Source organism: Gossypium raimondii, chromosome 11 (genome assembly GCF_025698545.1).
Source record: "Gossypium raimondii isolate GPD5lz chromosome 11, ASM2569854v1, whole genome shotgun sequence".
NCBI classification, from domain to species: Eukaryota; Viridiplantae; Streptophyta; class Magnoliopsida; order Malvales; family Malvaceae; genus Gossypium; species Gossypium raimondii.
In genome coordinates this window covers 47058383-47130471 of record NC_068575.1, presented here as the reverse complement: position 1 = coordinate 47130471, position 72089 = coordinate 47058383, and the positions used below count along the sequence as shown (strand labels likewise).

The 72089-nt window shown below is 33.5% G+C and overlaps 6 protein-coding genes and 1 long non-coding RNA gene across 15 annotated transcripts in view; 4 read left to right on the top strand and 3 right to left on the bottom strand.

Annotated features, from left to right (window-relative positions):
• The first annotated feature begins 30375 nt into the window (after positions 1-30375).
• Positions 30376-31796, top strand: LOC105803533 (zinc finger protein WIP2). Its single transcript, XM_012635764.2, has 2 exons — positions 30376-30999; positions 31278-31796. The coding sequence occupies exons 1-2, from the start codon at positions 30469-30471 to the stop codon at positions 31707-31709; spliced, it is 963 nt and encodes a 320-aa protein (XP_012491218.1). The 5' UTR covers positions 30376-30468; the 3' UTR covers positions 31710-31796.
• Positions 31797-37189: 5393 nt separating this feature from the next.
• On the top strand, positions 37190-38018 carry LOC105803537 (uncharacterized). Its single transcript, XR_001136476.2, has 2 exons — positions 37190-37363; positions 37594-38018. It is a non-coding gene; the product is annotated as an uncharacterized LOC105803537 (long non-coding RNA).
• A 7263-nt stretch (positions 38019-45281) lies between these two features.
• LOC105803534 (protein gamma response 1) lies at positions 45282-48250 on the top strand. Of its 2 annotated transcripts, XM_012635766.2 has the most exons (3): positions 45282-45577; positions 45989-47242; positions 47523-48250. In XM_012635766.2, the coding sequence occupies exons 2-3, from the start codon at positions 45991-45993 to the stop codon at positions 48200-48202; spliced, it is 1932 nt and encodes a 643-aa protein (XP_012491220.1). In that variant the 5' UTR covers positions 45282-45577; positions 45989-45990; the 3' UTR covers positions 48203-48250. The 2 variants fall into 2 exon arrangements, with proteins under 2 accessions (XP_012491220.1, XP_012491219.1); XM_012635765.2 differs by lacking the exon at positions 45282-45577 and having other exon boundaries at positions 45976-47242.
• A 1033-nt stretch (positions 48251-49283) lies between these two features.
• On the top strand, positions 49284-50762 carry LOC105803535 (GDSL esterase/lipase 7). The gene is made up of 5 exons (XM_012635770.2): positions 49284-49586; positions 49667-49788; positions 49875-50123; positions 50202-50457; positions 50543-50762. Exons 1-5 carry the CDS (start codon positions 49343-49345, stop codon positions 50755-50757), a joined length of 1086 nt encoding a protein of 361 aa, XP_012491224.2. The 5' UTR covers positions 49284-49342; the 3' UTR covers positions 50758-50762.
• A 31-nt stretch (positions 50763-50793) lies between these two features.
• On the bottom strand, positions 50794-52415 carry LOC105803536 (hypothetical protein). The gene is made up of 5 exons (XM_012635771.2): positions 52257-52415; positions 52106-52143; positions 51950-52007; positions 51485-51546; positions 50794-51272 (listed from the first exon to the last, which is right to left on the bottom strand). The coding sequence occupies exons 1-5, from the start codon at positions 52348-52350 to the stop codon at positions 51078-51080; spliced, it is 447 nt and encodes a 148-aa protein (XP_012491225.1). The 5' UTR covers positions 52351-52415; the 3' UTR covers positions 50794-51077.
• A 12482-nt stretch (positions 52416-64897) lies between these two features.
• Positions 64898-69211, bottom strand: LOC105803538 (F-box/kelch-repeat protein At5g15710). Of its 3 annotated transcripts, XR_008191293.1 has the most exons (4): positions 69082-69211; positions 66866-68557; positions 65757-65776; positions 64898-65453 (listed from the first exon to the last, which is right to left on the bottom strand). XR_008191293.1 is itself a non-coding variant. In XM_012635772.2 (2 exons), exon 2 carries the CDS (start codon positions 68543-68545, stop codon positions 67229-67231), a length of 1317 nt encoding a protein of 438 aa, XP_012491226.1. In that variant the 5' UTR covers positions 68546-68557; positions 69082-69211; the 3' UTR covers positions 66631-67228. The 3 variants fall into 3 exon arrangements, 1 of the variants encoding a protein (XP_012491226.1); XR_001136478.2 differs by lacking the exon at positions 65757-65776; XM_012635772.2 differs by lacking the exons at positions 64898-65453; positions 65757-65776 and having other exon boundaries at positions 66631-68557.
• Positions 69212-70801: 1590 nt separating this feature from the next.
• LOC105803543 (disease resistance protein RPV1) overlaps positions 70802-72089 on the bottom strand; it is a 7820-nt gene continuing 6532 nt past the window's right edge. For all 6 annotated transcript variants that reach the window (XM_052624579.1, XM_052624578.1, XM_052624581.1 and 3 more), the window contains one exon: positions 70802-71236. The gene's annotated coding sequence lies outside the window, so the exon portion shown is untranslated. The remainder of the gene's footprint in view (positions 71237-72089) is intronic.

The window sequence follows — 72089 nt, the reverse complement described above, 5'->3', positions numbered from 1 at the left end:
TTTCTTGATATTTTTGTTAGCTGTTTCCACGGCACCATTCATGTTTGGGCGGTACGGTGACGAATTATGGTGTCTGATCTTGAACTGATTACAAACTTCCACTATTAAGTTGTTGTTCAAGTTTAGCGCATTGTCAGATATGATCCTTTCAGGCATTCCGTATCGACATATAATATTCTTTTTCAAAAACTTGCTAACTGCTAATTTCGTGACGTTAGAATATGAAGTAACCTCAACCCATTTAGTGAAATAATCAATAACCACAAAGATAAAACGATGCCCATTAGAAGCCTTTGGAGATATTGGCCCGATGACATCCATTCCCCACATGGAGAATGGCCATGGAGAGGTCATAACGTGAAGGGGTGAAGGTGGTGCGTGCATTTTGTCACCAAAAATTTGACATTTATGACACTTTTTGGAATAATTAACGCAATCCCCTACCATGGTGGACCAATAGTACCTAAATCTCATAATCTGTTTAGCCATTGTGAAGCCATTAGTATGCGTTCCACAGATATCTTCATGGACTTCTTCCAAAATTTTCTTAGCCTCCACAACATCCACGCATCTAAACAATACTTGATCCTTTCCCCTATTGTACAAAATCTCTTCATCTAGGACATAGTCAATAGCCAGCCTCCTTAATGCCTTTTTGTCATTTTCTGTCGCATGGTTGGGGTATTCACGATTCTTTACATATCGTAGTATGTCTTGGTACCATGGATGGTCATAATTTTCCTCTTCTTCAATACTGTAGCAAGTAGCTGGGGTCTCATGAATGCTGATCTGAATAAGCTTCATATCTTCTGGTTTGTTCACTTTGATCATAGAGGCTAGAGTAGCCAAGGCATCAGCCATCTGGTTTTCGTCTCGTGAGAGTTAACAAAAGGTGACACTGTCAAACTCCTCAATCAATTCCAGAACTAATTTTTGATAGCGGACTAACTTAGGGTCTCTCGTTTCCTGTTCCCCTTTGAGCTGGTAAATTACTAATGCAGAGTCTCAGTATATCTCTAGTATCTTAATTTTTCGCTCTATGGCTGCCCGGATGCCCATGATGCAAGCTTCATACTCAGTCATGTTATTGGTGCAATCGAAATCCAATTTACTGGTAAAAGGATAATGATCTCTATTAGGGGACCCTAGGACTGCCCCAATTCCATTGCCTACAGCATTCAAAGCTCCGTTAAAGTTTAACTTCCAATGATGATTTTTATGGGAATCCTCTTCAGCGGTTGCCACATACATCAAGTCTTCATTCGAGAAATTATAATTCAGAGGTTCATAGTCTTCTAAAGCTCTGCTGGCCAAGAATTCTGCAATCGCACTCCCTTTGATAGCCTTCTAATTTACGTAAACTATATCAAATTCGGAGAGTAGGATCTGCCACCTAGCCATCCTCCCGTTCAATGCTGTTGACTCCATCATATACTTTAAAAGGTCTAACTTTAAAATTAACCAAGTCGTATGATAGAACATGTATTGCCTCAATCTTCATGTCGTCCAGATCAGGGCACAATATAATTTTATAATAGGCGAATACCTCATTTCACAGTTAGTAAATTTCTGACTAAGATAATAGATCGCCTTTTCCTTCTTTCCCGTCGCATCATGTTGACCTAGCACACATCCCATAGAGTTGTCGAACACTGTTAAATATAGCACCAATGGTTTATCCGGCCTAGGTGACGACAACACTGGAGTATTGGACAAGTACTATTTTATCTTGTCAAAAGCCTCCTGGCATTCTTCATTCCACACATCTGGATTATTTTTCTTCAGAAGACGAAATATGGGGTCATATTTCTCGGTCAATTGCAAAATGAACCAAGCAATATAATTCAGCCTTCTTAAGAAACCTCGAACTTCTTTCCGAGTACGTGGTGAAGGCAAATCTCGAATTGCCCTGACTTCGCCTGGGTCTATTTCAATCCCTTTTTCACTGACTACAAACCCTAGGAGTTTTCCTAACCTAGCTCTAAAAATAAAACTTTCTTAAGACTTGCACATGTTCTCTTTCCGTCTGGAACTTTGTGATCATGTCATCAACATATACCTCAATCTTCTCATGCATCGTATCGTAGAAAAGGGTCACCATGGCTCTCAGGTATATGGCTCCTGTATTTTTCAACCCAAATGGCATCACTTTATAACAGAAAGTCCCCAATAAGGTTATGAACGTAGTTTTCTTCATATCTTCAAGATGCATCTTAATTTGGTTATATCTCGAGAAACCATCCATAAATGAAAACAGTGAGTGCCCTGCTATGTTATCTACGAGAGTGTCGATGTGAGGTAAAGGAAAATTATTTTTCGGGCTAGCTTTATTCAAATCTCTGTAATATACACACATTCGTACTTTCCCATCTTTCTTAGGGACGGGTACAATGTTGGCTACCCATTCGGAGTATTTGACCACTTGTAAGAATCCAGCATCGAATTGCTTTTGAACCTCTTCTTTTATTTTTAGTACAACATCAGGCTTCATTCTTCGAAGTTTTTGCTGAACTGGCTCGCAATCCTCATTTATAGGAAGACGGTGAACTACAATATCGGTATTTAAGCTAGACATTTCCTGGTATGACCATGCGAAGACGTTTTTGAACTCTCGAAGCAACTCAATAAAGACTTGTTTTGTTTCTTCAGCTATGCATGTTCCAATCTTCACCACATTTCCCTCTTCTAGGATCATAGTCTCCACCGTCTCCTTATGAGGTAGGATTTGTTTTTCCTCCTGCTCTACCATACTCAACAAGTCCGGAGATAGGTTGTAATCTATGTTATCTTCAAAATCATGAGATTCCTCTAAACAAATATCCTATTCAAAAGGATTTTTCGAATTTATAGTAGAGTCACTCATGTCATTGATATCTTGGGACCTGTTATAGGTACCAAAGAATCTACAAGGAATGTATGAATTTAAGAATACTTATTTATAGTATGGTCATGAATTAATGAAAGAATGATTTGGAATAAATCTAAAATGACTATTCGTACGAAAGAATGAAAGAATCTTTAAAGAATATATGCTCAAAAAGAAATTACGAAGATATATTTCATTGAAGTCACAATGTTCAATAATATGCCCATTTCATAAAAAGTTTTCATTGTCTCTAGGCTTAAAAAAATTAGTATGTTTTGAATATTACTCTAGAAAAGCTCAAAAAACTTCAGGTATTTCTTCTGCAGTCCAATTATTTAGAACACTCCTAGGTTCATAAGGACGGATGCCTGATATACTTTCTTCTTCGGATTTTTCTTTGAATATGGTATTGATGTTCAGGTCTCCTAACATTTTCTCCGTGGTCTCCTTTCTTGGCGTCATCAGTCCAGAATACATGGTTCCCCCTGGTACGAAGGTCCTGGATATGTGGGGGAAAATTATAGGTTCTCAATTAACTTCTTCTCTATTCAAATGCGCCATCCTCCTCTCTTGTCTTTTCTCTAACTCTTTCCTTCTCTACCTAGCATTTGGCTTAAATCCTAAACCGAAGCGATCTCGTTTATCTTTAACCATTGGTGCCTCTATTATTCCTTGAAGGCATATTCCAAGTCCTCTCCCAGGCACAGGTCATTTCCCAACTGTCATTTGTAGTCCTATCCTCGTGGCTCTAGATATGCTGGGCATCGAGATCTTTTTTCCCTCGACAACAAAGGTCACATTTACGAATTCTAAGGATCGAAAGGAACATTTGATTGCCTCATCATCCGTTCCCAAATATGGTGCGTCACTGGTTACCGATGCAATGATGTCTTCTTCAGCGCTTATCGTAACTAACCGGCCTTCTGTTACCAATTTCAACTTCTGGTGTAATGATGAAGGCACCGCTCCTGCTGAATGAATCCAAGGTCTTCCCAAAAAGCAATTATATGTAGGTTTGATATCCATCACTAAGAAATCCACCTCGTATGTATTCGGGCCAATCAAGAGGGGTATTTCTATTATCCCCATCACCCTCCTTTCGGCACCATCGAATGTTTTACTATATTTTGGCATGATTTCATGTGAGAGCTATCCACCAGTAACCTATTTAAGGTGGATACGGGTAAGACATTCAAGGCCGATCCATTATCGATTAGCACCCCTGGTAACGTATATTCCCCGCAGCGAGTAGTGATATGTAGGGCTTTGGTGGCTCATCTTCCCCCCGGTGGTATTTCATCATCATTAAAGAAAATGAAATTGTCGGCACTTATATTGCTAACCAAGCGGTCTAACTTGTTTATCGAGATATCGTTAGCGACATAAGTTTCATTTAGTATGTGTCTCTGAACTTAGAAGTAGCTTAAGCATCGAGATACAAGCCGGTTGCTTATGTAGTTGTTCCACCACACTATACTCGCTATGCTTTAAGAATTTTAGAAATTCTCTAGCCTCATTTTCAGTTACCGGCTGATTAACATGCGATTTAATTCTGTCCGTTTTTGCTTTCCCCCGCTCAACTGCTAAGGCTTTTCCTTTTGCGAATTCCACTCCTGCATTTGTCGAATCATAGCGTTTTCTACTTCCCGTATAGAAGCCTACATCCTCTTTTGAAGTATTTACCAAGTTCTCTTCTCTTGGGGTTGTCACGTTGCAGTCGTAATTCGAAGGAACCTTTTTGCTATCCTTGTAGGGAAAGGATACAGGTTTTTGGATTATGACCTTGGGCGCTATTAGTATTCCAGATTCTGTGCTCCTCGGCTTTGAAATAATCACCAGTGGGTGATTAACCCTTTGGGCTTTCCCTGCAGATCCTTCCTCTAAGGCATAAACTTCTCCCTCTTCTAGTCTCTTGATCTCTTCATAAAACTCCAACTCTTTATTATCCATTAAGTTTTGCACCATGGTTCTGAACTTGGTGCATTTTTGGATATCGTGGCCTTCTTTCACATGGAACTCACAAAACTACCTTGTTCCCTCAAGCATTTTCATTAAATCTTGCTTGATTAGACCTCCTTCTATCATTCGTTTCCAAACCCATTCAAATGGAGCTTTTATCTCTGCTACACTAGCTTTGACTCTCATTCCTCCATTTTTAATTATCGCGTTCACCCCTTTATCAGCATGATTGGGTAACGAATTCCCTGCTACGTTTGGTCTTGACGGGTCACCAAATTTTACGATCCCCATATTGATAAATTTTTTAACTAACTTCTTGAATGTAGTGTAGTTTTCAATCGAGTGCCCCGTAGCCCCTATGTGATACTCGCATTGGGTGTTCGCATCGTACCATTTAGGGTGTGGAGGTTGCATGGGTTTTAGGTAGTATGGAGATACCACATGTGCATCGAATAAGTTCTGGTACATCTCTCTATACGTCACTAGGATGGGTGTGAATTGGGGTCTTTCTACATTTGTCCTTGGATTGGATTCCTGTTTTGAAGAATGTTGATGATTAGTGGTTACTGCTCTTGCTTGTCCCACCGTGATTGGTTTAGAATAGTCATTATTAAACATACTTGCATTGTTTATCTCGTGCTCTTTCTTTCTTGGGGCTGACTTTTTCGTACTTTCTCCTGCTTCTATCTTGCCACATCTTATGGCATTCTCTATCATTTCCCCAGACATCACTATATCTAAAAAGCTTTTAGTGGCACTGCCCAATATGTGATTGAGAAATAGAGCCTTCACAGTATTGATAAAAAGTATGATTGTTTCTTTTTCCAAAAGTGGTGGTTGAACTTGCGTTGCCACATCTCTCTACCATTGGGCGTACTGTCTGAAGCTCTCACTAGGCTTCTTTTCCATGTTCTACAACACAATTCGATTAGGTGCTATATCCATCACATGTCTGTACTACTTCATAAAGGCCTGCGCCAAATCTTTCCATGAGTGGATGTTGGCCCGGCTCAATTGGTTATACCATCTTGCCGCTGACCCGATCAAGCTGTCTTAGAAGCAGTGAATCAACAGTGGGTCATTGTTGATGTATCCCGTCATCCTTATACAGAACATAGTGACATGAGATTCGGGGCAACTAGTCCCGTTATACTTCTCAAACTTCAGCATTTTAAATTTGGGAGGGAGCACCATATCAGGGACCAAGCTCAAATCTTTAGCGTCTATTCCTCGATGGTAATCGGTATTTTCTACGGTTTTAAACTTTTCCTCTAACCATTTACACCAGTCTTCTAGTTGTTTTGGCAGGTCCACTCTTGCCTTCTCCATTTCTGCTATGTCGTCGAGATCAAGAATCACGGGATTGGTAGGATTATCCCTAGGATTAGAACTCGAGCCTGTTTGGAAGTTCATTGACGCCGGGGCACCGACTTGGTATTGGGATCTAATGGCGACAAGTACCCTATGTGGGTACACCCCTTGTTGCGCCTGGATATTAGTTGGGGTGAAACCTGAAGGATATTCGTGATCATCCCTAGAATTTACCACAGAGCTCTTCCCCTTATCATGCCCCCAGCCATTAACTGTTTTAAACGACTCAATAAATCTCTTTGAGATTCTTCCATGTCTTGCTGTATTTTAGCTAGTTTTTCTTGCATCTGATCTTGCATCTCCTTTTGTAATTGTTCTAGTCTTTCTAATCTCTGACCCATTGCTTTTGTTCTGCGAAGTGTACCGTAGTGATATCTAGTTAGCAGAGCTTTGTTAGTTTCTAGGGTAACTGTCATAATTTTAATTAATTAGGGCTATTTTTTGAAACCTTAATGCAGATGATAAAATGCAATGCAGACGAACGGATGCAAAAAGATGTATTGATTCTAAGTGGATTACATATACGGCTTCGCCTTTATACTCAAAGCCTTAACCTTCTTAAGGAGCGAAGCTAGCTCTCGACCTCAGCTTGATTCTGATTCATATTTTACACTCAATACATTAGCCTGAACTGCTAAGGTTTGCAGATGATCAGCTACTTCCCGAACTTGAGTTACAGCTTCACCCATAATGTAATCCCTATCTCTAATTTGACTTTGGGAATGATGGAGCTACTTTTGGCACTGTTCGTTATGCCTCTCAAGAAGTTCCACTCGTAATTCAGTGTTTTGTAATGCATCTTCAAGCTCTTTTATCCTTCCCATTAATTCTTCAATCTTCCTTAAACTTGCTTTCAACTCGATCATAGAGTTACGACTACGGTGCAGGTAAAGCGACTTTTCTAACTCCGCTACCTGAGCTTTTAATCTTGCTTCTTCATTCTGGCATTCTGACAATCTTTCCTCCAAAGCGCTCTCTCAAGCTTGGGCGTCCTGAAATTTCTTTTCCCATTGATCAGCTCTAGTCTTTTCTTCCTTGATCTCCTTTCACCATTACTCCGACGTTTTACCTAAACCCGCAGTCCTTATTGACAAACGCAGCTTCTTATAATCCGCTTTCAGACTATTTAAATCCTCCTCCGCCTTGTTCTTCCATTTCCTTAATTTTTCAGCTTCCAATTTGTGGATATCAACATCTAATCCCAAACGCAACTTTTCCTCTTTTAGCTGCTCTATCTTCTTTCCCAATTCTAAACTTCTATTTTCGAAGTCCTATTTGATGATCTCTAATTCTGACGGAACTACTTGTAGATGCTCCTCTATTGGTCGAACATCTTCTTGGCTTGACACAGAAATATTATCTTTGATCCTCATTTCCCTCCACCAACTATATTCGGGAGTTGTCATTGGACTTGCGGCAAGTATCTTCATTCTACGGGTCGAACACCTTCTTCTTGTTATTTTTTTTCCTGTATGAAAATTCACATTGTGCCAACCCCTGAGTTACCGATATGAACTGTCTAGATCTATACTGTTTCAAGACTAGCAAAGGTGCGTACCAATGGCTCTCCAAAATCTCAGCAAAAGAACCTAATCAAACTCTCCACATCGGTATAAAATCTTATTAGGGATCATCCACAGGGCTCTCCAGTCGACATCCTCATCTTGAAGATTTTGGAGAATCATCATCCATTTTTCCTTCGTGATGTCGTCTTGTTTTGGTGTAGCCAGTAATTTCTTTAATGGGGAGTAGTTCTCTGAGAAGACACGATATGATATTTTTTCCACCTTCCAAAAGTGACTATGGAACCATACCAATAACAGTTGCGCGCACCCGATGAACCTTCCATCACCCGCTATTTGACACGCATTTAGAGATCTAAAGGTTTTAGCCAAAATAGCTGAGACTGGTGTGACCCTCTTGTCGAGTCGGTCAAACAAATCTGCAACTGCATCCTTAGGATGCCCTAATGCTTTGGGGAAGACGACTAACCCATAAATGCTTAAGGCGAAGATATCAACCCTTTTTCTCATATTCGGATGTGCCAAGATCAGATCTCGCAGATTTTCCAAGGTATGTACTCGCAGATTTTCCAAGGTATGTACTTGTTGTCTCCCTTTTGCTTAAATCCAGGCTGCGACCCTTTGCTCGTTCATTCCGGTAATATTCATTAATTTCTTCAAGAATGTCGGGACATAAGCCGCTTTAGGCTTATCGACTTGGATCCTCGGACACCGTAGCAAGGTCGTATATTATTCTATTATGGGTACCAAATCTACCTTCCCAAACGTGAAACAACTTTAGGCTAGATTCCAGTATTGCGTGAGAGCTTGAAATAAACGCTTGTCTACTTTTACTTCAAGCAAATAAGACAGATCACCATAATTACTGTAAAAAAGCTGCTTGATCTTGTTATTCCACTGATATCATATCTCTTTCAACTCTTGTAAACTATTCTGAGCCACATTAATGCGAGTGAAGTCCCATAATTCTGACACGTACCCTTCCATGAGGATGTCACCCTTTTCTTGCTGAACTTTTTCAGACCAAACTCGGACAGCCGCATTATCTTCCACTTTACCAAGAAACTCTCCTTCCATGTTGAGTTCGCTATTTAGATACCGAACGTGAACCGACACCTCTTTAAAATGAAAATGTCATGTAATAAAAATCAAAACAAAACAAAACAGATTATTACAAATCGAAAGTAAGCAATAAAAATACATAGAGAACTTATTCAGGTAACCACTAGGGTTTGAAGTGGTTCTACCTAGGGTAGGCTCTTAGGTTCACTACATGCGGTTCAGCTCTAAAGCAAAGGTACCCGAACCAGCAGATTCCTCGATCCTCATCCATTATAGGCTCATATGGACCGAGTTCAGTTCAGGGGAATACATTTTCCTATGGCTACACGGAGATAAAAATCTCACGAAGAATAGGTACGGATGTATCCCGAAAGCGATCCACTATCCTGCTCGGATGTAAAATCCTCACGAAGGAGTAGCTTCTCACTCCCACTTAAAAAGGTGTGACCAACAGTCATGCAATGCAATGTGCAGAGATATAAAAATTTAAAAATACTAAACCTGATGAAGACTATAACTCAAAACACATGAAATGCAATGAAAGGATCGTATATTTAAACCAAGTTTTCAATTTTTGACAAAAAGACAAAAAAAAAATCAACTTGTGTCTTGACTCTCTTATTTTAAGTCCCCAGTGGAGTCGTCAAGCTGTTGACATTATTTTTTGATAAAACGGGGTCGACTTGGGTTTCGAAAAATGAAATCGAATGTGGGAGTCGCCGCCAATCTTTTTTTGATGAGGTATGATTGGATCACCTCAAAAAGTGGTTGTTTTTAATAAATGATTTGATTTTATTAAAACAACGATTTTGGTCCACGAAATTTAGAAAAAAGGGGTTCGGGATTCGGTTACGTACGAGGAATGATTAGCACCCTCATAACGCCCAAAAATTGGTACCTAGTTGATTAGTTAATGTCTTGATGTCGAAAATTTAAAACTTGGAAGAATTTTAAAAATACGATCCTTGTATTAAAACGTTGAAAATTTTCGGGAAAAGCGACATACTTTACGTTAATCGAGAAAGAGAATCATATCCAGTAAGTTAGGACACAATTTCTCGAATTTTCGATACGCGAATGAATGCTAGAAATTTGCTTATTTTAAAAGATATTTAGCCATCTCGGATTTTTAAAAAAAGGGGATCAGGCCCAGTAAGTTAGGACTTGATCTTTTTTTTTAATTTCCGAGACCGTTTAAAGCTTAAGTTCGAAAAAGATTCGTGCATTTAGATTCATCGTGAAAATTGAAACCCAGTAAGTTAGAGTACGACCTTCTCAAAATCTAAACATACGAAATACCATTTTTTAGAATAAATTTTGACATATTGAGTGAAATAAAACACGATGTTGTGATAAAAAGAATGCGAAAACAGATGATATTGTTTATATACATAGCAGAACAATAATGTATACAGTGGTGTAAAGATAATACGAGTAACATCAACAAAATAATATAAATAAAAGGACAAATCCATAATATACAAAACAAATAATATTAAAACATTCTAAAAAATAAAAATAAAAGCAACAATAATCATGAAAAATAAAAATAATAATAATGTAGATAAATAAATGAACGAAGAAAATGAATAAAATTATAACAATATAAAAAGATATATAAGTATGTATATATATGTAAATCAAAGATATATAATTAAATTTAAAATTGAAAAAAGGGTGCAAATGAGTAACTAATAATGATAATAATAATAATAATAATAATAATAATAATAATAATAATAATGGTAAAAATAAAAAATAATAATATGAGTAATAATAAAACAATAGTAATAGGTGTAACAATAATGATTAAAGTTAATTAATTTAATACAAATAACAAAAAGGGACTAATTTGAACTTTAAAGCAGAAATTAAGGGTAAACTCGCAAATAAATTAAAAGAAAAGGACCGAATAGAGTGCGAATAACAAAGAGAGACTAAAAGGGAAAAATATTCCCTCCCTCCAAAACGCAACGCTTTACACGGGACTCAAATGAAATCAAAATAAAATTTTAAGGCCAAATTAAAATAAATAACAGAAGATAGGACCCAAATGTAACCAGCCTCAAAAGCGGAAGAACTAGTGGCGCAAATAGCCCCTTTGTCCAAAAACACGCGAATCCTAGGCGGGTCAGGTCAGTTTCGGGTCGGGCCCCCAAAACGACGCCTTTTTGGCGTATGGGGAGGCCAAGCTAAACGACGCCGTTTTATACAGGCTATAAAAATTTTAAGAATTCCTCATTTTCATCCCTCTTTTAAAAAAAACTGAGGAACCCTCTCCCCTTTTCTCTCAAAACATCCAGCCTTTGGTCTCCGGCGAGCGTCCGTCGTAGTGCTGTCGCGTGCGGCAGCTGGTGGCGCAAAATCGGTTCTTTTTGGTCCCTTTTTGAAGCTGAATGTCTCTAGGACACGGATTCAGGGCTAAATCTTTCGATAGATCGGCCAAACTCAGAAAAATAAGAGGAAACCGTTCGCCTTTCCCCTCCGGCGCGACTCAAGTAAACTCCCCTCACCTTTCTTTTATTTCTTTGTATTTAGAAACGAAAAACAAAATCAAAACGAAACAAAATAACAGATCTAAAAAAATGGCAGTAATCACCTTAAGATTTCTTTTTTTTCTTTTTTTTTTTTGAATCCTATTTTTATTTCCTGATGTTCATAAAAAAAGGGTCAAACCCCTACAACTGATTTTTGCTTGGCTTTTATAGCCATTTTACAAGCTTTTTTAAATACTTTTTTTGTCACTTCAGTTGCAGGCGCAAGTGGAGTGAGAGTCGGTGGTGGCAGTTGCGGCGGTAGCAGAGGTCAGGTGGCGAGGCTAGTGGTTGCGGCGCTAGGTTAGGGTTTCAGAAAATTGAAACCCTATTTGACTATTGAGGCTAACTTGCATTGGGCTTGATTATTGGGTCATTATTTTTTTTTGCTGGGTTTTGGGTGTTGTTTGGATTTGTATTGGTTTTGGGCCCGGGCAGAATGGGTCTGTACATAGCTAATCTATTTTGAAATTTATTTAGGTAAAATTTAAAAACATTTTAATAAAAAATTTAAAAAATCCAAATAACCCATAGAAAGAAATTTCCCTTCAGTAGGGGCGAATCCAAAAAATCTTTTAGAAATCAAAATGGTTAAAATATAATTTTATCATTTTATTATTTTTTAAGAGACATAAATATTTTTATTTTTAAAGGTCAAAGTACAAATTTACCATATATTAATTTATAATTTAATCATTTATTAAGGGATTGCATAGAATTTTTTCCATTTTTGGGATCAAGACCCTTGCCTTGAGCCCTTAATGATATATAAAAAAAACAATGAACTCCTTCAACTAATGGAGATCGTCAATAATCAATTTAATTGTTAAATGACCTTAATGTGACTAATGAAAGTAACGAACTCCCTCAGCCTCCGCTTCTACTACTTTACTGATCACGGAAGTCTTAGATCGCTTTGGACAATCTCGTATCCTATGCGGACCACTATACAAAAAGGATTTCATTGGCTTCTTCTAATTCTCATTTCCTCTCTTGGCTTCAACCCCACGCACAATCGAACCAAGCCTTATCGGAGCATTTTCTGCTCATCATCTTCTCTGATGGCAGGAAACACGAATCACTTCAGACAGTTCCTCACCATATGCAGACCTTTACAAAAGAAGTATTTTAGTGACCCCTTCTTTTCCCACGGTTGTCGAGTTTCCTCTTTCCATTTTGTCATTTCCCATTACCACTATGGCCACCATTACCGCTGCTAAAATTAACTTGTCCACCTTCATCTTCCCCATCACTGCCCATCTCTTTGGGCTTGGAAGACTCGAACTTGTCTTTCCTCGGGACAAGCCTGATTAAAGACTCTACCATGATCATGGCTTTCAATAATTCTTGGACCCCTCGACATTCCAATTCCTGCTTGACTTAAGGCTTCAAACCATCCATGAAAAAGAAGAATGCCTTATTCTCACTTAAATCCGTGTTTTGGAGCATCACTTCACTGAACTTCTTCACATACTCTCGAATTGTGCCTTGTTGCGAAAATCGACGTAACTTAGTCCGAACCTTCTTCTCGACATATTGAGGGTAAAACTACTCCCTGAACTCATTCTGGAACTCATTTTAGGTGCCAATCATAGCCTGACCATACTTTTCATCTGTGGACCTACACCTCCACTAAAGAAGAGCAAAATCAGTAAAATATGAAGTAGCAGTATTTACCTTAGCATTATCATCCATGATGCCCATGGCACAAAAGTATTGATTCATCTCTTACAAGAAATTGTCTACTTCCCTCGTAGACCTTGCCCTTTTAAACTTCTTCGGTTTTGGGACATCAATCTCTCTGTTTAGTGTTGCACTCAACATCTCCTTACCCACAGCAACTTTGTACGCAACAAGCTCTCCCTCAAGCTTTTTGATTTTTGCGTTCAAAGTCATCATCGTGGCTTCATTTTCTCCCTTCATAGATGTCATCCCAGCTTTAAGAACATCGTTTTTTCTGTTAGCTTACCCATAACAGTATTGAGAAGCGCTTCTACTGTGTCCATATTGGAACTAAGGGCCTCCACCACATATTCCTTAAACTGTTCTTTCATCGGGTCTAACTCATCAGTCCTTGTCTCCACTACCTCAAGTGTTTGCTTTACTTCACCCAAGGATTCCTTGAGATGGACCACACGACTTTCCAAAGCCGACAATGTATCCCTTGATCTGCTATTTTTTCCTGGACCTTCCACGAGTCTCCATCGGGACATTTTGTTCGTCTCATTCTTTCGTCATCACAACAGCGCTTTCGAACCTTAGCTAGGATACCAACTGTCATAGGGTTAGACTTTTTGTCTCGTAAATTGTACAACCTTAGGTAATTTTTTTTGCTCCGAATTTGCCTAAGTCAACTTAACTCTCGCAAAAGTAAAAATTCTCGTAAAAATTCTCTAAGGCATTGGAAATATAGCGGAAGCATACTCGGAATGAAATAACAACGAAGAATAGAAAAACCAAAGGAAAATAGCACGCCTAGTGTTTGAGTAAATGCTCTCAAATATATTTATCACTACGAATGGAATGAAGTGATTACAAATGAAGGGGGAGGCCTCTATTTATAGTTGAGCTCCCTTAGAACCAATAGTACAAATTGAATTACATCGACAATCATGATTAGAGCCTAGCTACACTTGAGAGTCTTAAGGGATTTAAACTCTATACAATCTTATCCGTTTAGGATTTACACTATTTACCCTGGTAACTCTAGTTTCACTGGGTTACTAACGCTTCAAGTAGATGTGATTCTCCAGGAGTTCCATGAGTTGAGCGAGTCCAGTCGGGTTAAATGAGCCCCATTTCAACAATTGACTTCTATAGGGCGTTCTTGGCACAATCATCATGGGCTTTAACCCACAACTTGTGACACTAGGTAGTGCTAGGTTCGGTAACTTGAGCAAGCTTGTGGTATAACAAATGACATTATCTTCTTTTTAAGATGTCTATGCAATAAGTATATATATTTACAATTTGATTTATGTGTTTTAAAAAGGTTTCACATCAAATTAGAACTAAGTTTTAACGTATAAACTAACAATTAGGTCGATGAAAGAACTTAATTGATAAAATATTGATATTTTGAATATTTAATTAGAAGGTTTAGATGCTTATTGTTATTGTTTTGAATAAAGTTTAGTTTTATTTTTGTTAGGGAGAGGATAACTTTTTCTTTCACTATCAAGGTATCCACCATTGACAACCGTGATTAATTCTTTTGTCACAGGTGCTCTCCAAAGAAGTAAACAATTAACTGCAAAAGGTGCTTCATTCTCATAAATCGAAATCAAACCTCCGACAATATGATTAAAGGACAAGATTAAACAACTACTACATCATACCTCATTATTTAAAAAACTAAAATTTTTAAGCAAGCGATGAGAAAGTATTATCCGCATTTTACAATCACATGATTAAAAAGACCCTTCCTAAGCATAGCTCTAAGCTTTTAACACAACACAATTATATACACGCGGACGGGATCTCCCTCTATTCACTTACGGCCCATCCTAGGCCCTTTTACCAAAATAGCCCAAAAAATATTATATTTACAAAAATAACCCAGGTTTAAAAACAATCACCACAATAACCTAAAATGAACAGTACCCACTCGTTTTTTGCACCCATGATTGCCTAATAATTGTGTCAGACTTAAAAAAATTAATTTTTTGGGTTTTGGCCGGTCAATGGCCGGAACCCATGTATTTTTTTAAATCGTATAATGCTGATATACGTAAAAGGAGAAAAAAAGAAAAAGGAAAAAAAAATTGGGGTCTTGGCACATCAATGGCAAGCACCAACAAGAATAAAAATTACTTTTTTTCGTGTTAAAATCGGTATCGATATCTGAAAAAAGTAAAAAATTTGGGTCTTTGGCACATCAATGGCCGACACACAACAGTAAAAAAAAATTACTTTTTTTTTCGTGTTAAAATTAGGTATCAGTATACGAAAAAAAGTAAAAAAAAATTTGGGTCTTTGGCTTTGTCAATGGTAGGCACCCAACAATAATAAAATTTTTACTTTTTTTCGTGTTAAATCGATATCGATATATGAAAAAGTAAAAAAAAATTTTAGGTGCTGGCCCAGTAATAAAAAAAAATTATTCTTTAATTTAACTTACAAAAAAAAGAAATTGGATTTTTTTTTTACTTTTTTCGTATACTGATACCTGATTTTAACACAAAAAAAGTAAATTTTTTTTATTACTGTTGGGTGCCGGCCATTGACAGGTCAACACCCAAAAAATTTTTTTTTACTTTTTTTTCGTATACTGATACCTAATTTTAACACGAATTTTTTTTTCCTTTTTCTTTTTTTCTCCTTTTCCATATATCAGTATTATACAATTTAAAAAAAATACATGGGTTTCGGCCATTGACAGGCCAAAACCCAAAAAAATAATTTTTTTTAAGTCTAACACAATTATTAAGGAATCATGGGTGCAAAAAACGAGTAAGTACTGTTCATTTTAGGTTGTTTTGGTAATTGTTTTTAAATCTGAGTTATTTTTGTAAATATAATATTTTTTTGGGCTATTTTGGTAAAAGGGCCCCCACCCCACCACCGTCAAAACAATGCTAGGCCACACAAGTTTCTCCCACTGCCCTGTTACTCGATTTTGATTAATGATCTTTACCCCCAATAAATAAAATAAAACCAAAAAGCCTTCACGTACCAACAAGTCTTGATTAAGGCCCTTTTAGCAAAATAGCCCAAAAAAATATTATATTTACAAAAATAACTTAGGTTTAAAAACAATCACCAAAATAACCTAAAATAAACAGTACCCACTCGTTTTTTGCACCCATAATTGCCTAATAATTGTGTCAGACTTAAAAAAATTAATTTTTTTGGTTTTGGCCTGTTAATGGCCTGAATCCATGCATACGAAAAAGGGAAAAAAAATTTTGGGTGTTAGCTTGTCAATGGCCAGCACCCAACAGTAATAAAAAAATTTTACTTTTTTTCGTATTAAAATCGAGATCGATATAGGAAAAAAGTAAAAAAATTTGGGTCTTGGCTCACATCATTGGCGGCACCCAACAGTAATAATTTTTTTTACTTTTTTTCTCGTGTTAAAATTAGGTATCAGTATACAAAAAAAAGTAAAAAAACAAATTTTTGGGTGTTAGCCTGTCAATGGCCGGCACCCAACAGTAATTAAAAAAATTTTACTTTTTTTTGTGTTAAAATCATGTATCAGTATACGAAAAAGGAAAAAAAAATTTTGGGTGCTGGCCTGTCAATGGCAGGCACCCAACAGTAAAAAATTTTACTTTTTTTTTCGTGTTAAAATTAGGTATCAGTATACAAAAAAAAGTAAAAAAAAAATTTTTTTTTGGGTGCTGGCCTGTTAATGGCCGACACCAAACAATAATAAAAAAAATTTTTACTTTTTTTTCGTGTTCAAATTAGGTATCGATATCTGAAAAAGTAAAAAAAATTTTTTAGGTCTTTGGCTCATCAATGGTGGCACCCAACAAGAAAAAAAATTTACTTTTTTTTATTGTTAAAATTAGGTATCAATATACGAAAAAAAAGTAATGACCAGCACCCAACAGTAATAAAAAAAATTTTCTACTTTTTTTCGTGTTCAAATCAAGTATCAATACACGAAAAAAGTAAAAAAAAAAATTTAGGTGCTGGCCCAGTAATGAAAAAATTTATTCTTTAATTTAACTTACAAAAAAAAGAAAAAAGAATTTTTTTTACTTTTTTTGTATACTGATACCTGATTTTAACACGAAAAAAAAAGTAAAATTTTTTTTATTACTGTTGGGTGCCGGCCATTGACAGGCCAACACCCAAATTTTTTTTTTTACTTTTTTTCCTATATTGGTACCTAATTTTAACACGAAAAAAAGTAAATTTTTTTTTATTACTGTTGGGTGCCGGCCATTGACAGGCCAGCATCCAAAATTTTTTTTTCCTTTTTCTTTTTTCTCCTTTTTCGTATATCAATATTATACAATTTAGAAAAATACTTGAGTTCCGGCCATTGATAGGCCAAAACCAAAAAAATTAATTTTTTTAAGTCTGACAGAATTATTGGGCAATCATGGGTGCAAAAAACGAGTAAGTACTGTTAATTTTAGTTTATTTTGGTGATTGTTTTTAAACCTATATTATTTTTGTAAATATAATATTTATTTGGACTATTTTGGTAAAAGGGCCCTTGATTAATTATCCCTCACATCACATGCTTCATGTTCTCAAGTGTTGGGTCCTTGATTTGCGGGATTCTCCTGTTCTTTCATGTCCATCTATCTCCTCCTTTTTACTTTTTTCTTTCTTTCAATAATATATGCTTCATCTTAAATCGAAAAATATAAGGTTCTTTTTTATTGCATTTCCTTCTACTGTTTCTCAACTCGATTGATCTGAATCTGAAGTCAATAATCTAAATTCATTTAAATTAAAATACTTTAAATCCAAAATGATATTTTTATACAATTATAGTATCGTCTGAATCTAATCATGTATCAGTCTAAACTGCTTAATTTTGCTTTCAAAGCCCTGAAACCAATTCGACTAGTCATTAGATACGGCTTTTTTTTGCCCTGAAACCAATTCGAATAGTCATTAGATTCGGCTTTTATTTTACTTTTTAACTTGGCAGGAACTGGTTCACTTTACTTTCAAGCACTTAAAGAAGGTGTGTGATTAGGTAGACGACTTTCTTTTGACAGTCAAGAACTGGATGTGGCCAGCGTAAGGGGCAAACACCTTTTTTTGTGCTAATTATTCACATATTGGATCTTTTCTCGATGTAGCTTATCTACTTTGTGCCATGCATTATTTACTTCTTTTTTACTTGAAAGTTCTTGAGCAAGGGCTTTCAAACTTGAGGTTGATGACAAAGTGCTATAATAATAATTAATAATAGCTTTGAAGGTGGTAGAAGCTAGCTAAGTGTCTCTTTCATCTTTAGCATTGGTCCGCATTGAGAGGTCTGTTTTATGCCACATTATCCCTTCCATAGATTAAGTGGTAACCCCCTTGAAGATGGTTGTTGTCTGCTTAGTTGAGGACTGCCGTCACTGTCCAATTGTTGGAGTCTTTTGCCTATGTTATTTTCTTATGCCTTCCATATCATCCCCTTTTATCCATTACTTAACAATTGAAGTTGCTACTTGGGCATTTTCATTTTAGCTAGCTACATCTTCACCTGCCCTTTGTGGCCCTTTTACTAAAATAGCCCCAAAAATATTATATTTACAAAATAATTCAGATTTAAAAACAATCACCAAAATAACCTAAAATGAATAGTACCCACTCGTTTTTTGCACCCATGATTGCCTAATAATTGTGTCAGACTTAAAAAAAATTATTTTTTTGGGTTTTGGCCTGTCAATGTCCGGAACCTATGTATTTTTTTTAAAAAAATTGTATAATACTGATATACAAAAAAGCAGAAAAAAGAAAAAGGAAAAAAAAATTTTGGGTGCTGGCCATTAATAAAAAAAATTTTACTTTTTTTTTTTCGTGTTAAAATTAGGTATCGATATCTGAAAAAAATAATAAAAAATTTTTAGGTGTTTGGCTTTATCAATGGCCTAAGGCATCCAACGATAATAAAAAATTTACTTTTTTTTCGTGTTAAAATTAGGTATCAGTATATGAAAAAAAGTAAAAAAAAAAATTTTGGTGTTGGCCTGTTAATGGTCGGCACCCAACGGTAAAAAAAATAATTTTTAACTTTTTTTTCGTGTTAAAATCAGGTATCAGTATACGAAAAAAGTAAAAAAAAAATTTTTGGATGTTGGCCTGTCAATGGCCGGCACCCAACAGTAATAAAATTTTTTTACTTTTTTTCGTGTTAAAATCAAGTATCAGTATACAAAAAAAGTAAAAAAATTTCCTTTTTCTTTTTTTTTTAAGTTAAATTAAAGAATAAATTTTTTTATTACTGGGCCAGCACCAAATTTTTTTTTTACTTTTTTCGTATATTGTTACCTGATTTTAAACGAAAAAAAAAGTACAAATTTTGGGGGGGTTTTTTATTTTTTTTCAGGTTTTGATACCTCTAGCACATCTTGTAATAACTTCACACATCTTGTAAAAAATTTACTTTTTTACTGTTCATTTTAAGTTGTTTTAGTGATTATTTTAAATCTAGATTATTTTTATAAATATAATATTTTTTGAGCCCTTTGTAATTCTTTAGGCTTCTTTCCATGTAGGGAATTCATAATACATTTAAGTCGTGGGGTTTTAAGTTCCCGAGGGGTTAAAATTATTGGACTAAACTTTTCTACCAGGCCATGCAACGGGACGGAGTAACTATTTTTAAATCCGTCACCATTCTATTGTCTCTTGTCTTGTTTTGTGATGAATGTTATTATGAATGCATCCACAATCATTTCACCATACTCCACCTATTTCAAATATATTAGCTATTTCTAATAATTTTAATGTGTATTTGACTTATAAATATGAAAATAAATAATTGTGTTGAGTGAGATATATTGTACTTTCAAATAAATAATACACATTTGAATATAAAATATGATATTATTAAGAGAAACGATTACAAACCTCAAATATGTCATGTAAAACTGATATAAAAGATACTTAAATAATCTATAAATATCTCAAATATTTTAGATTTATTATATAACATATTATTGCATTTTTATCATTTTAAAAGTTTAATATATAAGAGTAAAATAGTAATTTTAAAGATATTAAAGTCAGGCAAGACAAGTAAATATCATAATTAATCCACACCCAATGGCATATCTAGGAGGGGTTGGCAGTGGCCCGACCCCCTAAAATAAAAAATTGTCTATTTAGGTTTTTTAAAATTTTTAAAAATTAAAACTAGTAAAGGTCAAATTGTACTATGGCCCTCCTTAAAAATGAAAAAAAAATTTAATTTAATCTTTTAAAAATTATAAAGATATAGACTATTAAAAATTAAAATTTAATTCCAGCTCCTTTAACAAATTTTTTTGACTTTCACCCATGTCCATACCCACCTTTAAAACTAGAAAAAAAATCATCACGACCTACCTATACTGTTTAAGGAAAAATCTCTTTACCATTTAAATCAATTCAAAATTCATTAAACGATTTATATTTTGCCATCTCGCATTCCTCTAGATTTCAAGTAAGAAGACAAAAATCATAGGGCCCAAAAAGAAAGAGATGGTGGGGTTAGTAAATTAGAAATGGAGGACATTGGACGGTTGTAGCAATGTGCAGATGTGGTTAGGGGTACTCTTCCAGTCCATTTTCATTGCTTAACATCAAGCCTCAATTGATCCCTATTGGCGAAGGAAGGACGACGAAAGAAAATTCAAATAGACAAATTAGTGATGTGATATGCAGGGACGGTTGGAGTGGCCACCCCCCTCTCTCTTCAACCAAAAACTCAAGACATGTCACTCTTTGTTTCTTTCTTCTTAATTGATGGTCTTTGATGGGCATTTCGGTGAATTTTAATGTTGATCTCAATATTATATATTATTTTGCTTAAAATTATAAATATTATAACCACGTTTTTTTATGTATTGACCGTATAATATTGCCAATGAATTAAATAATAATAATGCTTCATCTCAAATATTAACTATATTTTTATTGAGTTATATAATAAAATTTTGATTGTGTTTGTAATGTTGAAACAACTTAAGTCAAAAATCATATTATATAAATTAGATATCAACTTAATTAATGTATTTATTTTAATTTAATCTTGTTATAAAAATATTTTTTATTATAATTAAGGAAAGAAGAATACTCATGATTAATTTAGTGATTAAGGAATGTTCACTATAGAATCTACTCGAGTTTAAATCAATTCCCTTTGAACATAGTGTGTGGTTTGGGTTTGTCCCTACTATGTACCCGTGAATACTAACACTCTAATTATATAGTACTAAAATAAAATTAAGGAAAGAAGAATGTACAAAGCTTATCTAGTCCCCTCTAGTTGAGATCAGGGTAGTTGGTACCGTAATGTTCTGGTCTTAAATTGGTACTAAGTAGTCTATGTATTGTTTCAATAAAAACTTCGGTGTGTTTCGGCCCATTTTAATTAATACCCGTGCATATAAAATTTTGATATTTTAAATCAATTTTTAATTTTTTTTATCTTAACCATTGTATATATAATTTATCAAAAAATAAAAAATGAGGCTATACATATATATATATATATATATATATGAAAAATATTTAAAGACATCAATAAACCCAAAATGATATAATGAAACAAGTTGATACCAAAACAAAAATAATACACCCACCAACACGGAAGGGGACTCACTGTTAGCGTCCATTTCCATATAATTTATCTCCTTATAATTTATCAACTCTTCGTACTCGCAATATATGAAGTACCAACATAAATTAGACTCGTATATAATGTAAGATACAGATAAATTGTAGTAATCTACGTATGAAGTACTTCATTTTTTTCTTTAAAATTTTATATATAGGTAAGGTAGGATATGAATAGATGTTAAAATAACAAATAGGTAGGGGGGATTAAATTGATGTCCCCTAACAACTTACAAGCTAGGTAATGCAGGAGTTGAGGTTGAACCTGATGATGTTGACTGTTATATGGGGAGTAGGCATGGAAAATGCAATTGCAATGCCAAACCCATCCAACTAAGGATAGCCATGCTGCCGCATCACTTTCATCCACAAATCAACTTCTCTTTTCTACACTCGCTCATATTTTTAACTAAATAATTTATGACGTCAAATACGAATATGAACAGTGGGTCGCAATCATGGTTTTAGGCTTCTCTCTCCTTCTCTGACTTTTCTTTTTTGTGTAATCTATTCGCTCAAGCTATCGTCAAATAATTTAATTTCAAAAATTACGATTAAATTATCAAAATTATAGTAAATTATTTGAATTTTTTTTATTTTGATCAACGTTTCTTTTTGTTGTATGGTTTTATCAATTTGTATCACCTGCATTAATTGAAACCTTTAATTTATTTTCTCTTTTATAATTTAGTTTTTTTATGAAATAATTTTAAACATTACAAATTTGTAAATCAAAATTCAAACAATTTTCTTTTTCGATCTTGACACTAGCCGTCAGGTCGATTTGGATCTAAAGTATATTTTTTTACTCATTAATGGATATTGATCCACCATACTGTTCGTTGAATCGTTACTTGGAGCTCGTTAGTGGAACTTTAAAAAATAACTTAATAAACCAGTGACTTAAATAAAAACTTTTTAATAGTTCAATGATAATATTGTAACTTTTGAAGTTGAGTGCCCAAAACATAAATTTATTAATAGTTTCTGACCTTGCGTGTAGTTTCTTTTTTTTAGAAGTGTTTTACGTTCTAATTTGGTTTAAAATTTAAATATTTAGTTAGTGTCGTAAATTTATTTAATAATTAAATTTGAGTGTAATTATGTAAACGATATGTTTGAATAACTATTGCAATGCAATTGGTGGATTCCACTAAATTGAATGTAATTAAAGCACTTCAATTATACTTTACAATTATTAGGAAAGGTTGAGAATTGAGGTAATTACGCTCGTAATTATAAGTAATTACCAATTACCTTATTACTTTCCAAACATTACATATATGATTTAAGTTTATATAAATTATTTTTATACAATTATAAGAAAGTATTTTAATTTTAGAATATATTTTAATTTAAAAAAATATAATTATATATTTATTATTAAATAACAAATATTTTGTTATTGAACACATCAACTCTAAAAATTTCATGTAATTTTACTTGTTTAAAAGGCATTTGTAAACGAGGAAGATTTATGCTTATATGAAGCATTGAATTTGGAAGTTTGAGAATTCTTAGAAGAGTATGTTGCTAAGGGTGTCCTTTTCCTGATTCTATTTTGTAATCTTTTGTTTTCTCTTTAGACTATTTGTTCACCAAAAAAAAAAAAACATATTATAGATTCTATATTATTCTTGCATCAACATGTATTTGAGTACCCTAATATAAGTGTTATAAAAGTTATTGAACACTCTATAAAACCATTTTTATAAAAGCTATATTATAAATTCTATATTGTTTTTTTACTTAATTAGCGTGGAATAATAGTAATTGAAATATTATAAAAAATGGTTACAAAGTTGGTTTGCTATTTGACACCCTAGCACAACTCTGGTGCAAATTAGGTAAAAGCTATTATAATTGAAGGATCATAAAATTAGTCTGCGCCTCAAATTCTAGAGTGCTAAGAAATGCGATTTGGGAGAGATTTGAAAATAGGTTAAAAATTGCATCTATTAATCGATAAAGTTGGTTATGCATATACAAGTTTTATTGCACCATATTGTGGGATACACTGCCATTTGAGACAATAGAGCTACACATAAGCACTAAAGATGACTCACAAACTATATATTTAAGACATTCAAAGTTTTGAAATATGGTTAAGAGGACATTTGTTGTTGTTGTTTTTTTTTTTTTTTAATTCTCATGTTAACACCACCTCAATATAGTCTAAAGAAAGGTTGAATCATGCTAGCATGTTGCATACGACATAATTTCATTCATAGTTGGAATTAGGATTATATGTACTTTAAACATTACATAGTAGATCCTGGTAACTTTGATGATATATATTGATTTCGATTTAGATGTTGAAGAAATTAGTTAATGACCAATATATTAATGGGTATATGTTAAATGCTAAATATAAATAACACAACAAATATAGAATATTAGAACAATTAGATAAAATTGCATATGATATTCATTTTATTTTTCTTTTATCTATAATCATATTGTCAATTGCTTTCTTGGCTAACATATTACATATGATGATTTGATATTAATTTTGTTGTTTAATTTTTTCTCAAGTATTATTAATATTTTTTATGGTAAATAATATTTTTATATTTAAATTATATAAATGTGTAATTACAATTTTACTATTAGACACGACATAAGAAATTACAATGTAATTACATTTTGCCATTAAACACATCAGAAAATTACAATTTATTGTAATTACGAGAGGTTTAATTACTACCTAGTAATTACACTTTCATCCAATTACTCAGTGGTGCCCAAACACACATTTAGTATTGCTATCAAAAAGCGTTTTAGGAAAATAAAATATCCATTTTAGATATAAAATTTTAAAGTAAAAATATGTATTTAAATGATATTTAAATTTATTAGTATTATTTATTCATAGAAAAGGATTACAAGCAATTGCGGACCAAGTTCTATAAATATGTACAATCAATATGACACAAACTGCAAAAAAAAAAATACATTAAGTTTGAAACAAACCAACAAACATAATAAGACAAGAGCCAAATGGCTTGAAACCCAATTTTGAGAAATGAGCAAACTCTGCTTAAATCAAGTCGTCATTGCCTATCAAGGAGCAGTAAGGACGAAAACCCTCGCAAGTATGTTGGAGTTCAACCATCATGGCAGAGAAGCCACCGTGATGCGTAGAGCCTTGTTATATCATCGCCTTTATTACAATGGACATGCCTCAGGCTAACTTGAAAAATTAGGTGCAAGAGCTTGAGCAAATTAGGCAATCTTGATATGCCTAAAAACTCCTAATCGAGAACCAAATCCTTCACACAATGCTATCATCCAAATAATTATTGAGACAATGTTTGCATCAAGGAAGTCAACCCACCATGACAGTGGAAAAGGGGAGAGCCAAATGAGTCTTAACAGTTAACGCATTATTTTGCTGAAAAAGAGACACTCACTTCTATCTCGTCGGCAACCAAAGGTTGGAAAGAATCCAACGAAACCAAAAGGTCGATAGGAAAAAAAAAAGCTAAAAAGAGAGAGAGAGAGAAAAATGGGAGGAGGAAGAGAGGGGGCAAAAAATAGAAGGGTCAACTATTGGTGGAGGTTGCCACTAGAGAATTGCCGCCAACTTTTGTAACAACTTGTTTTTCAGTGGTATCAGAAATAGTGGTTTCGAAATCCTTTTTTTCAATGATCGAGTCCGTAAATATTATTAATTAATATTTACAAATTTATTTTAGTATTATATTGAACTTTGGTCTGACGATTTTGTTAATTGGATACTTAGTTAAGGTATAAGTATTTCAACTCTAAAATCAATGGTTATGGAGAATGAGGTATTGCGACCTCGTTTTCATAAACCAAACTCGTAAATATTTTAATAAATTTTATGGAGTTATTTTATAGGTGAATTGAAATTTTGATAAGTAATTTTGTTGAATTAGTGACTAATTAAGGTACAAGGACTAAATAGTAAAAGTGGTAAAAATTAATCGTTATAGATTTTTAATTGCTAAAGGACTTAATAAGTAATTAAATCAAGGTTAAAATGGTAATTAGACCATTATGGATTGAGTGGACTGTTGATTGTGTTTTCTATTAATAATTAATATTAAAATTATGATTAAATTATAATATTATATGTTAAAACATAATAAAAAATATGATCATCTTTATTTCTCTCTTCTCTCCACCGTTTGCATGAAAAAGAAGCAAAAGAAGCCATTTTTAAGCTCTTAGCATTCAACCAAGCTTTGTTCTTCAAATTGATAAGTAATTTCAAGTTTGTTTCTTGTAATTTTTTATGTTTTTGAAGTCTTAGGAGCTTGATCTAGCTAACCCGTGTGTTAATTTTTGAAATTGTTAAAGTTTATAAATGTTACCATTGTTGAATTCTTGATGACATTGGTGCCATTTGGTTAGGTTTGATGCTTAAATATGAAAAAGGGCTAATTTATAAAGTGAAAATTGATAGTTTTGAACTTAGGGATTAAGGTGTAAATATTTCAAAATAGGCATGAAATTTTGTAATTATAGATAATAGAGGGTTATAGAAGGATGAAATTGAAATAGGATTGACAAAGAAGCTTAAATTTGAAAGATATAACTATTTCAATTTTAGGAATAAATTGAATAAAATGTAATACTTTAAGGAACTTTTAAAATTAAAATTGAATTGATTTATGCTTATAATATAATGATATAAGGTAATTATACTTGATAAATTGTAATGAATTATTGTAGATCAAAACTTGAATCAATCGGAAGATAATTGAAAAAAGGAAAAATTTCAAATTAGTCCCGATAAAGTGTCATTGCTTGTTTTTTAGGTAAGTTCAAATAAAACTTACTATGTTCTCTTATATTATGCTTGAATTGTGTGAATTTACTTATTAATTTATATGCATGTGTAATTTTGGTAAATTTGGCATCTAAAGGACTAAAGCAGAAAGTATGAAATACACGACAACTATGAATAGATACATGATATTGAATGGATGTGGAATTTTTATTTGATCGGATAGTATATATATGATAATGTTACAAGGTTTAAAATGTATATGGAATGCTATTTGAAATGTGAAAAGTGCATATATAGCTACAAGGTTTAAAATGAAATGAAAAAAGAAAAACGAGTGTTTGATCAGGGATTAATACGTTGGCTTGAGATCCAAAATTTGTTACGGATTCTCTAAAGCTAATGTTAGCAGCATCATACCAAGCTAGTGTTAGCAACCCTGATCTGAAGCTAGTGTTAGCAACCCGAATATGTTAGCACATAAAGTAAATTTGTCATGTGTATCTGATTTCAATATGCGAAGGTTCTCTGAGTGTTAAATAAAAACAGAAATGGTAATTAAAATGGAAATGGAACGATTGAATTGTGTGGACATGAATTGAGTTGTTAATTTTTTAAATTGAGCATGGTTTGAATGATTGTATATACGTATGATTTGAGTAACATGGTTTTCTATGCAATTAAACTAGCTTATTGGTTGTATTGTTGACTTGTACATGAAAATATAAGGTGCCAAAGGATGTCATAGATTATACCATTGAATTTCAATTGCTTAAATTTGTTGTAATGTTAAGATAACTTAAGTAAATTTCATATGGATTTATTAAGCATTTAAAATCCTTACTCGCTATCTTCTTTCCTTGTAAATCGTCGGTTTATGGAATGCATTAGTTGGATCACTACGAAGCTCACACTATCCTATAGGCGATGCAATAATCTTTTAATCATTATGGATTCAGTTATATGGCATGTATCTAGGTGTTGTTATGTATATGTGTTTACCTTAAATAATGCTTGAATTTGAATGGTTATTAGCGGTGAATATAAGTGAATATGTTGGAAATGTGATAAACTATAGTTGAAGTGTGTGAACAACTATGTTGGTCGTGAATTGGTTGAGTTAAGTGCTGAAATTAAATAGTATCAAATGTTTGAATGAGTAGTGATTTCATAGGTTGATATGTTTTGGCCAAGTGCCCAATTGATGTTTAATGGCTTGAATGATCTTGTGGAAATGGTAAAATGGAAGTTTGGTAGATGTTTATTGCAGGTTTTAAGAGTGCATCCAAGCATTAATTGTGTTTGTTTTGAGTTAGGCATGAAAATGGACCAAAATGGAAGATTTTTTACTTATTTGGCTTTAAGGTGCCGATACCTTAGATGAGGTATTAGTACATTACATTTTTCAACTAAATCTTTGCAAAACAGAATGCTAAAATGGTATCAATACAGAAAGTATCAGCACTTCAACCCTAGTATCGACAGTTCTTGATTTAATTTGATTTTTTTGAAATTTCGAAGCTCAAAATGGCATCGGTACCTAGCAAGGGTATCTATATGTGTTGTGAAACTTGAAAATCTTACAATTTTGTCCTGTTTCGTGCTTAGGTCCTTAAAAGAGCTTTCGTAAGCTCGACCAAGGTTCAAATTTTAATTTTATATCATAATATCTAAGTGTTTATAACATGATTAAATGCTTGAAAGATTTATATATGATATATTTGATTTGTAATTTAGAATATGTTGCAAAACAGTCCTTGTTAAATTTTGAGTTGATTCAAGAGCGTAAATAGGCTCGTATAATACCCAAGAGAGGTTATAATTGGTGATTCTTGAACTAAATTGACTATGATTGTATGAATTATGTGTAAATTGAATATCAATTGCATGTTTTTACTCCTGCAATGATTGTAGCATCTTGTAACTCGGGTCTGACAATCAAGTCGAGCGAGGGGTGTTACAACCTTACTGCCAACCGAAGAGAAGGAGAGGGACAAATCATGGTAAAAAGGCAAAGAAAATAAAAAGGGAAGGGAAAAAGTAGAGAAAGGGAAAGAAAAGGAAGTGGAAGGGTGGAAGGAATGGGAAGGAAAAAAGGGTCTACAGTAGGTTATAAGACGATGGTTGGCAATGAAAAGCCGATGAAAAAACTTCGTCGGAATTACAAAATGATACAGAAAAGTGGAGGGACTAGAAGGGAAAAGAAGAGAACTATTTAACATAAAGTGAGTTCATTTAATATTATGCATTTCAATTAATTAATTTTTTATAACTCAATATTAATATATAAAATATAAATTGTTTATGAATTTAATTTGAATATATAATTTATATTTTAGATTTTAAAATATAATCTTTACAAATTCAAATATATAATGTTATATATTTGAAATAAATTTTAATAGGAAGATAATTGTATACTAGTATAAATATTACGTAAAATGCATTTAATAATAAATGATGGCTAAAATGTGATTTGATTTTAAAAGTACTTTTCAAACGTAAAAGGTGTGTTCAATTTAAAGAATTTTTATTTTAAAAGTTATCTGCTTAGTATTCGCTTTAGCTTAATATATCATTTAATACTTGAGTTTGATTTTTTTTCTAATGTGGTATTTATATTTAACAAAAGTTATACATTTTGGTACCTAAAGGTAATGATGTTACTTTTTTAGTGTTTAATTCAGATTTTAGGATTGATTTGATGAAAGTTAATTGGTAATATTATTAGGTCTGAATTTTTCATAATTTTAATAGAAAAAATTTAATGTTACTTGTGATTTTATTTAATTTTATGTTTAATTTGTTAAATATAGTCCAAGGGATGTTAATTAATTTGGATTTTAGGGTTGATCTAATCAAAATTAATTGCTAATATTATTAGCTAGTTATGAATTTTCATCAAATCAACTCTAAAATTTGAATTAAACACTAAAAATTTAGCATTGTTATCGTCAAACTAAAAATTAAAATAAATACCACAATAGAAAAAAAACTGATAAACATAGATATTACATTGCACTTGTTTATGGCTGCAAAATAGTTTCCTTTTATCACAAAATGCTTTAGAAACACAACGTGTCTACACCAATATACTTTTAAAATTTGATCATAGTTTAAATTCGTTTATATTTATTCATAATTTCAAAAAAATAATTTTTATTAATTTCATAAGTTTTTATTCAAAATTTTAAATATATTAAAAATAATTTAAGTTCAATTCAAGTTTCGGGTTGTAAAATTTGTGGGTGTGTTTGGATGAGGGGTTTAAAAGGAATTTCATTTTATATCAAAGTTTTCAAAATTTTAAAATGAATTTACTTGTTTAAGTAAAAATATTGAAGAATTTGAATATTGTAAGAAATTTCAAGAGCTTAATTTCATTTTCCAAATTTCGTCTAAAGAGGTGTTTTTAAAATTCTTGATAATTTTGTTCCATTCAAATACATGGTCTCACTATAACATAAAAAGATTTAAACTTAAAAATTATTTTTATTTAATTATAATATATAAATTTAATATTTTATTAAAATATTTACCAATTTTTTTATAAATCTAATGATATTCATATTAAATATTTACCAATTTTAATTTATAAAATTCATGATAACTTGATTTTTCATTAAACAATTATTTAAACCAATCAAGCAATTAAAATTGTTATGATTTTGAATGAATAAATTATTCAAAATGATAGTATTATAAAATTCTCCAAAATTTTAAAATTCTTTGTGACACTCATTGAGTGTAAAAGTTCTAGTAAGGTAAAAAGTTGTGAGGGAGACATATCCTCCACACCACTTAGAATGGTCTGTTAACTAGCTAGCCTCAAACCATAGCTTATTGGTTGAAGACAAAAGATAAAGGGCAGGGGGGGGGGGTTAAAAATAACTGAATATTTCCTTTGCATCCACCCCTTTCTTTCTCGTTACTCTATGAGGTCCACTCATGCATGCGTACGTGTGTATCAATGTATGTGTGTACGTATGCATCGATATATAGATGATATAAATATTGTGTGTGTGTGTGTCTTATCATTCTAGTTGCTACTAAAGTACGAACAATCCACTTTAGAGTCTTTTCAAAATTCCCAATCTTTCAACTCCAACCATGACAGACCCTTACTCCAATCTTTTCAGTGGCTGCTTCAACTTCATGCCTCTCCATCCCCACTACGCTACTGCTCCCACTCCACTAAATCACCCAAACCCTTGTTCTCATCTTCACCCAAACAGTATACTCAACAGTGAAACTAGTGGTCATCCACTTGCCCCATCGCCTCCTGGCGAAGAAGCTCTTCCCCTCATCAATTATCTGAGTCCCACAAGGCAACAAGAGAATAATGAACCCACAAGCAGTTCCATGGAAGACGATAAGCTCAGCACTGTTGATGATGAAGCTGCATCTGTAGCCCTACACATAGGCCTACCTAGTCATAGTTCCGATTATGGCTTCTCCCCATCCGTAGATTTGACTGATAATTGTGGAGTGAATGGCAATGTTGCAGCTTCTGGGTATCCTTTAAGCTGCAGCAGCAAGGGACAGTATTGGATTCCTACCCCTACTCAGATACTCGTTGGTCCTACACAGTTTTCATGTCCTGTCTGTTGCAAGACCTTCAACAGATACAATAACCTACAGGTATCTATGCTTGCCTCGTTGCATGAGACATGATACACCAAAATTTCCTCCTTAATTAGTTCTATTTTCTCTGGTCTGCAATTTCCATCGATCATGGGGCCTTTTCTTCTCCGGACTCTGAACCATAACTTTAGTTTTAGCTTACCGTCTTAATTAAGAGGCTAAGAGCCGAGAAGCCACTTCATGTTGATGTTTCAACGGTGATAAGGTTTACATTTACAATTAGCTATAACCTACATATATATCTTTCTCTCATGTATGTATATATGAAAGTGCAGATGCATATGTGGGGGCATGGATCTCAGTACAGAAAGGGACCCGATTCTCTAAGAGGAAGCCAGCCAACAGGGATGCTAAGGCTCCCATGTTATTGCTGCGCACCCGGTTGTAAGCACAACATCGATCACCCAAGAGCAAGAGCGCTCAAAGATTTCAGAACTCTCCAAACCCACTACAAAAGGAAACATGGAATCAAACCCTTCAACTGCAGAAAATGTGAGAAGGCTTTTGCGGTGAAAGGAGATTGGAGAACCCACGAGAAGAACTGTGGGAAGATTTGGTATTGCATTTGTGGGTCTGACTTCAAGCACAAGAGGTCTTTGAAAGATCATATCAAGGCTTTTGGCGCCGGTCATGGCTCAGTTGGCATTGCTTCTTTCGACGAGGACGATGAACCCGTTTCGGAATTTGAATCCTCAACGACAACGTGAAATTGGCAAGCAGTATATAGCATGTACTTGCCTTTTTGGTAAGGATTGGGAGTTGTTTAAATAAATGACTAATTTTTTTTTCTTTTATCCTTTCTTCTTCATGTGTATAGCTTTCGGGTGCAAGTGTTTTATTCTCTTCTTTGGTATATCTCAGTTCTGTAAATCCTTCCCACTTTAAGTCAATATAAACGGTGCAAAGCTTATTAAAATTAAAAATGCTAATTACATTGTATTTGCTACCTATATAATTTAGAGTAACGGAGGAAGGGCTATGAATTTTATTCATGAGTATAGCAATATATATCACGTAGCTATTTTAAAAAAACAAACCCTTTACTGATCTTCTATTACTTTTTGATCGCTGAAGATTCGGTCATATCAGTTCATCTTTACTGTTGTCATAGATCCTAGCTCCCTCAAAAAGGAGTGGGAATATAAATGAACACCCATCATGTTACGTAACCTACTGAAAGATGCTTTGAGTAACGCGTCTTGGAAGAAAGAAGCAACGCCTTGGGTAACCAAATGACCTCTACCTAGCTACCATCTTGTTTTTTGAACAAAACTGTAATCAAGCTCAATGTATTTGGATTGAGCATGAAAAACTGGATTGATACATATGTGAAGAGCACTAATGTTGTCACAGGATAATTGTGAAAGTTGATAAAGAGTGAAAGCAAGCTAAGTCACTTCTGTAGTGATAAGTGGTGACATAAATTATTGGTTGCCTTGTACTGATTTTAGAAAGGATCTTGTTATATCAACATCTCATCAATTGGTTCTTGTTAGTCCCATATTTTCCGATGAGTATACTTGACTTAAGGGCTCATCTACATAAGGAATCACTCATATCTTGTTCAAGATTTATTGAAGACCCTTCTTATTATCTCATGATGCGTGTCATAACAACTACCACTAGCTACTATCAAGTAGCTTTCTTTTTTTTCCAATCACATTGTGGTAGAAACGTCATGAACCTATCCCGCTTAACTGATGAGGTAGGGTCATTGTTCACTAAGACCTATGACTAACTCCGTTCCAAGCTCATCGCTTACATAAGAACTTTTACTCCATTGAAAGAAAAGGATTTTCTCCCCATCTAGACCATTGGCAACCATCTTTAGAAAGACCCCCATAGCGGCTAATGGCACCACCATTACTGTTTGAACCGCTCTTGATCACCAACCCTCAAATTTTGTATAAATTATCAGTATCATCATTGATACCCTAGATTGGAAACCATGTCTCCACTAAAAAAAAAAAGCCTTCACTCCTCAAGTAAAGGAAGCTTAAAAAACGTCAGATAACACTATTATGTTGCCACCTTTATTACACAGACTAACCAAAAAAGTCTTACATGCCGAGGCTACCAAGGCCAAATTTTTTAATGGTAGTTATGACCAAAATAGCTAAAACCACGACAGCTTATACTATCTCTTCTTTCCCTATCCCACATGCCAAAACCACATGCAAACCCACCTACGAGTTTTGGCCACCCATTGGAACCAACCATCGGAAACCTACCCCTAAAACCTTTTGCTAGAGAGTTTCATCCAACAATATTGAGAGCTTTAAGCCAAAAACGAGCACTTTTGAGCTCAACTCTTTAGACTGGCTTGCCTTTACAATGAGGAATATTGGCTCGAAATAGCTCGTTACTAACAATAAAACCATGCTTTAGAAGGTCATCTAGGAACCCAAAAGGAAGAGCCACATCTCATTAAAAAAAATTAGCTTTAACTCGGAGGAGGGAGAATAATGCCAACACCTTCCCAAACATGGAGTAGGTCTAAAAATCCCACTAAAGTTAACCTTGGGGAAGAAGCAAAAGAGACACCTTATGCTAAATTTCGTAGCTTCACCCCATTCAACACCTTGCACACACAAATCCTGAGTGAGGTAACAGACTATAAAATTTTGGGGCCACCACCACCTTTTACGAGGTTGAGTTGGCAAAAAAAGCAATCCTTAATGACAAAGTGCCAATTCCATGGATAGATTTGGCATGAGGCAAAAGATGGTCTTTAACTGAAGAGCACCATTGAAGCGATGATCTGGAGGGATCTGGAGGGGGCACCCTGCCCAATTTATCAGACAACCGTCCATAGCCATAGAAAGAAAAATAAAAGTTCAAGCTTTCTTAGCTTCATTCAACCATCAATTTTAATAAGGTAATTAAGTCATTTCTTTGAAATTACAATAGATTCTTGATCATGGAGTTTAATTAAATTAACCCAAGTGTTAATTTCATCAATTGTTTATTTTTTGGCAATTGCCATAGGTGAAAGTTGATGAGATTAAGCTTAAAATTGATAGATATCTAGTTGTTCAACTAAATTTTATTAAGATTGTATTAGAAGATAGTGAAATTAGTTTAGAATTTAAAGTTTAGTTAATTTTGATATTAAGGACTAAATAGAATAAATTGAAAATGTTAAGAAATTATGCTATAGATTAAAAGTACAAGGTCTCTAATGAAAGGATATGAAATCAAATTTTTATCCGATATTAAATATCGAAAAATATGAGTGTTCCGGATATAAAGACTAAAATAAATAAAATGCAAAATATGTTTGATTATATATTTTTCATGTGATTGAGTGAAAACTAATGTCATTTTTATAATTGAATTATCAAACGTTGCTAAAGACGACATGGTGCCATCCTTAGGGGTGTGCAAAATTCGGGTAAAACCGAAAAAATTTGGTTAATTGGTCGGTTAACCGAATTTTTTCGGTCGGGGGTCAGTTAATTATTTTTTGATTTTTCGGTTAACGGTTAATTTGGCTCGAAACCGGTCGGTTAACCAAATATTTCGGTTTAACCAAAAAAATTAATAAATAAATTTATAATATATAAATAGGCCCACTATTCAACTAAACCCAATCCAAACCCAAATATTCAACCCAACCCAATTACCCAACCCAACCCAATCATAAAAATTACAAATAATTTAATATATAAAAATAAAATTCTAAAACTAAAACTAAAGTCTAAAAGTCTAAATTCAAGACTTATGTAATGTTTTAATTATGTAGTGATTCAATTAAGTTAATTCGGGTAATTCGGGTAATTCGGGTAATTCGGGTCATTCGGTTAATTCGGTTAATTTTTAACCAAAAATAAAAACATATAATTTTCGGTTAATTCGGTTAACCGACCAAATTAACCGAAAAAATTTAACCGAAAAAATTTTGGTTCGGTTAATTTTTTTGAAAAAATTTCGGTTCGGTTAACGGTTAAATTTTTGAAAGGTCGGTTAATTCAGTTAATGTTATTTCGGGTCGGTTAACCGATTGAACACCCCTAGCCATCCTAAGAGAAAGGAAAGGCAAGAGTCGTAGACGAGCGGTTAATACGGTTTGTACTTTTATGATTTGAAATCAGTATATATATGCCTTGTTACAAATAAGCTCGATTAAGGTAACGACCCTACTTGCCTCATGATTTGGTATGTATATGATGATATGAAATAGTATGTATCTAATTGAGCTCGATATAATACATTTGCATGAAACTATGATATGAAGAATCATGTATATATATATATATGCTTGAAAACATTAGTTACCCTATTAATGGTCTCAAGCAAAGTTGGGTATAGTTAGCATGCTATAGAACTAGTGTACGGGATTATACTTTGGTTTAAATCGATGAGGCATGGAGCACGTATTACACTTCAGACATTTCGATGAGGTGCGTAACACATATTACTTCGATTTATACCGATGAGGTGTGAAGCACAAATTATATTTCAGATGTTCTGATGAGGCATTGGGTGTCAAATATTTTGGTGTGATGGTTGGATGATCCGTGTATCCGTCTTGAGTTCGTGTCCAGTAATATGGATAATAAAACATTTACCTTACTGAGTAACATTTGATATGAAATGCTATTTGTAAGTGATGTATCTTGCCTATTAATGTTAAATCATCAAAAGATGACATGTGAAAGATTATGCAAACCGATTAAAATGAGCCCTAAAGGCTGATATTGACATAAAACGAATCTATAGATTCGAGATAGAAATGAGAAATGAATGAACTTGTTGTATGCTATGCCATATATGGTATCGAAACCATTTTTTGAAAACAAAAATTTAGTTGTCGACTTTAAAAAACAAGAATTGGAGTCGCCACCGATCCTTTATTGAGGTGTGATCGGCTCACCTTAAAAACGATTCTGGTCTACGAAATTTAAGAAAACGGGTTCGGGAGTCAGTTACGCACGAGGAAGGGTTAGCACCCTCGCAACGCCCAAAATCGGTACCAAATTGATTATTTAATGTCTTGGTGTCGAAAATTAAAAAGATTTTGTTAAACTCAAATTTTGAAATCTGAAAAGGATAATCAATTATTCAAGTCATGCGAAGAAATTGAGTCCCAATACGTTAGGGTACAATTTCTCAATATCCCCGAATTTTGAATATCACTTTTTAATTAATTTTTTAAAGAAAATCTTCATTTCGAGAAAGCAATATGTCATGCCCAATGCGTTAGGACATAACATATTGAATTCCCGAAAATGATTTTTGTTTATATATTTTAAATAACGAATATTCTCGGTTATTTGGAATTAACAAAGAAAATCGGAACCCAATACGTTAGGGCTCAATTTTCCTCGAAAATCCCTAACTTTGAATATCGTTTTTATTTTGAAAATCTTTGAATCATAAAAATAATTTTAATATTTTGACAAAATTAAAATGTTATTTTGAGAGTATGAAATGCATATCATAATAAAAATATATATAAACAAAAGACTTATATAAAAAGATAAAAATAAAAATATAAGCATAATATATTACTAATTATATAAAAAAACATGGACACATATGTATACATAAAAGAGATTTGAAAGATATATTGATAAAGGTGTCAAATAATATAGGTGTATATTTATTACGTATTATAATAAAAATATTCGGATTATAAGATATTGAAAATATATAAATGTTATAAAATACGAATATATAAATGCATATATATGTATATAAAGCTAAGAAAATAAAGGAATAATAAAACATAGGATACGTATATAATATATGTAAACTATAAAAATAAAATAATATGATAATAAAATATATACGTACTACATATATATTTAAAACATTTATAATATATATATATATATATATATATACGCACATATACACATACAATAATAATAACATAGTAATAATTATACTAATAAATAATATTAACAATATATATAAAAAAAACTAAAAAAACAAATTAAGGACTAAATTTAAAAGCCAAACAGAATTTATGAGCCGAATTTGAAAATAAAAACAAGAAAGGGAGTAATTTAAAACACGCGTAGCAGGGGAAGGATCGGAGGAATAAATTTACCCAAACCTCCTACAATATTGCGCAACAAAGGACTAATTTGAAACAACTTAAAAAAATATGGTAAAATTTAAAAGAAATAAATAAGCTAATTTAAAAGCACTGTAAAAATAAAAGGGATCAATTGCGCAAATTATCCATTTTTAAAAATGCCCTATAAAAGCCAATTTTAAAACCCTAAAAATCACTTCCTCAGCCACCCCACAAATGTGCCGCAGCTCTCCATCGACTCCACCATTCCAGTCCTCTCCTATTTCCGACCATGAAACGACGAAGCGAGGTTGCCTTTCGACGAATCTCACGACGGTAAGCCTTCCTTCCTTCTTCTCTTTATTTTTTGTTTTAAGAAATAAAAAGAAAAACAAAAATGAAATAGAAACAGTAAAAAAACAATAGAAAAAGAGAACCAAAATCTGTCACCTTAAAAAATGCTTTTCTGTTTTTCTCTTTTTATTTTCTTTAACTTTCAATACAAAATTTTTTTGCTAACCCCCCCCCCCCATTTTGCTTGCTGCTCGTTGTTCTTTTTATTGCAGGTACATGCGTGTATGGGAATTGCTGCGACGTGGGGCATGCACGGCGCTGGAGGTTGCTAAGACGTGGGATGTTGTTGCGAGGGAAGAACGTGGGCAGTTGCGGCATAGGGCGATGGTGGCGTCAAGGCTCTCTGCTGGTTAGGCTAGGGATTTGGGTTAATGACTTGGGCTTGTAATGGGTTTGGGCCTTAGGCTTAGTTGGGCCCGGACAATAATTGGGTATTACATATGGCATTGAGATATAGTGTTAAAAGAAATTATGCGTTCATGAATAAAACGTCAAATGATTTGGTATTGGGCTATGCACTTAAGACATGAAAATGCAAATTGATTTAGTTGATAGTTGAGTCACATAATGATTGTATTGACACTATGTTTCTATTGATTATTGATTTAAATCATGAAAGTATCATTAAGTCCTATAATTCAGTGTATGGTTTGTTTATTTTCGTGTGCAGGTACTGTAGATCTCAAAGTTCCAAATAGCTTGGTAGTATCTAGTTTCAATTGTCAACTCAAAAAGTTCATGAGGGTCATTAGTAAGATCGAAACTAGGTTTGGCTTCCCCACTTACTAGTCCTTACCTCGTGAAGACAATTGCTTGCAAAGTCAGCCTATTGACTTAGGCATTGCTTCGCAATAGTTCAAATGGTTAAGGGCGATGCGTATTCTAGAATTGGGGGAAATCGTTACTGTTAGAGATGTCTTCCAATATTGTTTGCAAGGACTAAGTCCGAATGGCCGCCAAGCTAACGACTTTATATTATGGGCGGATTCTCGGAATAGCCCTTCTATTGAAACAACTTGGCCCGACAACTTCAATGATGATCTAGCGTGTATTCTAGTGAGGAAGATGAGGGAACATCATTTCTTTTTCTATGATCATTGATGGGCGTCGAAACTACAAAAAATAATTCTTACAAAATAACTCTAAATAGTAGTAAAGAGTGGTAGTAGGGTCGAGTCTACATGAATTGGTATTATAATCAACTTTCGCGTTTAACTTGTGATTAGAATTTCTGTTGTGTTGATAATCGTGGCAATAGTCGTGCCAATGACTCTAAACGGACCTGCTGAAAAATAAAAAAATAAATCAAAGAAGTTTTGAAATGTTTAGAAATTAAATAATTGAAACAACATAAATAAACAATTAAATAAACTGGAAATAAAATTAGATTGGGAAATAAATTCAAATTTTGTAAAGAGAGATAATAAGACTTAGCCCTAGACTTGGGGGATTCCAAATTTTGAACTGATCCTCAAAAATTAATTTTCTCCTCCAAACAATAAGCTAGTTATAACAGTTAAGCACGTCCTAATCACCAATTCTTCCTCCCGTAGCTGGTCCCGGTACGAACTACAAACCAACCCTTACCAATTATCTAACTGAGATACACACGTTCTCAATTTAAAATTCCGGTAGCCTTGCGTGTAGAACCCAACTCAGATTAACGGTCTCAACCGTGTAGGTTATTTAAACCCGATCACTTCTCCCTCGATTTGTTCTCATATATTCGAATACAGCACGACTGACTCATTTCCCCAACTGTCCACAAACACGACTCCAACCCAACGATTTTTCATTTAAAATCGAGTTAACTTTAAGGGATGAATTTGTCAATCTCGATATAAGAAAAATAGTGAATACCAATTGGAGGGATTTTTAGTACGGATACGTATCTCACGATTCCTGACCGGAAAGATACTAGCCTAGAGCTAAGTTGGAATTTAGTGAAGCAAGGATTTAGTCATGCTTTGGTTGGCTATGGAATGGATTTGAATGAAAATAGTGGAAGTTGGGAAGGGAAAAAACTTGGAAAATAATTAAACAAGTTTTGCAAAAATAAGGAAATGAAAATGGGGTAGCAGTAAGTTGTTGACGCACGGAATTTAGAAGGGATATAAAATAATTCTTATTTAATTCCATGTGAAATCAAGTGTATTTTTCAAGCTACCATAAAGGCCTTATTTATATACATATGACTAGAGGTGCTCATGGGTCGGGCGGCCTGGCCCGGCCCGATGGCCCGCCCGAAATATGGGAGGGTTTGGGTAAAATATAGGCCAAAATATGGGCTTGGGCAAAAAAACGAGGCCTGTTTAGAAAACGGGCAGACCTCAGCACCACTTTTTTGCCCGGCCCTACCGACCTAGCCCGATATAATAAATATATTTATTTTTTAATTTTAAAATATTTTTACATACTTTTTAATTTTTTAAATTTTAAAATATTTTAAAATATTTTTTAAATTTTTAAATTTTAAAATATTTTAAAATATTTTAATTTTAAAATATTTTAAAATATTTTAAAATACTTTTTTAATTTTAAAATAAAATGGGCTTGGGGCAGGGGCCCGCTTATGATTTTTTCTCGGCCTGCCTGGCAAAATCTTAGGCCCATATTTGGTGGGCCGGGCCTAGATCCGGCCGAATTTTTTATGGGCTGCCCTACCATGAGCACCTCTACATATGACTTACTAAATTTGGCCTAACTACCCACTACATAATTAAAATTAAATAAAAAATAAAATTATATTTTCTTCTAATTTTAGATTTATAAAGTCAAAAGAAATCTGATGAGTCCTTGACTATTTCCACATTTTTGATTCAGCCCCACTTTATTGACTGTGTTGCAAATTGGTCATTTTATGCTCGTTTTTAACTTATAGCAACCCAATTGCATTCATGATAGGATTAAAACATAAAATCACCAATTTAGCAGTGATCAATTTAAGAATTAACCAATTTAAACACAAAAAATCATGCAAATTTAACATGTCATCAATCATTATGGACTGCATCCACACCACTGGAATATCATTTTTCGTGGTACGTCTTCCACTCATTCTCCCAATCAAGCTAATTCTCCTACTGATACTATAGGGTCTACTTCCAATTCTCATACTTCTACGCTCGCTCCAATAAACAACATGGACGTATTAGCCTTATTAGATTTGGTGCGCGATGATGAATGTGCTATTGCTTCCCTATCAAGAATAGTGGTTACAAAGAAAACTCTAAAGAGGCTAAGGGTAGAAGGAAGCACCCGTGACACAAAGGTAATGACTGTCCACTATTGATTCAACGCAAACTTAAGAAGGGGCATGTCTCCAAAAGATTTATCACTCCTCTTGTTTCTACTTTTGCTTCCTGTTTCAATTGCATCAATTGAGTCCGTCTACTTGACAGGCTCTCCAGTCCATGCCGTTGATCCTCCTATGGTTGAAATCTTACAAGAAGCAACATGCCCAAGTTTGCCAGGGTCTCCTCCTAATTCTTTACGCAATAATGCTCCATCTGGCGAAACAAATAGACTTTTCCCATAGTAGAATCTAATAAGGCCAGGGCAATATCCTTATATTCTCGAGGCTATCCAGTAGCAGCAAAGTAACATCTTGCCTCAACAATTGAAAAAGGCCTTCCTCTTGTCTCTCTAGTCCAATCCTTAATTACCTCAATTACAATACTAGCGAGGTTTTGTCAAGTATTAGCTGCTGAATACGGGCTTATGAGTTGTGCCCTTTAGGAGACTTGCAACCAAAATAATATTAATTTGGCAAGCTTTGAGTAATCTATACATTCTGGCGAACAGTCTTTGGCTCAACTACGTTAGACTCATCAAGAAGCTGTGAGTCAGATCGAGGATCTTAACTCCTGTCTCAACTTTGAAAGCCAAGTATAAGGATGTAGAAGTAGACTCGAGTAGGTGGAGGAAAATAATTGGCTGAAGGTTAGACAGTCCTCTTGGGAGAAGAAACTTAAATCTCAAGAACAACGTCACTTACTAGAGTTGGAATTTCTACGCCAATCCAGTGAAGATGCTCTGAGAAAGTACCAAGAGGACACAAAGAAAACTCTGACAGAGGCTCTGCCCATTCAAAGGTCCAATTTGGTCCTTTATGCCCAAGTTGCTGTGGGCCCTCTCAACTTGAGTCGGGTGAACTTTAACTATTTACAGAAGGTAACTCCTAATTTTTTAAACTTCAACATATGCAATCTTGAGGGTAAAGATTGGGAGAAGTTCCAGAGTGAATGAAAGCAATCCGTCAACTTCTTTGCTTCCACTGAGCCAAGAATAGAGGAGGATGAGGATTTGGATGATTCAATAGATCTGGAAGAAATCTCTCGAGAACACCACCAACTAGAGGAAGCCCTTATTGAACCAACTAACCAGCCAGTTAAGGCAGGAAACTGAAAATTTTCTTCATTTCTTTTAGCTTAATTTACTTATTTTATTTGTTTCATTTTCCCACATTTTAATGAAATTTATCCTTTTTTTCCTTTTAACTGTCTCATTTACCTTAGTTGTAATAATTTATTAAACCATTCGCCATACAAAAGTTTTTAACTTACCTAAGAGACTAAGCCAGGTCTGGTGTATTATGCATACAAGGCTAACTCTAATTTAACTACGAAGGATTGACTGACTAAGCCAGGTCTAGTGTATTATGCATACAGGGTTGAATCTAATTTAGCTATCAAGGATATGCTAAATCGAAAGCTTTGATACCAGTAAACTTGTAACACCATATACCCGACTCGATTCACTGGGTCCAAATGTAGGATGTCACCAGACTTAAAACACTTAACAAAAATTTTGAAATGGGCAAAGACTTTTTCGAAAAAACTTTTCACCTATTTATTATTATTCTAAGACATAGATTCTGAAAATAAACGTTTATTTAATTGCATTTTAACTCACCATCAAGCCAACAGTGTGGCTGATTATGCTACCACAACACGCCAATCAATTTACATACATACTTTACTCATTTTTATGAATTCATCGATTTTTGGGGTGTGACATTTTAGGTGTTAAATTGATAGATTCTAAGCTTAAATGTAAAAAATGACTAAATTGTGAAGTTAATTAATAGTTTAATAGATTAGGGATCAAGCTGAATAAATTTTAAATTTGGTTGTAGAAATAAAGAATATGAGGTCCCTTATGGAGTATAGTAAAGTCAGATTACAATTTGGAGTTTTAAATTGAAAGTTACGTTAGTCCTAATTTTAGAGACTAAATTGAATAAAATGAAAATTTTGTATAAAATGATAATTGATTGTGAACTTGGTTGGATATTGATGGTATTGTATGTTTATGTTGATCTGTAGCTAATGTTGACTCAAATTCCTCGAGAGGGAAAGGAAAAGCTAAAGCCGTCGACGACTAGCTCAGAGTTTTCAGTTTGTATTTCTACAATTCAAATTGATTAAATTGATTCATAATTGCATTTTATAGCATGGTAAGATATTGAGGTAAGATGAGATTGATTAGTTGAATTGAATTGGCATGAAAATGTTGATTTTTGATATGGATGACTAATTTGAATAAAATTAAAAATGGTGTAGATTGATAAAATTGTGAAATTGACCTCAAATTGGATTGATTCATGTTATTATACATACGAAATGACTATTTGATTGATGAATTGAATATGTTGAATCATGAAATTGAAATATATTCGAAATTGAATAGTTGTTACCTTATTAAATATTCAAGCAGAGTTGGATATAATTGGCATGTCATAGGATAGATCGAGTACGGGTTACTTCAACTACGTGTCGACGAGTGTTGGGCACAAATTTTACTTCGATTATACCAATAAGCATTGGGCGCAAACTATTTACTTCAGAATTGTCCAATGAGGCATTAGGTGCCAAATTAGTGTGTTGGTTAGATCCGTGTATTCGTTCGAGTCTGAGTCAGGTTAATAGGGAATTAAAATATAAAATTTGAGAATGGAATTTGAAATGAATACTATTAAGAAATACTACGTAAACTGGATTATAGATCCAAAAGATTAATATGAATTAGACAAATCAAATGATTTGATTCGGAATATGATATGCCAATTCGATTGTTCCTAACTTAATCTTTTGAACATGTTATATTGAATTATATGGCATATTGGTGCATTTGGAAATATGTTTTGCAATTGGTATGATGACATGATTATTGAATTGTATACATTAACTTAATTTGCATTTAATGTTTGAATTGTGGAAATACCACTGAGTTTATTGCTCAACGTACGATTTTGTTTCCCATGCCAAGGTTAGGTTTATACAAGATCCTGAGCATCGACTTCAACATCCAGACAAAACCCCAAACTCAACAAAGTTGGTGAATTTCCTTTACTAGTTAAATGGCATGTTACCTACTAGAGTCCTTCTTACATGTAGCTATGCTTGGAATTTGATTTTGGAAGTTAATGAATGTATATATATGGTATATACAAGTTTGGTATGAAAGTGTAATATGAATGGTTATTGCGTATTGATAATGGCATGTTTTGGCAAGTGACTTGGTATGAAACATGTTAGTAGGTAGTTAAGGTTTGATTGATGATCTTGGTAAGTGAAAATGATAAGTTAATGGATGATTGAATTGTTGAGATTTATAATGAAGATGTAAGTTATTGTTTAAATATGATTTGAACATGCTTTTGAGTATGTTTAGGTATGATTTGAACATATTTTTGGGAATGTTTTGGTATGGTTGATAATAGTTTGGAATAAAGTAGGTGCCAAATGCAAATTTTGGAAATTTTTTATGAAGGGAGGGTATCGATACTTGGATAATTTTTCTTTAATTTTCAAAACATCAAACCTTAAAATGGTATCGATACTAGAGTAAAGTATCAATACATTGAAAAAGATATTGATACTTTATGAAAGGTCTCGATACTATGAATTTTTATTCAAAATTTCCAAACATCGAAGGTCAAATTGATATCGATACCTGGCTTGGGTATCAGTACTTGTTTTAAAATATTGAAAATATTGTAATTTGGTCCTTTTTCAGTCTCGGGTTAACTTTAGAGTGTATGTAGGCTTGTATAAATCTTGGGAAGGTTGTATATCATGTTTTTGTTCTAAAATGCTTATGTTTGCATGAATTGTGTTTTGAATTAAATGTTTTGTATTCGTAATTACTTCAGCAACGAATGTAACATCTAGTAACTCAGACTTGACGATCGGGGTGTTACATTTATAACCCGAATATGAGTACAGAATGTGTTATATTAAGTATTGAAACTAAGTTTCTTGCATAATTCATTTGTTAAAGATTGAAATAAGATCGTAGTTGTTTCGACAACGAATGTGGCATCTAATATATTTGGTCCATCGGTCGGGTCGGGTATGAGATGTTATAGATTATGTCCTAATGTGTGTCATAACATCCTACCACTGGTTACCTACCAAGTAGCCTTTCCCATCTAGTTACATTATGTAGGAAGCTCATGACTATATTGCGTAGCTTATGAGGCAAGGTCATTGATCACTAGGATTTATGGCCCTGTTTATATAAGACCTTTTACTCCCATAAAAGAGAAGGATCTTTTTTCTCGAAAAACCCTTTATAACAAATTTCGTGATATGTGAAAGAGCACATTGCCATTTGGATATGTTGTTTTAAAATTCAACATTTTGTTCCACTACATACATGTTACAATACAAACAAAGGTTGAATCTTTCGTCCAGGACTTTCCACTCAGTATGCTAATAAACAATAATTCTTCCTTTTCCAACAAAATTTATGAAGAATAAGTGGGCTTGAAATAATAGTGAAGGCCCAAGAGTCCATTTTAATGATTTGGGCCTCCAGAGTTATTTTCTAATTATTCTATTCTCATAATATTCACGTTATATTTATTAAAAAGAATTAAAAATCTGAATCTTCCCCGCCACTGCAACCACAGCCGCTGTGCAATTCAAGGGTGAGCCATCGGCTCAAATTCAAGCCCCCGCCACCGTCCCGGTGCATCTCCACTCTCAAGGAATTTTCAGTCTCTTTCATTTCTTCAACTTATTGTTTGTCCCATTTCTCCTTTTGCTTCCAACCAAAACGAAACTTAGTGACGGCATTTCTAACTTCTTCTTCAGATTTCTTAGAATTGGCTGACATTTTCTTTAGATTGGTGAAGGCAGGCAATTCATTTCTTTCTTTCTTTTTCTGATTGCTGGATTCAAGCACAAAGTAAGTCTTGTTTTTTTGGTTTTAATTTTCCTAATTGCCTTTCACCTTTTTTTTTTTTTTTTGAGTTTCAGTTTTCTTGCTAACTGTTTATATGTAATTCATGCAACAACGATGAATTTAAGCTGTTTCTGGTCTTCTTTGCCCGTTTGAGATTATTGTTATTTTTCTTTGTCCCGTTGCTAGTTTGTCTAGAAAGAGGCTCCAGCTTGTTTAGACCGTTTGAATTCATATCCTTTTTCTTTAAGGTTCAATTGTTCAACAAAACTCTGAAATTGAGTTCAAACGATAGGGTTCTTTTTTATTTCTAGAATGGATATCCCCTTTCCCAATAATACTTAGTTAAATTCATAATTCACCGACATATTTTGTGTTGAACTGATGACTTGACTGTTCTTGCGATGTTAATTCCAGAAATGGAACAATCTCCAAAATTAGGGCTTTCAGTCGATGGCAATGATGTTAAGTATATCTCTGGGTTAAGCACCATACTAGTTGCTTCAATTCAGGAAGCAAAGGACAAAATTTCTCAGATCGAGTACATCTTTTGTAGCCAACTGTATCCAAATTTCCAGTCGAAATGTAAAGGCTTGGAGAAAATATATGCAGAGGCCAAGAAAGAGGCTGAAGATGCATGGAAGAAGAAGGAAAACGAGTTCAATCTCCTACTGGAGGAGCTTGAACTTGAAAGGAAAAAGGTTGTTGAAGAGAATCGTTCTTTCTTGCTTGAGAAGGAAAAGCTACAAAAGGAGCACGAAGAGAAAATGAGGCAACTTGTTGTTAAACTACAAAGTCAAGAAACAAAAATTGAGGAGCTAAAAGGGGAGCTTATGTTGAAGTGTAAGGAGGTTGATGAGGGAATGGAATTGCATAGTAAATTAGTGCAGCTAGTTCAAGCAAAAGCCTCCGTGATAGCTGATAAGGGTAAAGAATTAAAAGAGCATGAAGAGAAAACAAATGTACTTCTCAGTGACGTAAACAACCTGCGTAAAAAGGTTGAAGTACTCCAGCGGGAGCTCGGAGAAAAGACTCAGGAAGTTGCTGATGGGAAGAAATTGGCAGAAAATTTACTTAAAAAGGTTGAGTCGCAAGCCTTTGATGTTATGCATAATGAAGAGCAGCTGATCAATTGTAACAAGGAGAAGAAGCTACTTGAGGCCAACTTCGAGAAATTGAAGGAGAACTACAAAGAACTCCATGTGGCACTTGGGAAGAAGACAGATGAAGTTGAGGAAGGAAGAAAATCGCAGGAACAGTTGCTTAGACAAATTGATTTAGAAGGGTCAGAAAATTTGAAGAATAAACAGCAGTTGGAGGAGAATGAGAAAATAAAAGAACAACTTCTGGGCAAAGTAAAAAGCTTGGAACTGAAGATCAATGAACTGCAGGCTGCCAAACTTAGTAGAAGTGGTAATGATGCACGCCATGCAGTTGAAGAAAGGGATTTATGCGAGAAGTTACTAAAACAGATTGAAGCGAAGGCCTCTGAGTTGGTAGCTGAGAAGAAGAAAAAAAGAGATCTCCTTGATGCTTACAAAAGGCTAAAATCTCAGTACAACTACCTCTGCAGAAAGAATGGCCTTACTACCGAGAACATGTCTTTTTCAAATAAACTGGAAGATGAAAGTGACTCAGCCAGGCATCATGACAAATCCAAACCTTCTCTTGGTAACTTTCCACAGCTTATATTTAGTTTATGTCTGTTGGCTTCTATTTTGATCAATGCTTATTGCTTAGTCATTCCAGTTAGTTTCCGCTAATTGCTACATTTGCTCTAGGATCTATCAAGTTATTGACTTCTCGTTTTGCTGAATTGATGATTTAAGTGAGAATGTTAAGAACACCCTATGGTTTGAGGCAACATGCTGAAAAAACATTGCTGCCACTGCTCTATATCTGCTTTTCTTTGTAATAGATTTCTAAGCTACATTTTGTTGTCTCATTACAGATGCTGAAAACAGGATTCTGAAGACTCCTATGGTTGTTTTTGGCACAAAAAGCATGAAGGATGTAATTGGCATGAATGGTGACTTAGAGGACGAGAAAGGAGTCAAACCAATTGAAACCTCTACCTCTCACTCCAGTCGTAAATGCCCCTCAAGTGTGAAGTCTAATCCTATAGTTGGTGCAAAGCGACCGGCTTCTGGTTGGAGAGATACTAGGTCCCACCAAGGCCAAGCTAGGCATGATCCCCATGATGATTTTCTTGACACTCCTCTGGAGAATATCAGAGGAAACCTGGAGAAAGCTATGAAGAAAGAAGCTGGTGATCCTCTGGTTCAAGACGACATGAATGTTGATAGCTCAGATGATGAGACACATGATGTTAGCGTTGACAAGAAGCAACAAAAACAGGAGACACCGTTTCAAATGGTTGACAAGGGAAGTTTCAAGTATGTGGAACCAGTAAGAAAGAAAGCAGAGAGGGAGAAATTGAAAGGATATGAATGCAATCAATGTAAGAAATTCTATGATGCTGTTCTTAGCAAGGGAGCTGAAGGCAATGAAGATCACAACAAGAATTTCCGTTGTGAGCATCATGATGGTGTGTCGAGGCATCGATATAAGTATGTTCCTCCTATGACTCCTGAGGGATTTTGGAATATTGGGTTTGAATCGGAAATGTGATTTGTCTAGTTCAATATTGAATATGCAATTTTCATTTAAGTTTAATTATCATTCATACGCCAGCCTTTAGTCTGTAAATAAACCAAAAATGGAAAAAGTTTAAAATGAATGGCCAAATAGTATTGAGCTTCACCATCTACACTCAAATATCATAAATGGTATTCAAGTGTTGGAGGCTTTCGGCCCAAAGACAAAACTTCCTTATATTGCTTTTTTATAATAGGGTAAATTACAAAAAGAGTCACTCGTTATCGTTTTATTACGAAGTGGTCATTCTATCATTAAACTCCGTTACTTCTCTAACGGTAGTCTTACATGACAATCCCAATGAGTTTTAAATACCAACTTAGATGTTCAGTTGCTGGGATGAAAATAGGTTTTTAATTAAATAAATTTAATTTGGACTGCCACATAAGACATCCAAGTTAGCATTCAAAACCCATTTGGACTGCTACGTAGGACCGCCGTTAGGGAGGTAACGAAGCTTAACGGTAGAATAATCACTTCATAACAAAAAGATAACATAAGTGACTAAAACGTAACATTTCAAATATAAGTGACTAAAATGTAATTTGAGGTAAACAAAAGTGGCTGCATTTGTGGTTTGCCCTAAAATATATTAGTGATTTTCTTAAGAATTGGATCATTTTATTATATATGCTTTTTAATTAAAACCCTTTGTTTTATTGGATGTTGATATTTTTGTCCTCGAATTAATGATAAACAGGAGCAACGCGAGAATTCATACACTAAATGCTAATAATTCGTGGTTACAAAATTCGAATGAAATATAACAATTTCAAAGTAATAATTAAATTCCATAACAAAAATTATATATATATATATATAAAAATTCATGTCATACACATGAAATTCTGTTTAGTGATAAAGAGTACCTTTACATTTCGGTTGTGTCATATTTTTGGCGTACCTATTGCTGAAGTCACTAAAATCATTTTTATCTCCTCAACCAAAAAACAAAATGGCTTAGCTTCGTGTGATGAGATATAAATAGTCATGGTGATGTACTTTTATGATTTCGGTTTTTTCATTTCTCAACAAAATCTCCATAGACCTTCGATATTCAACACTTACATAAAACCATTATCCTCCTATTCTTCTTTAATTTCTCTTGCAAAGATGAGCAACAACAACTTCATCACGTCCAACATTTTCTTATTCAGTCTCCATCAATTCCTCTTGTTAGTCCACACTAAACCTCTGGTACCAGCTCTCTATGTATTCGGAGATTCATTGTTTGACAGTGGCAATAACAATCTTCTGCCAACAATGGCCAGGGCAAACTTCCCACCTTACGGCCACAATTTCGTCCAGCACTTCACTGGAAGGTTCACTAATGGTAGAACTCTCCCAGATTTTATAGGTATTCTATGTCTTAAAACTCAATTTTCCTTCATTTAAATTATACCCATTTTTTTCTTAATATTTATGGTTATTTTGAAGCTGAGTTTCTTGAGCTGCCATATCCTCCACCATACTTGGGCATACACGACTCAGTACCCTTAACAGGTTTGAATTATGCATCTTCAGCTTGTGGAATTCTCCCTCAAACTGGAACTATATTTGTAAGTCCTTCACCTTACTTTACTCTTAATTAATTGGAAATTGACCCACCAATTAATTTTCACGGAACCTTTTGTTTTGGGGGCAGGGCAAATGCTTGAGTTTGGGTGAACAAATTGACTTGTTTAAATGGACAATTGAATCGAAGCTGCCTACCCACTTTAACAGCTTAGAGGAGCTTTCTAAACACTTGGCAGATTCTATTTTCATAATTACAACAGGCAGCAATGATTACATTCAAAACTATCTAGAACCAACCTTGTTTAGCACAAATCATGATTATGATCCTCAATCATTTGCTCAGCTTCTTATAGATGATCTCTCCAACCATTTCCAGGTTCTCTCCATAAATTCTCTTTTTACCAGTCTCAGCTTCTTCTTCATATACGTATTGATCATGTTATTGGAATTGCAGAGCGTATATAAATTAGGAGCAAGGAAGATAATAATGCACGAAATAGCCCCACTTGGATGCATCCCACATTATACAAGAAAATATCAAGTAGTCGTAGGCAAATGTCATGAACAAACTAACCAAATTGTCTCATATTTCAATACCAAGCTTCATGAATTGCTCAAGTCTTTAACATCCACTCTTCAAGGCTCCATACTTGTTCTTGCTCGAATTAATTCATTAGGCTATGATGTCATTACTAATCCTTCAAAATATGGTAAGCTTTGAAGGCATATTTTCATAATTACTTATTTAAAAGATCATGCATCCATTGTATTGAATGATAGTCCATATTATTGCAGGATACAGTGATGCAAGCAATCCATGTTGCACAACTTGGGGTAACGGGAGTGCTGTATGTATTCCATGGCTGGAACCATGCCCTAACCCAAATCAACATTTTTTCTGGGATGGTTATCATAATACAGAGACAGGGAATTCAGTGGCAGCCTCCCTTTGTTTCAACACTTCTGAATTTTGTACTCCTTTTAGTATTAAGGACCTCATACAAATTTAAATAAATTATGCTATCATATTAAATATTCATAACAGATTTGTAAGTCTTCGCCATATGACTATATATATTTATATCACAAGCAAAACAAAACAAAAGAAAAAAAACATGGTATAACAAAGTAAACCTAATGTACAAAAACTGTGTTCCTATAACTGAAAATACTTGTTTAAAAAAAAAAAAACCCCACTGTTTCTTGTTCCTATGCAAGCCTATATGACCCAACTATAACCAAAAAGGACAAAAACACAACAAACTGATGTTTGCTACATGAAGGCTAAGTGACTTCACTTTCTTTCGTGATGAGGGCAAGGCAAAGTCGATCAATGCCTTGGTACATGATTGTTGATTGGAGGCTTCCGACGAGGTCTGCCTCTGTAATCCTCTTGCATCAACTTTACAATCTCTTTAGTTGCTTCCAGAAGCTTTTCTGATTCGACATTGTTACCACCATTTCTGGGAGTTCCCAATCCGGCAAAATTACTTGTCTTTGCCTCCAACTTGTTCACACCACTCACCTGTTTTTCAAACATAAAATAATAATGTTCATAGGTTACTGTAAACAATACCTAGCAAATGAAGCCAATTAAATTTAGTTAGCTTAACCGATGTCTTAAGACAGTCTTTAAGGTTAATTAAATGTACAATTTACAAGAATATTTTTGGACTAATTGCAGCAGTGTAGAGTTAAAGGCGTGTGTGTTTTAGAGAGAGAGAGAGAAGGAAAGACCTGATTATTTGGTTGATGTTGAGATTTCCCAATGGACACGCTTTCAGCACCATTGTTCCCCCCTGCATCCAAAGGGCAATATCTAGGATGAATACACTACAAAGTTGAGATTTAATCATGGCAAAACATATTGTATATCATTTGATTAAATCAGAAGCAAAATTATAAGCTAAAAGAAGAAAAATCCATTTTATAAACAACAAAACTTTTCCGTTACATACATACAAGTTATGATATTCACACATCCTTGGCCTAACATCTAATAACCCTAGCGAATTTCACAAAAGAGATCTAGAAGGGTTGAATTTTTTCAGTTATGCTTTGGAGGGTGATGGTTAGGCCCTCGATAATCAGCACCAAAAGCTACAAAATCAGCTGTTTCAACACTCCTATTTTCATTCCCATATTTCACATTAAAACCTCCCTTTCCTTCAATTTCACATTTTCCATCACACAGGTTTGCACCTGAATTCTTTGAAGCCACCATTACTTCATGTCCTCCAATTTTCCTTCCATTAAATTCCTGCAAATGTATATATATATATGCATCAGCTTTCCAAAAACTTCAAAATATATGAACAAATATACTGTTTTTAACTTACAAATTAATCCAAAACCAACCTTTCGAGTAACACTTCCTTCACCAGCTGTTTCCCTACCTGAAGAAAAAATTGAAACAACAGATAAATCAATCTCAGAGTATATGATTAGAAGGTTATTTTAAGTAAATTAGTGCCAAACAAAAAAAGAAGAAGCTCACTATTGATTATACCTTGTTGAGCATGCACTGAGCAGCTGTTAAGGGCATGCAAAACAAAGAAAAGCAAAATTAATAAGCCTGCAGTAAACCTTATCATATGCACCATCTTTGTGATTCTTCCTTCAACTTAAAAGAGAGGAAATCTGAAAAAAAAACCAAGGAATAGGTTTTATAGAGAGTTCAACCCCAAGTCAAAGCTAGGGTTCCGACACCTTCCTAAATAAAATATTTGCTTCTGGGATAAATGCAGAGCTTAGGGAAACTCACCAATAAAAAAACTTAACTACAATCACAAATATCCAAATTTAAAATATTTTAAATAAAAAAAAATATTATTATTATTCTTTGCATCAAAAGTTTGAATGTGGTATTGAGCATTGATTTACCAAAGTTAGGGACAAAGTGTGAGTGTAGCTTTGTCTTTGGATTGGAAATGTTCATTTTGTCCCCCATTGCCTTCATGCATGCAACGAGGGTCTTTGAGTTGTTAAATCCTAGTAGGGAGTTTTAGTTTATTATATAATGAGGTGGAGCTTGTTTGACATGAGTCTTACCAAGTATCCAATTTGCCCTAAAACTTTGACTTCTTATTAGTATTAAAGCTGGCTTTGTTTTTTCCACTTAAACGAATTCGAATCCCTGCAAATTGAAAGATGGTTAAAAACAAAAGGGAAAAAAAGTGTCAGAACTGGTCAAGGTCTCTGAGTTACAGATTCGGTCTTCTGCTGAATTGAATATTACATGGAGGAAGAATGTGATAAAAACAAATCTGTGTTCCCTAGGGTACCCTATGATAGCCATGGCTATGCATATTTCTCTTCTTTTTTAACAAAAGTATCTTTTTAAAGGCATGCTATACTTTCTTTTTATAGAATAAATTAATATAGATATAGATGATATTTGCTCTGAAATTAATGATACATTGAAGCCACCTTTTTCATCGGAGCCGTTGCATGAACCATTCAATCAAACCCCTGTAAGATCACGATACAAGGAAGTAGGCATTGGCAATTACAAAGGCTTTGCTGTGTATGTATTTAAACTCTATAAAGGACTAGTTTCAGCTCAATCAAATGCATTTCTTAGTCCAAATTTCGTAGGATATGTATTAGGAAAATTAATTTTTAGATCCCATATTTCAGCTGTTTTAGTTTTGTTTCATGCCTTAACATTGAGTTTTTTACATTAATAGTATAAAAAAAATATTATAAAAATGGGGTGGAAAGTAGATTATTTACGAGAATAAATTGCTTTAAATGATAAAAGTTAATGTCGCTAATGTATCGGGCAACACCACCTATAAACACCAATATTTTAATTATAAAAGGGTGTTGCCAATAAGGAGGTGGCACCTTCTTTTTACCTGTGACCTTTTATTTTGTATTTTTTTTTACAAAAAAAAAAAGAAGAAAATTTGCCCTATATTTACTACTTCTATTTTTTTTTGTTTTTTTTAGTTCTTAAGCTTACATTTTTGTTAAATCACTCCAAAATTGATGGAAAAGTTAATGAATGTTAACTTTGTTGACTTAATATATACGTAGATTGACACATGGTTGACATGAAAATTTTAATTTTTTAATTCTTAAAATTTTAAAAATTAATTAAATGTTGACATGTCATCCATGTGGCAATCCATGTGTATGCCACATCATCAAAGTTTAAAAAACGTTAATTTTTCTTTCCATCTTGGGGTGATTTAATAAAAACGCAAATTTAAAAACTAAAAAAGCGAAAAATTAAATGGAAGAATAAAATGATATTTTTATAAAAGTGGAGGGTAAATATATCATTATATCTTTAAAAATAGAAAAAGGAAAAAGTGACCGGTAAAAAGGGTGCCACCTTCTTTGTTCGCTACACCCTTTTATAATTAAAATATTATTATTTTGCTTATTTTTAATTAAAATGTTAATTTTATAGGTAGTGTAGATTGATACATTGACGAGACTAATTTTATTATTCAAAATAATTTATTCTCGTAAATAATTTACTTTCTACCCTATTTTCGTAATTGACTTTTTTTGTATTATTAATGTAAGTCCCTCCCCTATATAAAAAAATTAGTTCTCCTAAATCCCTTCTAAGTAAGGGTTAATATTTAATGCACAACTAATATATATCATCAATAAATAAGTTACAGCACATCATTAATTAATTAATTAAATTTTTCTATAAGTAAAGATATCAAGTTTATTGATTCAGCAAAACTCGGTACAAAATCAAATCAAAACATAATATCAAATACTTGGAAAAAAAAATCAGCGTTATGCCAAAATAAGAGTACACCTGGGAAGCAAAAAGTCGAGGAAAGAAGTCGCAATAAGTCGCAGTCTCCATTGGCCCCTATTTTAGCGATATTATCAGCTTTCATATTAACAGTGCGGACTGCGGAATATGTGAAGATTAATCCAAAAAACCTGAATAATCCTTCCTAGGGAAACTACTAACATAATTACCGATGCAACACTTGATATCAAGATCACAGTTATATATATATATATATATATATATATTTATGCTAGTTTTTTTATTTTATTATTTATATTTGTATTTTTTAATAATATTATTTTTAATTTTTAAATTTATATGTTTTTAATGTAACAATGTTTTACTATTGTCCTTAACATTTATGGGGAAGAAAAAGGTTTGTATATATATTATGGGTTTAGTTGGCATGAAGATATATATATATAAGAAATAAATAAATAAAAGAGGGAGGGGAGGGTCAAAATAGGGAGGGCAAAGCAACGAAGCATAGTTCCCAAAGAGGCATGAGCATGAAATTAAGAGCTAGAAGTAACATGGGCAAGTGATTAGTGCATAGAATTACTAAACCCTATCACATTATATCAATAAACTAATCCTGCCTTTTGTTAACACTTTAGAAGCCGAGGATCCTTTGTCCCCACCTCATCTTCACAACTGTGTGCCACCCCACTCCATTTCATGCTTTTATTATTCTCCCTTTTAAACAAAATTAACCCACACCAACCCTTTCATATCATTTTATCACCCATCTAATTTAATTCGATTATCTCAAATTTATTTTCAACCAATTAAAAATTTTCAGCCATTTATTCTTCATTATATTAAAGTAATTATAAAGAAAAATAAAAAATTTCTTTTATAAATATATCATATTTTTTAGAATTATTTTATTTTTAACTAATATAATTAATCATAAAATAAATAATAAACAAAAGAGATTAATATTGGTCATATAAAAAGATTTTCAATTTAAAATAATTTCATAAATTAAGAATTAGAGTTTGAGGAGAAGATTTGAAGAACGCAGAAGAGAATGTTCGATCTTATTCAACCAACATAAATGAGGTTAAACTCATTTTTAAAGATGAAGTTTAAAATACCTCTGGAACGAAATTATCCATCCAATATCAAGTCTCAAAGAAATTTAGATAAAATCTCACCCCAATCAGGCAATATGGTTATGCTAACACAAAAGAGATAAAAGTTGTTTTTCAAGATTAAGTCTTAATGATAATTTGAAGTAAACTTCGTTGACCCAAACACAAGTCTCGAAACCCGTTGAATCAATCTCAAGCAAGTAACTCTACAAAATCCTTTTTAAAATCAAGTCTTGATGACGTTTAAAGCAGACAGTATCCATACAAGATCAAATCTAAACAATTCTTAGATCGATGATGAGAATATTATACACAAATTATAACCCAAATTTCATAAATAAAATTCTTTAATTTATTTCTAATTTTTGAAGTCATAAAATTTTCTATAATCAAAATTGCAATGACTCCCAAAACCTAGTCATCTAAAATTGAAGTATTTTCCAGCTAAAAAGAAAAGAAAATTGATCAACAATAGCAATTCGTGAATGGTGAACATCAAGTCAGAAAGTGGTAGTTATGAGTATCACTTCCTTTAAAGAAGAAGTGGCTTCTCTTGCAAAAGTTATGAGATCAAGTTGTTTTATTGATGATATAGATTGAAAGCTTAAGTGATTCCTACAAATGGAACTCAACACCAAATTCTTATAACAAGTTGATAAAATTTCTACTAACACTATTCAAAAACTACTTCAAAACAAGTTTTCATGTTAACTCAAAAATTTCATCACGCACTACATCAAAGATCAAGCTGATATTGTTGCTCCGCTTTCATATCATATCATATATATATATATATATATGATATTATAAATTTTTAATGAATTGGTGGGGAATCAATTGGAAATCAATCGAGAAATTTGATGAATTTTTCACCATGTGTTGTGACGTGAATTGGACAGGAGTTCAAAAAAGTTTATGGTTGATTGCAATTTCGGCATCATGCTGGATTGTGTGGTTAGCTCGGAATAATAAAGTGTTTGATAGGACATTGATAAATTTAGATACAATGTTGTACCACTCTAAAATGAGAGCTTTGATGTGGGCTAGAGCAGTGCTTGATGAATGTCAATTTTCGGAGTGTTATTGGTGGTACTGGCCAGCAAAATGTAGCTCATCAAGAAGCATGTTAAGCAGGACGGTTAACGATTGGGAGCCACCTCCTCCCAGAGTGGTTGAAATTTAATGTGGCTGGCGTTGTTTAGGAGGATGTAGCGGGTTGTGGTGGGGTTTTGAGAGATAATAAAGGAGTGGCTTGTGCGTTATTCTCAGGGCGGATCAAAGCTAGGGGATCGGGAATGACAAAATTAATGGCATTTAAAGGAGTAGTGGAGATGTATATTGGATTGAATCGAAAGGCGCATGTTCCATTAATAATTGAATTAAACTTTGTTGTTGTTGCGGAATGGTTGATAAATAGGAGGCATAGACCATAGTCGTTACTCAATTTATTTGAGAATATCAACTATGGCACTAGGCAGCTACTAAATTTATTTGAGAATATCAACTATGGCACTAGGCAGATGGCTGGATTTCAAGTTGCGGTTACTCATCGACAAAGTAATGGTATGGCAGATGTTTTGGCGAAAGCAGATATATCGAGATCTTCTTTTTTTAAAGTCTCGTGGTGAATTGAATATATACTTTCTTATACTTATTGTATAGTGGTTTTTGTATCTGGATGTTAGTTGTAATATTGTTGTACTCCTCTTGTTTTTGAAAGAGTTGGTGCTTCCAACATCTTTCTAGAAGTATTTCTTCGAATGAGAAAAAAGAAAAGTAAGCATATATGGACGGGAAATTGCAACATAAATTCCTCCACCTTTTTATATAATTTTTAGTGGTGTTATGCAAGTTATATTTTCATAATAATTCATTTCAATTTATTTATATTCAATCATCTAGCTTGTAATACCCCCTACCCGTTTCCGTCGCCGGAATAGGATACGAGGCATTACCAGATTTTTACTGAATTAATTTTTCTGTTATTACGAGTTTAATTACTATTCATTTATCGAATCATGTCATGACGTCCCTTGGATGGGCCTCCGAAGCTCAAAACATACACCGGGACTAAATTGATATTAAATCGAAGCCATAAGAAATTTTTCGCAAAATCTCAAAATTATACTTACTCTAGCCATACCAACAGCTAAGTTACAAACATTCATTTCTATGTAATATTGGTATTTAGTCTATACATGTCGTTATTTCAAAATAAGTCATTTTCAATTACCAAAAGATATGGGTTGATAGTGTGATAAAGCTCCGACTAATCTCTAACCTTCGAGCTCCCGAGCACTACAAAATAGGGAAAAAGAGAACGGGGTAAGCACATTGTGCTTAGTAAGTTTATGCAACAAGAATTATACTTACCATATTATACACCTATCATTTAATAACACAAGCACACATCCAATTCACATAAACATATACCTATCACATACAAACTCAACTTTTGCATTAGTTAAGTAAACATCATATAAATTCATTACAAAGACAACTGATTGATGAGCTCATCAATTCCATATTTTCCATTCCCTTGTTATTTTTCCATATTTATCCCGCTGAATTTCTCAGAATTTCAATGGATTTTCAGAGGTACATTTTAGTGTACAAATCCGGGTCCGTCAATTCATATTCATGTGCGCACATTTCCATTTCAAAGAGCACACTCCCGCGAACCTCATCCTTACAAATGGATTACTACCCAAAGCTAAATCCTATAATATAAACTCATAGAGTATTGTCTGGATTACTACCCAAAGCTAAATCCTACAACGGCAATTACTCTAATGAGCTTGGATCTCAATTACCAGTCCAAAGCTAAATTCAGACCTAATTCGGATTACCCGTCCGGCTAAATCCATTTTCCACATATTCTTCGGGAGGGCTATATCAGAATAGGATCACCCGTCCGAGCTAGATCCTTTTTACCGTCAATTCCTTTTCAGAGATCCATCGAGTTTTCCTTCCATTCAACCGGGATTTATTTTCTCTTTTCATCAAGAATATCAATACTTCATCAATTATCATACAATAAACATCCAACTCATTTTCACATCAATAACAAACATTTCAAGCATTTAAGAATATAATTCAAGTTACACGAACTTACCTCGACACTTGTTCGTAACCAAAAATCTACTAATCCCGAACTTTTTATTTTCCTCGATCTTGCTTCGTATTTGAATTTTCCGGATCTAAATAAATAAATTTAATCATTAATCTAATATTTTTCATGTTCATATGTAACATTCTCTATAATTCCATTATTATTTATAGTGCATTCAAAGCTATCTCACTGAGTCACAGTCACTAAATTATTTATATCTGGAGCTACAGAACTCCAAATTAAGATCCGTTAATTTTCCCTAAAACTAGACTTACATATCTTCCTACCATAAAATTTTCAGAATTTTTGGTTTAGCCAGTAAGTACACTTTATTCTTTAAAGTTTCCCCTATTTCACTGTTCGACAGTTCCAACCTCTCTTCACTAAAATTTAATTATCTCATTGTACAGAATTCGGATGATGTTTCCATTTGTTTCTTCTGAAAATAGACCCATTAATTATTATAACCATATAAATTATAAATCATAATAATTTTTGTAGAATTTTTAATGATTTTCCAAAGTCAGAACAGGGGAACCCGAATTCATTCTGACCTTGTCTCACAAAATCTATTATATCTCATGATTTACAATTCCATTGCTTACATCGTTTCTTTTTTAAGAAACTAGACTCAATAAGATTTTATTTCATATTTTATTCATCCTCTAATTAGATCTCTACAATTTTTGGTGATTTTTAAAAGTTAGAGTACTGCTGCTGTCCAAAACTATTTTAGTGTATGATGTTAATTACCATTTTTCCCTAAACTTTCAATAAATGATAATTTCATCCCTACTCAATTAACCTCTCAATTGAGCTGATTTTTCTCAGTTAACACTTTATCCCATCACTTTAAACTACTTTATAAGCTTTGGAATCAGAATTTTAGCACTAGACTTTAATTCCAAACTTTTTCACAATTAAGTCCTACAAATCAATTTCTATTGAAATTACCTAATAAAATCATCTCATAAACAAATTAAAGCTTCAATTTCATCCTATTTCATCATAAAATTCCAGCACATATTCATAGAAACTTTCAAATTCATTCATAAAATCAAAAACTAATGAATTTAGTAATAGGATCTAGTTGTAAAAGTCTTAGAAACACAAAAATTATGAGAAAAAGGCAAGGATTAACTCACTTGGTGAAAAAATTATGAAAAATCAGCTTGAAGAAACCCTTAGGATGTTTTTTGCTGATGGGAATGCAGAAAAATAAAGAGGAATCTAGATAATTCCACTTTAGTCCTAACCTTTAAAGTAAATTTTGCAATATTCCAATTTTACCCTTAATTCTTCAATTCTCCTGATTTTTTCTCAGCGTGTGCCACCCAAAATATCTCCTTTTAGGGTTATTTTCAATTTATGTCCCTCTTCATTTAACAATTGAGCTATTTAACCCTTCTAGTAACTTTTACACCTTTCTCAATTTAGTCCTTTTTGCTTAATTGACTACCCAAACATTAAAATTTTCTAACGAAATTTTAATACCATATTACTAACACTTCATAAATGTTTATAAAAATATGTTTGACTTAATTTTATGAGATTAAAGTCTCGATACCTTATTTTTACCCAATTTCTTCAATAATTTCTTTTTCTAACTAACCACTAAATCGGTAAAATTTTTCTATTGATATTTTCATACGATTTTCCTATCATACCAATATTCATGCAAAAATATTAAAATAAATTTCTCTTTAAATCGGATTTGTGGTTACGAAACCACTATTCCGACAACCTTGAATTTGGGCCATTACAACTCTCCCCCCTTAAGGATTTTCGTCCTCGAAAATCTTACTAGTAAAGAGGTTCGGGTATTGTTTCCTCATTGCCTCCTCCGGTTCCCATGTCACTTCCTCTATCCCGTGCTTTTGCCATAATACTTTCACCAAATTTATCTTTTTATTTCTAAGCTCCTTTGTTTCCCATGCCAATATCTTGACCGGTTCTTCATTGTAAGTCATATCCGGCTGAATCTCCACTTCTGTCGGAGAAATAACATGTGAAGGATCTGATCGATACCGTCGTAGCATAGATACATGAAAAACATTATGAATTCTATCGAGTTCCGGTGGTAATGCCAATCGATAAGCGACCGGTCCAATTCTTTTTACGATTTCATATGGCCCGATAAATCTTGGACTCAATTTGCCCTTTCGACCGAATCGGAGAACTTTCTTCCAAGGAGACACTTTTAAGAATACATTATCACCCACCTGAATTCAACCTCTTTTCGTTTAAGATCAGCATATGACTTCTGACGATCGGAAGCTGCTTTTAGACTATCTCGAATCACCTTGACTTTTTCTTCTGTTTCCCTGATCAAATCAACCCCATGTATCTTCTTTTCACTGAGCTCTGTCCAATATAATGGTGTTCTACATTTTCTACCATACAAAGCTTCATACGGAGCCATTTTAATACTGGACTGATAACTGTTATTATAAGCAAATTCAATCAAAGGTAGATACCTCTCCCAATTACCTTCAAACTCTAATATACAACATCGGAGTATATCTTCCAATACCTGAATTACACGCTCAGATTGGCCATCTGTCTGAAGATGAAATGCAGTACTGAAATGCAACTGAGTACCCAAGGCTTCTTTCAATTTGTCCTAGAAACGAGATGTAAATCGGGGATCTCTATCTGATATAATGGAGATTGGCACTCCATGTAGCCTGACAATCTCAGATATATACAATTTAGCCAATTTATCTAGAGAATAATCCATACGTACCGGGATAAAATATGCTGATTTTGTTAATCGATCAACGATCACCCAAATGGCATCTTTCTTTTTCGGTGACAATGGTAATCCCGACACAAAATCCATAGTAATTCTTTCCCATTTCCATTCCGGTATAATAATTGGCTGGAGCAATCCCGAAGGTACCTGATGTTCTGCTTTAACCTGTTGACATATCAGCCATCTTGATACAAACTCAGAAATATCACGTTTCATACCTGGCCACCAGTACATCTTCTTCAAATCATTATACATTTTATTACCTGCCGGATGCACGGATATAATACCACTGTGTGCCTCGTGTAAAATCTTCTGTACAAGCTCTGAATTCTTTGGTACACATACTCTGCCTCTGAATAATAAACAACCATCAATCCCAATCTGAAATTCTGAATCATTACCTGACTCACATTGTACCCGTTTAGCCTGTAGCTTCTCATCATTTTTCTGAGCTTCATATATTTGTTGTAGAAATATCGGTTTAACTCTCAACTCAACTACGACTAAACCATCATCAACCAAAGACAATCGGGCATTCATAGCTCGTAAAGCAAACAGAGATTTTCGACTCAGAGCATCAGCTATAACATTAGCCTTACCCGGATGGTAATCAATAACCAAATCATAGTCTTTTATCAGTTCAAGCCACCTACACTGTCTCAAATTCAGATCTTTCTGTGTCATCAGATATTTCAAACTTTTATGATCAGTATAAATATGACATTTTTCACCATACAAATAATGTCGCCATATTTTTAATGCAAATACAATAGCAGCTAATTCAAGATCATGCACCGGGTAATTTCTTTCATGTGTCTTAAGTTGTCTCGAAGCATAAGCTATAACTTTACCTTTTTGCATCAAGACACAACCTAAACCATTTAATGATGCATCACTATAAATAATAAATTCTTTACCCGATTCAGATTGTACCAACACAGGTACTTTTGTCAACAAATCTTTCAATCGGTCGAAACTCTGCTGACATTCATTAGTCCACTCGAATTTAACATCTTTCTGTAATAAATGGGTCATCGGAGAAGCTATCATAGAAAACCCCTGTACAAATCTGCGATAATAACCAGCTAAACCCAAGAAACTTCTAACTTCAGATTCATTCTTCGGTGGACTCCAATTGACAATAGCTGAGATTTTACTCGGATCTACCCTGATGCCTTCTGCGGATACAATATGTCCAAGAAAACCCACTTCTCGAAGCCAAAATTCACATTTATTAAATTTAGCATATAGCTGCTTTTCTCACAGAATTTGCAACACAATTCTCAAATGTTCTGCATGCTCATTTATAAATATTACTAACACTTCATAAATATTTATAAAAATATTTTTGACTCGTTTTTATGAGATTGAAGTCTCGATACCTTATTTTTACCCAATTTCTTCAATAATTTCTTTTTCTAACTAACCACTAAATCGGTAAAATTTTTCTATTGATATTTTCATACGATTTTCCTATCATACCAATATTCATGCAAAAATATTAAAATAAATTTCTCTTTAAATCGGATTTATGGTTACGAAACCACTATTCCGATAACCTTGAATTTAGGCCATATTACGACTTACAAATTTACATAATAAGTTATTGTAAATTTTAAAACTGCTTAATTTTTTTAACTTTATAAATATTTTTACAAATTAAATACACTATTAAAATTGAAATAAATATTTAAAATATAAATAATTTTATTTCAATCATAAGAGATAAATAAAAATAATTTTTAGAACTCTTTTACAGGATTCATATTTTTAAGAGTTATTTTATCTCTAATTAATTTAAATTAATCAAGAAATAAATAATAAAAATTATACCATCTTTAATTAATATAATTAATTATAAAATAAATAATAAATAAAAATATTTAGTCATTATAATTATTCATTTGAAGATATCATGTTCCACAAGAACCCTCTCTTTAACATTATAAAAAAATGTCACCTCCAAACTTTAAAAATTCGGAAGCCCAAGAGTTTAAAAATTGAAGCTTGAAGAGAAGGTTTTGAATATTTGAAGCTTTCTCACTCTCCAAAATCTCAAAAATATTGTAAGTGTCGAAGACCTAAAGAAGCTATGAAGAACGCTACATCAATTTTGAAAAAAGTTGTTCATTGATCTTGCAACAAAAAGAAGGCTAAGCTCATTATTCATGACTAAACTCATTCTTTTGATTGCATAAACAGAGAATGTAAAAATTTGTTTTTTTTTTTTTAAGATTAAGTCTCAGTTGACCCTTGAAATAAACATCATCAACCTAATATCAAGTATTGAAGATCATTGCATCAAATCTCAAGGAATCCCAAATAAGAAACTTTCTAAACTTATATTCAAAATCAAGTATAGACGAACTTTGAAGCGCACTACATCTATTTAATATCAAATTTAGACAAACTATCTTAAAATTAAAGGTCCATTGAAAAAAGATAACCCTGAATTTTTAAGAAATTTTTAGAAGTAATTATGAAAACTATATATTGTTGATTTTGGTTTTCCATAATTCATGTTGTGTGTATCAATCTTTTTTTTTTTGAATTAAACAATTCAAAACATTTTACAATTTCAATAAAAGGAAAGGATGGTTACTTTGTTTTGTTGCCTCAAAAAAAAAAAAGTCAAAACTGCAATTTCAACTATCAGAAAAAGACTTCTAATATCTTTTTGCTATTCATTATTTCCTTTAAAACAATTTAATACTATAATTGAAGATAATGGGTGATAGTATGTTCGATACCTCTGCAAGGGCTCCCGTTTCAACGTCACCCTCAATGTTATACTTTAGTTTTACTACAAATTAGCATCAAATATTGAAAATATGCAACCTCACTCCTAATCTCTTACTTTAAGGAAGATTAAGCCCAGATTTTGACACCTGTAAAAACAGTATGGCTCCATTTACCAATGTCATGTGTGTTTCATCTTTAGTTAGTGAGCATCGATTCTATTATTACTTGTACTAATCCACCAGATGATTTGGAATCCTTGTGTCTGTGTATGTAGGGAATTTGGAGAATTCCGATTGTTTTAATGTGGGTGTTTTTGATGTTGGATTTTCAACCGGGTAAAATAAGTTGCTTGCTTTCAAACGACAATGTCACATGTATAACACTAACATTAATTATATCAATTTGGGGTTGTCAAGAAATTATTTGGCAATCCAAGAAAATAAAAAGATTCCTTTTAGATTGCCTTTTTGTTTCTTCTTTAATACAATAAATTTTCTTCCCTTTACAACGAAATATCTTGGAGCTTTCCATCTTCCATTTACGATTTTATCACCCATCTTCCCTGAATTACACGGAATATCATTCCTAGGATTAAACTGTAATGGAACCATTTCTTCCTATATTTTGCCCTGCTATGGATATACAATAACAAAAATTCAGCAACTTGAACAAAGGATAAAAGAAAGAGTTTTATATTGCTTTTCTCACCAAAAAAATTGGCAAAAATATTACTTATATGATGAATTTCGTCTCATTTTACTTAAATTATCACTTTTGACCATAAAAAAATGAACTACCTAAATGGAAAAAGTGATGGTTTGAGAGGATGATGAATGGTACATGCAGTCCTTTCAAACTTCAATTTCTGCTCCATCATGTTGTTTTATTTGATAAGGTCATTTCAAAGATGTTTCAGAATTCAGAATAAGGTAAGCCAAGTAATCCCACACTGCAACAAAGTCATCATTTAGCTCAACCACTTAACAAGAAGGTCAAACCAGATGGCCCAGAAGTAGTTCCAGTTGCAGTAATAACACTCTGGAGCTTCATCCTAGGGTAACCAGCAACAGCAACAGACTATGTCCGTCAGTTTAATGAGAACCTGTCAGCTTCTTTTGATGATGCATCTATACTTCAATATTCAACACGGTTATAATCTTTCTATATGTGGTTCAAAACACAATCCTCGGCACGATGTTCCTCACTATTACTTATGCAACACATTCAAGTCACTGCAGCAACAACGCGGATTTCCAGTTACCCACGGGCAAAGAAAATATTAATATGTTATACTATTACAACAGCTTAACCCAAATCAACAAATGTTCTCAAATTTAAAGCATTCTTAATATGCTACCGTACAGGAGCAGGATATAACAACTAGCATCTCTTGCAATTTATTTAGTTTGTAACCTATCACCGATTAATGGTGATAATGAATTGATACAACCCCTTTAGCACCAGATCTGAAGTTTCATTTTCACATGTAATCAAAGCCTGTTGCTGTTCATAGGAGGTAATGAAGAAGAACTTACCTTCTTCAGCAGCAACCATGCTGAAACCAGAATCAACACATTATTGTTCATTCAACTCAAACGGGCAATGCAGTTGAAATTTGTAAATGAAACTGCCTCATCAATTGACATCAGATGCAATGCATGAGAGTCATCAGACTGCAAACTATGGAAAATTTTACATGGAATATCAACGTTTCTGCAGTTTCAATGTTTTCCTTGTTGGTGAAGCTGCCTAAGACTGCTATGTGCAGAATAATAAAAACTAGCCAAATTCTATTACTAGCTCTCAGCCTCACCAAAACCAAATCCCGATTCTGGAAAACGAATTAATTGCTCCTGTTGGCTTTATAAGCATATTCTTATTTTTAAGTCACTTTAAGAACATGTGGATCATCAATTAAGCAAGAATAAAGGGCGACCGTCCAGCAGCAAGCAAGGAGCATTACTGAAACTAACCATCAAGGTAAAATAGAAGCTAACAGGCTTGCTTAATGATTAAAAACAGATGCAGTACCAGTTAAAATATTTTCACGTGTGAGTGTCCAACATATTTCAGGGGAACATGACCTTAACATTTCCAATTAGTTAAAAATAAACTCCTAAAAATTGCTAGGCTGAATAATCTAAAAGGACAATGCACAATGTTGATTCATCCAGTGCAACAAAAGACAGCATACAATTTATCTTTTGTCGGTTCATAGTAAGCACAAGATTGGATTAACTCTTCACAAAACATAACCAAATTCAAGTGTTTCAATTTTTCTTTGTTTTTTTCATGAGAAACAATGACAGTATATAACCCAAGGATGCTCCAAATCAAATTTGAAGATCATGAAAAACACCAATTTATTATTTTATTTGTGGTAAATTTATATCATATTACCTCTATAAAGAATTCAAACACCCGTAATAGATTTATTTAAGGAGAACAAAAGTAAAGAGGGTCCAGAAGAGCTTCTCAATCACTAAGAGGAGAGTTAAGAGCATTGAAAGTACAAAGTGTACAAGCTGTGATGAAGTCAGCAGAATGACATACATCAGCCACTATGACATAAATCGACAGGCAACAAAAGTAAAATAACATTAGAGTTAAATTAGTACGCAAAGGCCAGTGCAAAAATTCTTACAATTCTTTTAGTCCCATGATATACACCTTTAAGGAGTTCAGCCCTCATCTAGTTATTGAAGTACAACCCAGCCCGGTGTCAATGTGCCTCATTCAGTCCAGGTATGGAATGATATCACCAAGTGCCTAAAAATTGGTGATGTAAATAGCTTGAAAAGGATATGTTCACGATGCTGATGCAGTAGCAAGGATCACTTGGTGGCACAATCCGCCAACAGCAGAGAAGTAATTCCCGTCAAAATATGTGCAGGAAGCAGGAAAAAGGATGGTGTGAAAGAAGATATCATCTTTCTTACAAAGAAATAGGAACTACTGGCCACAAGTTAACCTCTCAACAGGTCATCTCAAAAGGAAATTTTCCAGCTCAGTGGACAGAGGCATCAAATCTTGGCTCATAGAAGCAAACCTGACTGTTGTATGACTGAAGAGCACAGCCGGCAATCCAAGACCAAACCTTCTTTTCCACATCATAAATTAGGCCCTTCCCTTGGTTCCAAGATGTGAAGCAGATAAGATTATCCTGTCCGAAGCACTCAAATCTCTCTGCTGATAGTCTCAACAAAGCTCGAAAATATTTAGGTGGCATTCTACTTATCTCCACCCACATAATCTTAGCATGATCCAATTCCCAAATTCTCATACTTTGTAGGGTACTATAAAGACCAATTCTTCCAACCAGAAACAGGCGCTTCTGTGTCCCGGCAACCAAATAACCATCTAGCAAAGATCTAGGGAACTTTGCTGGAATATGCTCCCAATATCCAGAGTCAAGACGATACATCATCAAGCCAAGGGGTGAAAGGGTTTCCAAATATAACCTGGAGTCACAATATGCCATCTTTGAGGAGCACAGATTTACTGCAGGCATTATCTGGTGGACCGTCCACTTATCAATCTTTGAGTCATATACTTCAGTAGGCAGTGACTTGTCACCATAAATATCACTAGTGGCTATAACTTTAAATGATTTGTCTGTTCGATCCACGACCATAATCAACTGTCTTTGCTGGTTATAATTCATGCTTGGCAGTGTTCTCCAAGTTTGTGTAAGAGGATTACATACTAGAGCTCTGAAAATTAGACCATCAAGTCCAGAAAAGCAAACTAGTCCACCTGAAGAGCCGACCAACCAGAAGGCCCACTGAGGCAAAAAATTGAATGGAATTCTATACCATGTTTTTAATGGCAAACTAAAAACTGAGCATTGCGGAGTCTGTGAGTTCTTCCAAAATGTAAGTAGACATGGCCCATGAGATGGCACTTCTGAGTGAAACTTGAGAAAACTATTATCTTGAAGTATTGAATTCCATCTTTTACAAACTGAACGAAGCCGGAATATCATAAATGGGGGAACCCTTGCCAAAATTTCATTAAATAAGTCCTCAGGCAACATTGCCCATATGTTATCTTCCATTTGAACATCAGGATGAACTGCCTTACCAAATGTAGCAACCGTCTCCTCATCTAAACCCCGTGGTTTAGTCTTTACCACCTTCTGCCTAGACGGACTAGTGTTCCTCGATCCTATCCGACCTGATGGGCTTGTATTCCTCGACCCGCAACCCCTAACAGGTAATACTTCTTTAGGACAACTCTCATCATTGTGAAAAGGCTTGTTTTTGTTTAACTGGGAACTGGATAATCTAGATTCAGATGATTCCGCAGCAGCATCCATAGTCATGAATCCTCAAACCTAAGCAAACCAATTTTGTTGCTTTTATTTAAGATAAATAACTAAATAGTTAAAAAGAAAAAAGCTATTAACACCTACACCAAAATCCTAACTTTCAAGCTTAAACAATGTATTCAAGTACCGAGCAGCCAATTGCTTAACAGTCAAGACCACCCATAGCTATTCATTCACGAAAAGCAAAGCAACCCAATGTTGTTTCATATCTAAAAACCAAGCTCAATGCTCAAATTCAAGTCTTTATTCACCCAAAGATCCTAGCTTTCAAGCTAAAAACGATGAAATAAAATCAAGTAGAACACAGCAAATCACAAAAACCCAATCAATACAATAGATAACTGAACAACTCCAGCTCTTCAGTTGGAATAAAAAAAAATAAAACCTTTAAATCAGATCCAGGCATGATAATCATGTAAACAGAAAACAATAATTCAAACAACTGGTGGAAGCATTGAGTTAAAATCAATGAACGATAGAAGCAAAGATAGAAAAAGTTTGAATCTTGGGAGAATATTTAGATGGGTTACCTTAGATTCAAAGGATTTATCTCTGTTCTTGGTGAGGAAGTCAGGAGAAGTAAATTTCTGGCATAGAAATAAGGGAACCTAACCTCAATGACTCTTACATTCGTTTTCCTGATTTATTTTGTCATTATTTGAAAAATATTAAATAAAAATGGACTTTTTTTTTTAAGTTGAAAATTGGAGCCCAAATGCCAAACTCCAAACTGGTGCCAAGTAAGAGAGACCATGGGATATCCAACGAGGACATTACATAGCAGCAAACTTGGGATTGATTGGTCAATGACTTAAAACTAATGTCGCTACTAACACTCTGTAATCACGGACAAAGGCTATAATAGTACTTCCATCAATTATTTTTATCCGATAAATATTTTTAAAAATTCTTCTTTTTTACTCAAATAACACCATGCAAATGCATTGTGTCGAATAAAAAGAAAACGAAATGCACACATATTATAATACCTAATCTTGCTAAATTTAAATTGGACAAAATTGTATTGAATTTAAACTAATTATTATTTTTTGTTAAAATATGTTTCACAAATTTAGAATTTAGTTCTTATACTTTTGTTTTCAGAGATTTAATCCTGTTAATTTTTTTGGTTAAATTTGTTAGTGTGACATTTTAAAATAAAAAATATACTTACTTAATAGTCATGTAGCTAAAAAATGATTTTAACACCGTTAATAGTTGCCCCTAAATTTTGAAACCTGAAATATAAAAAGTAATGGGACTAAATTCCTAAAATAAAAATATAAGGATTAAATTCCAAAATTTTGAATTTGAACATGTCAAATAAACATTTTTTTTAATGAAAATGAATTTGTGAAGAGCAGAATGTATCATTAGTGAAACAGGTATATGTTTAACCATACAGTTCCTTAATACGTAGCGTAGTATGGGAGGAGCAGTCTGTATCATTGACCGAAACGATTGTATTGTTTTCAGCTCCAACTTCTGCTGGTAAACGGAAGACTAGTTGGTTTATGTTGTGAACGGGACACTACATTGCAGAGTGGCTTAAATAGAAAATGGCACCTCTTCCACTGGCAGTACACACCAATGCTTGAGGACAGATGCAGGCTAAGGAATGGAGTTTGTAGCCTCGGTGGGGATGCTGCAGGACCAGCCCTTGTTAAAATGCTGCTGAAGCAAATAATTGCTTGTTATTACTTAACAAAGTCTTTTAGCCATTGGTATTATGTTTTCTGTAAACCTTATTTGCTATTGCTTAATGATAGGATTGAATTCCTGAGAATTTTATAATCACATTTTAGTATATCCAAAAGTTTCCACAATTTATTTTAAATTCAACTTTAATAATAAGGAGAAAGTTTTATATATGAATTCTCTTTGAATTTATTTTAATTTTAATTTTTATTTTTATACATATTGTAGTTATTAATTAAATTAGAAACGACAATGAATTAGCTGTTACCAAATCCACTCTGCCTGTTATGGATGATATCTTGAAAATTATTAAAACTTTCACGGTTGTATAAATTCATCTCTGCCCTAATTAATATATAATACACAATTTCAATATACAACAAATATATTATATCAAGGGTATGATTATTATCTTACCTTTTAATAATTATAAAATTTTAAAAGAATTCAAGATTTATTCTATGATGCAATTTTACATTTTTACCTTTTTAACATATACCAAATTGGGCTGAGAGAAGCAAAATTATTAGAATTGTTCCACATCCACCACCTAAGAAATATTATCCCGCTCCTCCATTAATCAAAAAAAAAAAAAAGAACCACGGTGCAAGACGGTTCGAATTTCAATGGACGATTCGGATTCTATGATCCTTTAAGTCAGATAGTGCACTGTAAAGTATTGAAGTATATACAAGTCTAAGCAGGTTGATCGACCTATTTAAATTAAAATATTTTTAAATATTACAAGAAAATACATTTTCATGTTAAATAAGTAATAAATATGATAAATAATCAAAAAGAAGAAAACCGATAATCTTTCTTTGGGTTCAAGTTGTGCCTGACATTTATGTATGGACTCTTTCTGATGTGCTCCCATAGACCCAAGGTTTGACTTTTCTTCCAAAAAAATAGTATTCAGAGTGGAAGGCTTGATTTAGATGCGATGGTATTATTGGAAAACCAAAGAAGACGATGTACAGATACAACCTGTGACCAAATTGCAGAAAACCCAAGCACACATGAGATGCAAAGTTGATTGGTGAGACTAAAGTGCATTGAGACGACCCCAACGCACAAATGATGGAAAATTGACTGCTGGACCAAGGATGCATTGACAGCTTTACTCGCACGGGGAGCTGATCAATCCCCCACAAGTAAATGACAAGAATTGTTAAGGTTCACATGTGAGTAAGACATCAACAATCACTAAAAGGTGAAATGCAAAGGTGGCATATATACATGAATGATAATACAATCCAATACATTTTAGCTTCAAGTGACACCCAACATTTTTGTATAGGCTCTTTTTGGTGCGCCCTTGCAGGCTCAAGGTTTGACTTTTCTACACAACACAAGTACATTTATACAAGAAAAGAATGGTTGAGTCACTGGTTTTCCTAATACATATGTTTAACTGGGGTTTTTTACAAAAATATTATAAAAAAAATAAAAATTTACCAAAACATTACAACTTTTTTTTATTTACCAAAATATTACAACTTTTTTTTTATTTACCAAAATATATAAATATTTTTTTATTTACCAAAATATATCAAAAAAAAAACTGACACAGCCTGATCACCCCAATGCCATTGGCGGCACCAAAGGTGCCAATGCCATTGGCGGCACCAATGGTGCCAATGCCATTGGCGGTACCAATGTGCCAAAGGACTAAAATGTGACCACTTGTAGTTTCAAGGACCTGACATGAAATTTACCATTTTAAATTTTGAAAGTGAATTGCTCCTGTTGTGCGCAATAAAATTAAAATGTGGCTAATTGCCTTCTAAGTCCTCCTTATTTATTATTTACTTTTTATTCCTTTCAACTCACTTTTTAT

What these genes read in the sequence shown, in the direction of transcription:
- LOC105803533 (XM_012635764.2), top strand. Translation starts at nt 30,469, where the DNA reads ATGACAGACCCTTACTCCAATCTTTTCAGTGGCTGCTTCAACTTCATG. An exon ending in ACAGATACAATAACCTACAG is followed by an intron (nt 31,000 to 31,277) that starts GTATCTATGCTT and finishes ATGAAAGTGCAG; the next exon opens with ATGCATATGTGGGGGCATGG.
- LOC105803534 (XM_012635765.2), top strand. Translation starts at nt 45,976, where the DNA reads ATGTTAATTCCAGAAATGGAACAATCTCCAAAATTAGGGCTTTCAGTC. An exon ending in CAAATCCAAACCTTCTCTTG is followed by an intron (nt 47,243 to 47,522) that starts GTAACTTTCCAC and finishes GTCTCATTACAG; the next exon opens with ATGCTGAAAACAGGATTCTG.
- LOC105803535 (XM_012635770.2), top strand. Translation starts at nt 49,343, where the DNA reads ATGAGCAACAACAACTTCATCACGTCCAACATTTTCTTATTCAGTCTC. An exon ending in AACTCTCCCAGATTTTATAG is followed by an intron (nt 49,587 to 49,666) that starts GTATTCTATGTC and finishes GTTATTTTGAAG; the next exon opens with CTGAGTTTCTTGAGCTGCCA. An exon ending in ATCTCTCCAACCATTTCCAG is followed by an intron (nt 50,124 to 50,201) that starts GTTCTCTCCATA and finishes TTGGAATTGCAG; the next exon opens with AGCGTATATAAATTAGGAGC.
- LOC105803536 (XM_012635771.2), bottom strand. Translation starts at nt 52,350, where the DNA reads ATGGTGCATATGATAAGGTTTACTGCAGGCTTATTAATTTTGCTTTTC. An exon ending in AAGGAAGTGTTACTCGAAAG is followed by an intron (nt 52,008 to 52,105) that starts GTTGGTTTTGGA and finishes ATACATTTGCAG; the next exon opens with GAATTTAATGGAAGGAAAAT. An exon ending in AACATCAACCAAATAATCAG is followed by an intron (nt 51,273 to 51,484) that starts GTCTTTCCTTCT and finishes TTTGAAAAACAG; the next exon opens with GTGAGTGGTGTGAACAAGTT.
- LOC105803538 (XM_012635772.2), bottom strand. Translation starts at nt 68,545, where the DNA reads ATGACTATGGATGCTGCTGCGGAATCATCTGAATCTAGATTATCCAGT.